The sequence below is a fragment of the Metarhizium acridum genome (assembly GCF_019434415.1).
Source record: "Metarhizium acridum strain ARSEF 324 chromosome Unknown scaffold_272, whole genome shotgun sequence".
Lineage (NCBI taxonomy): Eukaryota > Fungi > Ascomycota > Sordariomycetes > Hypocreales > Clavicipitaceae > Metarhizium > Metarhizium acridum.
The window spans coordinates 500,364-571,747 of NW_027094024.1; the positions used below are offsets into that span (position 1 = coordinate 500,364).

At 36.6% G+C, this 71,384-nt stretch overlaps 12 protein-coding genes and 1 non-coding gene across 14 annotated transcripts; 5 read left to right on the forward strand and 8 right to left on the reverse strand.

Moving 5' to 3' along the window:
* Window positions 1-9,527: 9,527 nt before the first annotated feature.
* J3458_012914 (uncharacterized protein) lies at window positions 9,528-10,548 on the forward strand (the record flags this gene model as incomplete). The annotated part of the gene is made up of 3 exons (XM_066120194.1): window positions 9,528-9,884; window positions 9,957-10,159; window positions 10,230-10,548. The coding sequence occupies exons 1-3, from the start codon at window positions 9,648-9,650 to the stop codon at window positions 10,546-10,548; spliced, it is 759 nt and encodes a 252-aa protein (XP_065974829.1). The 5' UTR covers window positions 9,528-9,647.
* Window positions 10,549-10,743: 195 nt separating this feature from the next.
* J3458_012915 (uncharacterized protein) lies at window positions 10,744-11,985 on the reverse strand (the record flags this gene model as incomplete). Its single annotated transcript, XM_066120195.1, has 2 exons — window positions 10,744-11,680; window positions 11,738-11,985. 2 exons carry the CDS (start codon window positions 11,983-11,985, stop codon window positions 10,744-10,746), a joined length of 1,185 nt encoding a protein of 394 aa, XP_065974830.1.
* Window positions 11,986-12,447: 462 nt separating this feature from the next.
* On the reverse strand, window positions 12,448-14,148 carry GPI17_1 (GPI transamidase component; the record flags this gene model as incomplete). The annotated part of the gene is made up of 1 exon (XM_007817197.2): window positions 12,448-14,148. The coding sequence occupies one exon, from the start codon at window positions 14,146-14,148 to the stop codon at window positions 12,448-12,450; it is 1,701 nt and encodes a 566-aa protein (XP_007815388.2).
* A 1,727-nt stretch (window positions 14,149-15,875) lies between these two features.
* Window positions 15,876-17,946, forward strand: FAT1_1 (long-chain fatty acid transporter fat1; the record flags this gene model as incomplete). Its single annotated transcript, XM_007817198.2, has 3 exons — window positions 15,876-15,882; window positions 15,948-16,702; window positions 16,786-17,946. 3 exons carry the CDS (start codon window positions 15,876-15,878, stop codon window positions 17,944-17,946), a joined length of 1,923 nt encoding a protein of 640 aa, XP_007815389.2.
* Window positions 17,947-18,274: 328 nt separating this feature from the next.
* J3458_012918 (uncharacterized protein) lies at window positions 18,275-23,031 on the reverse strand. The gene is made up of 2 exons (XM_066120196.1): window positions 22,628-23,031; window positions 18,275-21,720 (listed from the first exon to the last, which is right to left on the reverse strand). Exon 2 carries the CDS (start codon window positions 21,286-21,288, stop codon window positions 18,556-18,558), a length of 2,733 nt encoding a protein of 910 aa, XP_065974831.1. The 5' UTR covers window positions 21,289-21,720; window positions 22,628-23,031; the 3' UTR covers window positions 18,275-18,555.
* A 1,393-nt stretch (window positions 23,032-24,424) lies between these two features.
* Window positions 24,425-25,169, reverse strand: PRX1_1 (peroxiredoxin 1; the record flags this gene model as incomplete). Its single annotated transcript, XM_007817200.1, has 2 exons — window positions 24,425-24,749; window positions 24,826-25,169. 2 exons carry the CDS (start codon window positions 25,167-25,169, stop codon window positions 24,425-24,427), a joined length of 669 nt encoding a protein of 222 aa, XP_007815391.1.
* Window positions 25,170-27,486: 2,317 nt separating this feature from the next.
* J3458_012920 lies at window positions 27,487-27,574 on the reverse strand. The gene has a single exon. It is a non-coding gene; the product is annotated as a tRNA-Arg (tRNA).
* A 56-nt stretch (window positions 27,575-27,630) lies between these two features.
* On the reverse strand, window positions 27,631-30,919 carry TGL5_1 (Lipase 5). Of its 2 annotated transcripts, XM_007817201.2 has the most exons (2): window positions 30,086-30,919; window positions 27,631-30,024 (listed from the first exon to the last, which is right to left on the reverse strand). In XM_007817201.2, exons 1-2 carry the CDS (start codon window positions 30,356-30,358, stop codon window positions 27,943-27,945), a joined length of 2,355 nt encoding a protein of 784 aa, XP_007815392.1. In that variant the 5' UTR covers window positions 30,359-30,919; the 3' UTR covers window positions 27,631-27,942. The 2 variants fall into 2 exon arrangements, with proteins under 2 accessions (XP_007815392.1, XP_065974832.1); XM_066120197.1 differs by having other exon boundaries at window positions 27,714-30,361.
* A 2,393-nt stretch (window positions 30,920-33,312) lies between these two features.
* On the forward strand, window positions 33,313-33,627 carry J3458_012922 (uncharacterized protein; the record flags this gene model as incomplete). Its single annotated transcript, XM_066120198.1, has 1 exon — window positions 33,313-33,627. One exon carries the CDS (start codon window positions 33,313-33,315, stop codon window positions 33,625-33,627), a length of 315 nt encoding a protein of 104 aa, XP_065974833.1.
* Window positions 33,628-34,484: 857 nt separating this feature from the next.
* Window positions 34,485-34,829, reverse strand: J3458_012923 (uncharacterized protein; the record flags this gene model as incomplete). Its single annotated transcript, XM_007817203.2, has 1 exon — window positions 34,485-34,829. The coding sequence occupies one exon, from the start codon at window positions 34,827-34,829 to the stop codon at window positions 34,485-34,487; it is 345 nt and encodes a 114-aa protein (XP_007815394.2).
* A 2,643-nt stretch (window positions 34,830-37,472) lies between these two features.
* Window positions 37,473-37,973, forward strand: J3458_012924 (uncharacterized protein; the record flags this gene model as incomplete). The annotated part of the gene is made up of 1 exon (XM_066120199.1): window positions 37,473-37,973. The coding sequence occupies one exon, from the start codon at window positions 37,473-37,475 to the stop codon at window positions 37,971-37,973; it is 501 nt and encodes a 166-aa protein (XP_065974834.1).
* Window positions 37,974-37,988: 15 nt separating this feature from the next.
* On the forward strand, window positions 37,989-38,726 carry J3458_012925 (uncharacterized protein; the record flags this gene model as incomplete). Its single annotated transcript, XM_007817204.2, has 1 exon — window positions 37,989-38,726. One exon carries the CDS (start codon window positions 37,989-37,991, stop codon window positions 38,724-38,726), a length of 738 nt encoding a protein of 245 aa, XP_007815395.2.
* Window positions 38,727-45,584: 6,858 nt separating this feature from the next.
* Window positions 45,585-47,212, reverse strand: ERG12_3 (Mevalonate kinase). Its single transcript, XM_066120200.1, has 2 exons — window positions 45,741-47,212; window positions 45,585-45,684 (listed from the first exon to the last, which is right to left on the reverse strand). The coding sequence occupies exon 1, from the start codon at window positions 47,158-47,160 to the stop codon at window positions 45,784-45,786; it is 1,377 nt and encodes a 458-aa protein (XP_065974835.1). The 5' UTR covers window positions 47,161-47,212; the 3' UTR covers window positions 45,585-45,684; window positions 45,741-45,783.
* Window positions 47,213-71,384: the final 24,172 nt, after the last annotated feature.

Consider the following 71,384-nt stretch of genomic DNA (forward strand, 5'->3'; position numbering starts at 1 on the left):
AACTTAGAAAGACATTTACGATTAATCTTCTAATTAAGGTAAGATTACTATTTTAAAATACGGTTAAAAGATATTATAAAAAGAATAATAAAGAAAGAAAAAAGGGAAAAGAGAGGAAGAAAGAGAATACTTATTAAACGAAATAAAATAGCCTTAAGGATAAGACTAATAAGAGAGAAGTATTATATTACGAATTAAGGGTACCTAAAGCAGTTAACTAGTATTATAGGCTGCTAGTATACAAATAAGAATAGGGCCTAATAGGATCGCAGGTTACGTGAGGGGATTAAATAGAATTAGTTTAATTTAACTTAATAGATTAAAGGGGATTAACCTAATCTAATATGGGGGGATTAAATGGGATCTATTTAATCTAGGATTATAATAGAGAGATAAACGAGTACTTAAGGAGAAGGTATTTCTATAAGTTAAATAGTTTAAATCTCTATTAATTAATCTAAGCAATAGTTTTACTATTAAGAGTTATACTCTTAACGGCCTTATTATAATACTACTTAAAAGCTACTTTATAGCATTTAACCTAACTTACTTTCTAAGAAACAGACCTACTATGCCTTAGAACCTAAGCCACCGTTACATTTATATATAAATATCTTAAAAAATAATAATATTTATAGTATTACCTTATAACTTAAGTATAAAATATTAAATATTAAAGTTATAAGAAATATATTAAAGTTATAAATAATATATTTAAATACCTTAAAGTTTTTCATATAAAATAATATTTTATACTTTCTTTTTATATATATTATTTCTTATATTATAATAGATTTTATATTTTTTACTTAACTTTTTTATTTTTAAATTTTATTATAAAAAAAAGTTTCACTAAAAAAAAGCTTATATAAGTATATTATATATTAAAATAAAGCTATAAATCACGTAATTTTTAATCTTATAAAATAAGCTTTATAACGTTATTAATAAGTAAGTTATTAAGCTTTAAACTTTTATTTTAAAGAAGTAAATCTTAATTTTTTAGCTAAGATTTAACCTATTATAACTCGCTTAATTTATAAGCTATATATATAAAAACTAATGTATTATAAAGAGCTAAACTAGCTTTATATAAGTATATTAATTATAACCTTATAAGTCTTATAATTAACGTTATATTTATAATTAAAATTTCTCTTTATAATTATATATTACACTATAAATATAATTATAGTATAATTAAACTATACTAAAACTATAAAAACTATATTATATTATAAACTACACTAAAAAACTATATGTAGTGTAGTTTTTTTGTTAATGCTCTGCTATTAATAAAGCTTAAATCGCTTAAAAACGTGATTTTTAATATTTTTAATAAATATATATATATTTATAAGCTATTAATTATTTTATTACCTTTAAGAGTATTACTTAAGCTTTTAAGAGGTTATTTATTGAAGTTATAGCTCTTTTAGCTACGTTTAAAAGATAATTTCCTTAATTTCTAATAACTTTAATACTATTACTTACTTTATAGCTTATTTACTTATTAATTAAGTTTATATATTATTTATAACGTTTATTAATTATTATTTTAATTATATTATAAGTCTTCTTTATAATTATATCTTAAATTATTAATTTAGCTTTACTTACGTTATTATACGTTAAATACTTAAATTTACTTAACCTTAATAACTTTATAAGTTTAAGCAAAGCCTTTAACTTAACTATTAACTATTATTATAAGAATTTTAATATTATATATTTAAGGGTATATTTAAAAGTAATAAATAACGTTACCTTTAATTAATTTTATAAGAGTCTTAAATTTAAAGTATTAAAAATTAAAAGTTTATAAGTTATAAACTTATAATTAAGTATATTTTTTATAATAAATTAATAGTAAAAGGATTTAAGGCTTATTAAAGGCTTATAAAGCTATTAATAATATAAAATATTACTCTTCTTTAAAGGCTATTACTTATAAAGCCTTTTTAAAATAAAATATACGTAAGGTAATATAAATTAATATATAAAAGAGTATATTTTCTTTTAAGGTTTAAGATTTTACCCTTAATAATAAGTAGCTTTTATAATTTTATACTACTTAATTAAGAGATTAATAGTCTTATAGAATATTTATAAAGGTAATATATTAAGCTATTTATTATGGCTAGAGTATTAATAAGAAAACTATATTTTTAATTTTTAAAAAAGCTTAAATATTTAATAATAAATCTAATAAAATACTTGAATTATAATAATAAATATATAAAATAGCTAATATTATAACTAATTAACTTATGTAAAAAGGTAGGTTTTTAGCTTATTATAAGCTTAAAAATTAAATTTTATAATTTTTTAAAAACTTATTATATTATATTATACTATAAAAACTATATTTTATAGTTTTTAAAGTTTTAAGCTTACAAGAGTATATAAGAACTTACTTTTTTAATATTAGCTTATAATTTTATATCAATATTAATTATTCGTAAAACTTATAATTCTATAAGTATTTTATTAGATTTAATATTATTTATTATATTAGAAACTATAAAAACTATAAAACTATAACTATACTATAGTTAATGCTTTAGAGCCTATACAGCTAGAAATAGTATTAGTCTATAACGGGTAGCTTAAATAAGGGTCGCTACGTAGTATTATACTATAACGGGTAGTAAAAGGTTATTTAAAAAGGCGCTACGTAGCTAGGTCTATAATAGGTAGCTAAAAAGGTTAGGTTAGTCTTAATATTTAGGGTTATAATTAAGAGAGCTTAGTGCCTTTAAAAGGCCTCTTATAATATTATATATTATAAGATAAACGCCTAGGTAAAACCACTATTTTTATGTAAAGAAAAACTATATTATTATTATTATTAGGTACCCTAAAGCTATTATAAGCTATTCTAATACTTCTACATGTAGTTCCTATAAAAAAACCCTTTCTACGAGAAGAAAAACCCCCTTACTTTTATTCAAAGTTATCCCTATCTTACTATAACCTTAAGGTTATATAAAGCGTATTTTATATCGTGTAAATTAAAGGTACCTATTAGGCTAGCTTAGAGTATTAATAAAAAAACTATACTATATATAGTTTTTTAGTATAGTTTATAGTATAGTATAGTTTTTATAGTTTTAATATAGTTTAATTATACTATAATTATATTTATAGTGTAATATATATTTATAAAGGGAAATATTAATTATATATGTAACGTTAATTATAAGACTTATAAAATTATAATTAATATACGTATATAAAGCTAGTTTAACTCTTTATAATATATTAATTTTTATACGTATAACTTATAAATTAAGCGAGTTATAATAGGTTAAATCTTAGCTAAAAAATTAAGATTTACTTTTTTAAAATAAAAGTTTAAAGCTTAATAACTTACTTATTAATAACGTTATAAAGCTTATTTTATAAGATAAAAATCACGTGATTTATAGCTTTATTTTAATATATAATATACTTATATAAGCTTTTTTTTAATAAAACTTTTTTTTATAATAAAATTTAAAAATAAGAAAGTTAAGTAAAAAATATAAAACTTATAATAATATAAGAAATAATATATATAAAAAGAAAGTATAAAATATTATTTTATATAAGAGAATTTAAGGTATTTTAATATATTATTTATAACTTTAATATATTTCTTTTAACTTTAATATTTAATATTTTATATTTAAGTTATAAGGTAATATAATAAATATTATTATTTTATAAGATATTTATATATAAATAATAAAAATTTTTAAATTTATTACATTTAATATACTTTACTTATAATAATAATATAAAAATAATATTTACTTACTTAATATAATTCTCTTATAATTCCCTTTTATTTTATTTTTATTAGTTTTTTAATCTTTATTTTTAGCTTATTTAAGCTAATTAATTCTTACTTATTAATACTAATATTGATAAGTAAATTTAGCTTTATTTTTACTTATTAATTATATTAGCTAATAATAGCTTATAAATTAATTAATATTATATATTATATTAATTTTAAAAATGTAATATAATATAATAAAACTATACTATATTATACTATATTAAATTTCACTAAAAACTATAAAACTACACTACTTTTAATGCTTAAGGCTAGCTATTCTAGTAGTAGTTTATTAGAGCGTGTATAATAATAAGTCTAAGTTAGGTTTAGGTTAGCCCTAGTTAGAGCATTAACAAGAAAACTATACTTTTAATTTTTAAAAAAGCTTAAATAATTAATAATAAATCTAATAAAATACTTAAATTATAATAATAAATATATAAATTAGCTAATATTATAACCAATTAGCTTATATAAAAAAGTGGGCTCTTTTAGCTTATTATAAGCTTAAAAACTAGATTATATAATTTTCTAAAAATACACTATACTATACTACACTATAAAAACTATATTTTATAGTTTTTAAAGTTCTAGGCTTATAAGAGCTTATAAGGACCCACTTTTTATGTTAGCTTATATTATAAAATTCATACTATTTATCCGTAAAACTTATAATATTATAAGTATTTTATTAGATTTAATATTATTTATTATATTAGAAACTATAAAAACTATAAAACTATAAAACTACACTACTTCTAATACTCTAGCCCTAGTATACTAGTCGGGTGTCTATCCTAGTATTTAGGTATTTAGGAAAGAAAAACTATATAAAATAAAGAATTAATTAATAGTAAAAGATAATAAATAACCGTAAATATAATAGCTATAAGGGCTAAGAAGGTTAAGGTTCTATTTTTCTAGAAAGGCTTTAAAAAGCTAGTTATATAATTATATAGCACGTCATATATCACATGCTACGGCACGTGACTAGAGGGCACGTTCACGTTACTAGCTAAATTAAGCTACGATATATAGCTAAATTCCTTTATATACTATAATATACGGCTGAATTCCTCTATACACTAGCTTAAGCTTAAATTTATAGTTAGTTTTTTTAGTACTAGCTTATTAAATTCTATTTAATATTTATAATTATTAAAAGCTATAATAATATAGGATATTATTATATTAAAGCTATTAACTTTTATTAACTTTAATAAATTTACTTATAAATCTTTTTATAAAGGTAATATTATTTACTTTACCTTAAGCTTATAAATTCTTAAAAAGATAAATAAAGTTATTATAAGTTCTTAATAATAGTATTTTAAAAATTAAATAAATAAATTTTTATTAAATAGCTTATTAAATTTATTATAAAATAACTTTTTAGCTTTAAAGGTAAAAGGGTTATTAAATTTATTAATTTTAGGTTTATATAAATCTTTAAAAAGGTTATTAAAGTTTATAAATTTAAGTATATAATTATTATTTATTAAAAAGATTAAAAAGTCACGTTTTTATAATAAAAAAAAGGTTAAAATTATTAAATTTAATAATATTATATTATTATAAAAAGATAGCTTAAGTAACTATAACCTTAATTTTTATTATATATTAAGCAATTATTTTAAGGTATTTTTATAATAATTCTTACGTTATTAGGCTAATATATATAAATTTATATAATAGAGTGTAGCGGTTAAGGGGTGCATTTTAATTAGGCTTAGTACCGCACGAATAACGGTTTTCTGCCGCACAAATAGCACAACCCCTTTTAAGATAGAATGGGACCGGCAATTTATCCGAAGTTGATCCAGAGGCTGGCTCCCTCCAAAGATGTCACCCCACCATGTGAACAAAGTTGGGCGGGCAGTGTTGACAACTGCGCATGAAACCATCGTCTGCGATGCGATGGAGCCAACACAAGATCTGGCAGATCAAATACGACGAGAAATAATAACAAATGGATACTTCTGTCAAGAAGACCAAATACTAGGTGAGCGTTTGGCGAAGATGGACCAGGATGATATCCCGTTCGCTTCCGCTGAAGGACTCCGATTTTGCAAAACAGCCGTCCTGGATGACTCTGTAAGTTCTCTAATAACCACCTATATATTCCGAATGCTGAATATTATAGCGTATTCGCTCTGTTTTGAAGTCTTTCTTCAAGTGGTTTGGGCTAGGTTTGTACAGGTCGATTGGAGCCCGGCCTGGGGCCTATGCCTTCATGCAGAGCGACCCGGACGCAGAGGTGGAAGGTCTACTCGTTCGTCTGGCAACGAAGGGATCCAAGGCTACCTTTTGGAGAGGCTCACATCGTTGTCAATGGCCTAGCACCATCGGGGAAAATAATAAATGTAGTTTTCTTATTAATGCTCTGCTTATAAGTAATAAAAAAGATAGTAGGAAAGAATAGTATATTTTAAAAAGTACTATTAGTAGCCTCTTAATTAATTAGCTTATAAATAATAGCTTTAAACGCTAAGAAATAGAATTATTTCTAGCTATATTATAAATAGTCTTTAAAAATTAAAACTATAAGGTGTTAAGGAAGGCGTATTTAAAGGATTTATTATATTATTATATATTAAGTTAAGAGAGTATTACTCTTTCTAGTTAATGTAACGTATAATTAAATAAATTTAATTATAAGTTTTATATATTTATTATTTAACTTTATTTTATTATTATTATACTTTAATACTATTATACTATTAATAATCTACCCTTTAACCTATTTAGTAATAGCTTTTATTTATAGTATTATAAATTATAATTTAAGCTAATAGCTCGTAATATAATCTTAATTTCTATAGGTGCTTTATAGAAGTCTCGTAAGTTAAAATCTTGCGATTATAAATTAATCTAACAGACAATCTATCACATACGACCATAGCCGCCAGCAGAACTCACGATCCCGTTCGATCTCGTACGATAACCTGGCGAGCGCTGGATTAGTAGTTGGGTCGGTGACGACCAGCGAATACCCAGTGTTGTATGTTTTTTTGCCAGAGTGGACGAATGTCAGGGCCCACACAGGCACTCCCCAGTTAGCTCTTCCACTATAATCAGGCTATTGACTAATAAATCACCTCGGTGCTCTTTTATCTCCCTTGCAATGAATACAACTTCTTAGCTACCGGACATCACGAGCTCTTGTGACCTTGCTGTAGATCCCTTCGCGCGGTACCTCACGACGAACCCTCAAGTCCGGTGTACGCGTTTTTTTACCCCGGTAACGCTTTTCACATTGCCTTGGGGAATTATACTAAAAAAATTTTTAAGGATAAATAAGTAGTTGCCGTGGCTTGCCAGCAGGAGTTGCGCTCTGTTCGTAACGGAATGCATTGGAATTCAGTTCGACTGGATGGAAAAATATACCCCGTCCGGTCTGTTGACACAGGACTCATATACTAATCAGCAGCCCTCTTGATAATTTTCAGGATCAAGGATTCCTTTGCGTTGGTGATCTCGGGTGCTTGCAAGGCTTTTAGCTCTCATCTCAGAGAGTTGGGGACCGGTTCTTCTACTCACTATTTAAAGAGCGAGAATATCAAGGTTGTCTTATTCGGGGAAATAAACAGGTTATGAATAGGATACCAGAATGTTTATTAAGCTACTTTTAAAGCGAGGAGGCCGAGCATGTATCCTACTTGTCCATCCAAAAAGCCCTAGCATAATTAATTAATTAATGGTAATAAGCCTATCCGGCCGTAACAGTTTTTCCTACGCCTGGAGCGCCCTTTATTTTCTCTCTTGTATGCCAACCATTCAGGGATGGCTCTCCCAATCTTGTTATTTTAAGCAATTCAGACGCAAGTTGTCGCGTCGCCGCGTCCTCGGGCTACAACCCGCATGAGGGCACATTGCAGCACCCTCTGGAAATGGAAGTGCCGCATTAGTGGTAGGGCAAGTCGTCGGGACAGATGTATCTGTGATGGGGTTGGAGTATGAGGCAGCACCCTCCGAAGGATCAAACACAAAAGACCCTTGGCAGATTTTCCACGGAAGCAAAGCTCATCGCGTCCCAATAACCGAAACATCTACTACGGCATGCTCCTTGATCAGGCGGTCGGAAACATTGTGACAAGACGGCCCTGACAAGAAACATGAAAGAGCGTTGGCATAGAGAGAGGTGCTGTTCAGGGGAGATGAGGATTACATAGTCACTTCTCGGAGCTTACATGCGCCAACATTTGAAAAGCTGCGAGGTGGAACATACTAAGCTGACATGAATGAGGTATTCTTAACGTCTCTCATCCACAGCGTGATCCATTGAGCTGTCTGAGGCCTACACTTTGCTCCTGTTCTCGTGGTTGCCCTGAAGGCGCGAGACCTGTTAACAGTGGAATCATGTATGCCATATTCTCTAAATGAGTCTCGGATAACTCAGAGTCGTGCTCTGTAGTGCCTGCTCTCGGAATATATACCAAGCCGCCGTCACTATCAGAATCAAATACCTTCGACGCCATCCTCGCCCACCCACGTATCCCACACTTTAATGTGTGTTGAATAATCTAAAGTCTCTCCAAGAACATTCCTCAGATGGATCTAGTATTAATTCTCCTAGACATGTCCAAGTCTCGAAAACCATCTTGCCGGCGCTGCCAATTCTTGCATCTCTGAGACGGTAAGGCAACGTGGCGGCGTGAGGACAAATCGGCAAGAGGCAGAAGGTGAAGGCCAGCGGCAGATGAACATGTACTTGGTGGACTGGGAGAAACAAATGAGAGGCAGGAAGTGAGAAAGCGTACATGTAGGGTCTTTGCCTGGCTGTACAAAGAGATCTGCCATTTCAAGCTGTTTCCATACAAGAAGTCGGTGCGTGCTAGAGGCCCGAGGCAGCCCTCGCTTATAGTCCGACCTCGGGCTCCGTGTGTAACCGTTGTTGGCCCAACGCCTTTGTTGTGGCCGAGCCGTGTGACAAAGGTCGCCTGGTAACTACTCTTCATCTCTTCCCAACGCCAGGCTGGAGTACAGTTAAAGCTCCCAAAGCAGGTGGACACATTTCCGATTGTCTTGGCATTGGGGCGATTAGCTTCTCGAATCCGATTTGTGCATGGCGGCCAGCAAAGGAAAGGAGGAGGCTGCATGCAACTCTATACAAATTCAGAACGGACGGATTCAGTAGCCGGGCATGCTAGGTATTCGGTTGTTGTCAAGTGCGTCGAACAGTCTGGTTGGTTACTTTTGCGACTTCGAGTCTAGCCTATCCATTAATTGATCCTTTGGCGCCAAAAGGTTCAGTCAAGCCAGTCCCACTTGTCAATTCTTGATAGCAGCAAGGCGCTGCTTGCACCGCTTGGTACATGGCACCCTTGAGGGACTCGCCAAAGACAGAGACTGCTGCAGAAAGTGGCATCAACTCTGCCGAATCTGGCGATAGGATCAGACGGTCCCGCCGAATAAATGGGAAGTGGCGGCACGAGTGATTAATTTGAGTCCATTTGATCCGGCGTATTGCATAAACGACGACGCTCTTGAGATTATACATTGATAGTAGGGAGCGCTATGCCGTTCGATATATACTCTAAACACCCATTCCTTTAGCTGTGGGCTGATAATTGTATAATGTATTAACTTGTATAGTATATACATATAGATATATATATATATATCAAATGTAGTCTTGTTCCTCAGGTTACACATGAATAGATGGTAGTTGATCAATGTTACTCCAACTATATGCCATTGTCACAAGCAAAGCCAAGCACAAATACACCTACACACTACCACTAAAACATACACATCCCTTCATTCCACCAAGCAAACCTTCAACGCCCTCAATCAACTCCAACTCCCAACTCGTGCAGTCATGTTCCACGTGGCTCTTGCAGTGGCACTAGCAGCATCAGCAGTTCAAACTGCGACCGCGGCGCCAATAGTCAATGGCGAAGCGGCCAACATGAACGAAACGCCCGGCATCGTGTCTATACAGACAAGTAATGGCACACATTGGTGTGGCGGGACGCTATTGAACCCAGACACTCTTCTCACTGCCGCCCATTGCCCCCCAACCCTTGCGGTAATTCGAGTCCGTGCAGGATCGCTGGTAAGTTTTTCACAAGCTGTACTCACCGCCATCAAGCTCAGCCGTCAAAGTGACGGGCTAACGATGGTGCAGAACCGTCTCTCTGGCGGCACTCTAGTCAGCGTGGCATCTGTCAAGCCTCACCCCGATTACAACCCTCGCAACTCGGACAATGACATTGCCGTGTGGAAACTGGCCGTCCCCTTTGCGGCGAACTCAACCATTCGCTACGCCAAGTTGCCAGAGCAGCACGACGACCCGGCCGCCTACAAACCCACCGTGACTGTCGCCGGTTGGTACGTATCAAACCAACTATTGAGAAAAACCAAGTCCTTTTGTCGCACCACATTCTTACATCCAGTCTAGGGGAAAGCTGGACTCGGCAGACACTGGCTATCCCGAGCTGTTGCGCAGAGTATCCGTCCCGGTTGTAGACCGCGACGTCTGCGCAAGTGTGTACTCGGACAACAGCCGCTATCCTCGGCAAGACGACGTGTTCTGCGCAGGCCCCGACGAGGGCGGCAAGGACGCCTGCCAGGGAGACAGCGGCGGCCCAGCCTTTGAAGCAGGCACGGGGGTCTTGGTTGGTGTGACGATTGGCGGCTTGGGTTGTGCCAGAGCCGGCTATTATGGTGTCTACACGAGAGTAGGCAAATACGTCGACTTTATAAAGAGACACATGTAGACTACGCGCACAGCCAATTCCAGCTGAGATATGAAAAAAAAGGTCAACGCCGGATATCACTCTTCTACGCTTCCAAAAGACAAGAACCAAAGTACCCATTCCGAACCCGTTCCCAAAAACCATTCCCGTGTACCAATCAAGTCCACGTCCAGTCCACGTGATTCGTAAAAGTCATGACCGCCCAGAAAAACACCATCAAGTATCGCGTATCAGCCCGGCCGCAAACGCCTCGACGCTCTCCGTCATCAGATCCAGCACGCCGTCCTCGCCCCAAAAGTGCCCAGCGGAGGCGACTTCGCGGGCGGCAAACAGCGAGCCCTGCCCGGCCAGCCTGGCCACCCACGCGCGCAGCCTGCCCACCGGCACAAAGACGTCATTGTCGCCAAAGACGGCGAGCGTCGCATTCTCGGTGAGCTTCTTCTCCTCGGCATCGTCGTGGCGGCGCCTCAGGCGCGACGGCAGCAACGACATGGTCGCCAGGTGCGTGACGAGTCCCTGCAGGGGCGACACGAGCAGATACGCCGGCCGCGGACGCAGCAGCCCCGTGACGGCGGGCAGCGTCTCTCCCCGCTCGTCCTGCTTGTCTTGCGGGGGACGAGGTTCGTTGCCGCCGTCAGAGCTCGCAGACCGCCTGGCCCTTGCCCTGGCCATCAGGTACACGCCCCTGCGGAACCTGTCCTCGGCGTCGAGCGAGAAGCTCCTCCGGCCGAGGCTGTCGTGGCTCTTGCGCGGGGAGCGATCGCCCTCGTCGCCGCCGACGCGCACCGCCCCGGCTCGTCCGATGGTGGCGTGCGGGCCTCGCACTTGTAGTACGGCCGAGCGCGCGCTGCCTAGGATGAGGTTCTGCTGCTCGGCGAGGTGCTGCGCCCGGAGGCGGACCTGCGCGGCGTGCGAGTCGGCGTGCGGGCGGGCAAACGGCTCGAGGAGCTGGTCCAGCGGCGGCATCTGTGCCGTGACCATGGCGCCGTACGAGTAGCCGCCCATCAGCAGGACGGGACTTTGCTTCGAGGCCTCGTCGTTGAAGGGATCGAGAAAGTGGACGTAGTGCACCGTGAAGCCCACGACGCTCGCGTAGTCGTCTCGCTCTGGCCGCGCCGTCCAGGACGTCCGGCCGGCGGAATGGCCTGCGCCCCTGCTTCAAGAGTCAGCGGCTTTCAACAAAGAGGAGCTCGGTCTGTCGCTGCCATACCTAAAGTTAAAGGTGGCCACGAGATAGCCCGTCCGCAGCAGGGCCGCGGCAACACTGTCCAGCGTCGGGTCGTCGTAGCACCCGCCCATGGGCGCGTAGGGGTGCGCAACCACGGCCGCGTGTCTCTTCCATGGCGGCGCGCGAGGGTTGGCCGCGGCCAGCGACGCCGGGTGGTAGACGCGACAGTCGAGCACGGTTCCGTCGTGCAGGCTGGGGATGGTGAAGCTCAACGCCGGCTCGGGAAGCATCTTGCTGGGCCTTTTTTATCATCTGTATCCGTGTGGCATTTTGGAGCCCCCGGTGTCGGACAGCTTCTCCGAGGTTGAGTCCGTGTGTGGTTGTGCTTTTTTTGTTGAGGGTTGGCCCTTTTCTTTTGGAGGGAGGCAAGGGGAGGAAGTGAATCAATCCCCTACTCTTGGATAAGCCACCGACTCACAGGTCCAGACTAGCTGCAGATACGGCCCGACCCCGTCAGTCTGTGAGCTTGTCATGGTTGGACGCCACGCATCAAGAACACGGCTAATTTTGTCCCTGCCTGAAATATGGTACAACGTAATCTTATCAGTGTCATCGCACAGGAGTATGGGTGGTGAGAACCAGATGGCCTGACAGTGAGAGCATATCGACACGTGACCACAGCCGACGTTCAATTACCAGGCTTGAAATGCATCATTATTCGCTAATTTTGATTCTTCTTTCCTTTTGCTTCTCTACTGGCCCTTTTTCTCCCTGGCCTCCTTGGCCTTCTGCTTCCTTTTCTTTATCCAATTCTTCATTTCATTGACCAGTCCCAGCACCAGCGGTACTCCTACAGGCCCCAACAAGGGCAAATAAACCGCAATTTTGTGCTCGTCGGGAAAGTACAGTTGCCCAACCATGCTCTTCTCAAAAAAGGCCCTCTCCGCCTCCTCCTCGGCAACCCGTGCATGCAGCAGCCCTTCTGGTCCACCCAGGTTGGCGCACGCCTGCTCCAGGTGCTGCAGCGAGCTGGAAACGCCTTCGGCAACACTGCGAGGAATCGATATTGAAGGCAGGCTAGGCGAGAGCCGCGCCAGGGAGCCCAGAGACGAGGAAGCCCGAAGGAGCAGGTCCATCGTCCGTACCCTGGCAAGAGAGGAAAGCCGCAGTGGGAGAGACCCAGACTGCGGCGTGCCAAGGAGAGTGAGCAGGTGGCCGCCAAACATGAGCAGAGGCTGCTTCAGAGCATTTGTCGAGACATGCTGCTCCGTAGGGGCCAGGGGGAGGAGATATACCGAGCCCCATTGGGGGATCATCCATGACTGTGAGTTTTCGACTTGGGCGCTGTCAGATCCAATCGTCTGGTTGCCGACAAAGATGATAAAGTTTACAGTAGGTGCGCCGCCAATGGATGGTGAAAGGGGCCATTCCGCGGCATTGATAAACGAGGCCAAGTGCTCCTTGTTGAGGATTTGTGATTGCACACCAGGCGTGGCATACAATTGGACCTGCGTATCAATGGTAAAGTTGTGGATAGGTCCCAGAACATCCAGCATTGGCTTCATGTATTCGTTGATGGCCGCATCGATATCCCACGTGTTGGGAGTGGCGCCGTCGGTAAACAGAGAGAAGCTCAAGTGGTAGGTAGGAGCATATCGCAGTGATCGGGTTGTGCGCTTCTTCAGCGATTCTGCGGCCTCTTGGTTGAGACCATGTTGTCTCGCAGTAGACGACATGGAAGACGTGGACAGCAGATAAGAGATGATGGATTGCTCCTCGGAAAAGGTAGACTGGAGCTCATTGGCCATGTATGCTGCCAGCGCGGACGAGGCGGTATTCAGAGAGGGGATCGAGTTTGGAGCATAAGTCATGTCGAGCACGGCTGAGCGCTGGCTAAGCTGAGCCGAGTTGGCGTCGCCCGGAGTCAGATTGATGGTCAAGGCGGAATCTGCATCTTGTCTGCTCGAGTCGGGGGATTTTCTGTCGCTTTTGGGACTGAGCTTGAGGCGTAAATGGTGGCCGGGGAAATCGTTGAGGTCGTCGAGGGCATGCTGTGTTAAGCGGACGAGATGCTGAGCTTCTTGTTCGGCAATGGAGTCGGCACGAACAGAAATCTGCAGAGGAAAGGCAGGACGGCACGCCTGGAAATGTGTCAGAAGCAGCGTCGCATACAAAGAGACGCTCTGAGGAGTGTCGAGGAGGGCATGCAAACGCATACGTACCTTGCCGTCAGCCCATTGCAGCATTCTCTCGAGGGGCAAGTCTGCGCGGTAAATTGACGTCGTCTTCCACCATATCGGCAATCCCAAAACGAGCACAATGAACCAGAATGACAGGATGACATGTGTACGGCGTCGGGTGTCGGCGGGTTTCTCTGGAGGAGGCTGCTTGGCGACAGGTTGGGCGGCTTCTTTCGCGGGCAAGGGCGCGTCTGCTACTATTTCTGAAGCCATTTTTTCCAATATCTCAACGTCCGTCTTGGCTCAATGAAGGCTGTTTCGAGGATGTTGGCGACGTCGGTTTGCGAGGAGCGGCAGGGGAGGACAGTTTGTCCTTGTGCGCAGCAGTGCTCGCGCTGGATAAGTTGAAATCTTCGCAGGCTGTTCTGACTCTGTACACGGCCGATTTCCAATGTCCAATGTCGTGTCAGGTCTGGTTCCGGCTGTCGGTTGGTATAGCCGCCAGCAATTGGCAGTTGGCCATTGACAATTCAACCAGACTGCAGATGGCGTTTTGAGATGACAGTTGGAGCTACAGCCTTGCACAGGCCCCACTCAAGAGGTGGGTTCAAGCGGCCGTCACTCGAGTCCGACATGCTTACCTAAGTACACTACCCTGTACACCAGTTGACATGTGCAACGCGGCAAGTCGGCAAGTTGGTCCTTCCGTGCAAAGTGGCTCCAATTGCCAGGCTGCAAGGCGCCAACCAACGTAGAATCTCAAAAATGTGAACGTGCCATGTCAAACGGCTGGTGCTACCGGGCACAGAAGATGGAAACTCGACATCCTCATCGCCGCCGCATCCAAACACGTATGTGCTTTGCCCAGTACGATTGGATCAACTAGCTTCAGCAACCATTCGCGTTCTCTCTCACCTTACCCCTGGCCCGTCGACCCGCGCCCGTTTTCTCCACACTCTGTCTTGGTCCATGGACCGAGGCATCTTTTTAGCGCCCCAAGCCACCGCGACAACACAAAGACGCTCAACCGGATTTCGGGGTTCCTTGCTCGCCGCAAGCATGTCGCAGGCAATTGCATATGGTCTTGGCGCAAATGGCAGTGCCCAGCGAAGCGAAGACACAGCACGGCCTGGAGTGGCGCAACAATACACCTTGTTAATTTCACCAAAGTTGTCTCCTTCAGCCGTTTCGTTTCCTCGCTGCGAGCCCTGGTTACACACGCCGCTTGAGCCGCTTTCCCCGGGAACCCTGACTTGAATACATGATATCCAGACGTCAACCATTTAACAACAAGCCTGATTCTCTTCGTGCGCACTTGGAGTATGCAAAGCACCCATCACCCATATACTGGGCACCAAAGTCGGCATCTCCATTTCACCACATGAAATCCTCACAAACCAAACAACCAGAGAACACAACTGCGACTGACTCTGTTGGCACCGGCGGAGTCTCCATTTCATGCGAATCGTCCGCCCCGGCCTTGTCTTTTGAGCCGCACTGCCCGACCCCGTCTCTGGCCCAGTCCGTCGACTTCTATAATAAGGTTAGCCCAGTCGGATCCGGTACCAAGGTTAATCGTACTTAAGTACTCGAGAGTCACGACAGAGTCGTCTCAAACTGCGCATTGGTCACTGCCACTAGGCCCCATTCTCGGAGAACTTGACCCTTGCAAGCTGCAACATGGTAATGCAGTTTTGAATGCGGAGTAGAATAATAGGAAACCATTTGCTGTTCCCCCACGTTTCGACCAAAGAGCCAACAGCATCGGTTCAACTTCCACTCAACATCGCGCCCGGTTCATTGATTCTACTGTATGGCACGAGTTTGACGGGCTTTCAAAGCGTGTTCTTTTCTAATCACATTATCGATACATCACAATCCTTGAGGTTCTCGTCCATAAGACAAAATTGCGGGTTGCTAGGCCTTTTCGCCGTTTAGATTCCTAAGCCAAGGTTGCAAAACACTTCGCCGCCATAGCAGGTCTTTGTCATTCGTCCACCATGCCACGTTCGTATCTCCCATCCTACACACCGGCTCTGATACGTCCGCCATATGCTCACTACATCTTCCAGTTCCTCTTGCTGTGACGATTCCGGCCACAGCTGCGGCATTTGCCTATGTCAACGCCAAAACGTCCCTCTGGTACGACTACCTTCTTTTCAAATCAGCCTTCAAGTCAGCCGGCCGCGTCTTTCTCCGCCAGCACCGTGGTAATCTATCCGTCTTCCACAACCTCGAGGACCAGGCCAAGCACCCTTCTACAGCCAACAAGGACCTCCTCATTTTCGAAGGCCGCCATCATACATATGCCCAAGTTTATGACAAAGCTTTGCGCTATGGAACGTGGCTGCGAAGTAATTTCGGTATCAAACCAAAAGATGTCGTGGCCATGAACTTTGAGAACTCGGATACCTTCATCTTCGTTTGGCTCGGACTCTGGAGTATCGGTGCCAAGCCAGCCTTTATCAATTATAACCTCACGGGCAAGTCGTTGGCACACTGCATCAAGGCATCCAAGTCCAAGATTTGTCTTGTTGATCCCAGCGTGGCTGCCAATGTGACGGAAGAAGTGCGAGCCGACCTCGACGACGTCAACTTTGTCATATTTACTCCAGAACTTCAAGAGCAGGCGGCGGCCACGTCTCCCGTTCGCGTGCCAGACTCAGAATTGGTCGAAGACGACTTGTCCAACTTGGCTATCCTGATTTACACCTCTGGAACTACAGGCTTGCCCAAACCCGCTGTGGTGTCGTGGGCAAAGGTCATTGCAGGGGGCACCATTGTGGAAACGCTGCTCGCCCGTGGAGGTAACGACATCATGTATACGGTCAGTCTCCTTGTCAAATGATACACGCGCCGCCATCTGGACCACGTACTGACGGAAAGAAAAATGCTGTGTCCTGCGTGTAGTCTATGCCGCTCTATCACTCCGCAGCTTCCCTGCTGTCGTTTTGTTCCACCATGCTAGCAGGCAGCACACAGGCCATCGGCCGCAAATTCTCCACCAAAGTATTCTGGACCGAAGTGCGAGAGTCCAATGCCACCATCATCCAGTATGTTGGCGAGACGCTGCGCTACCTCCTTGCTGCACCACCCCAGTATGATGCCGCCACTGGCGAATGCCTCGACAGGAAGCACAAGGTCACGGCAGCGTTTGGCAACGGCCTCCGTCCCGACATCTGGAACCAGTTCAAGGACAGATTCGGGGTGGACACAATCCTCGAGTTTTATGCCGCCACGGAAGGCCCCTTTGGTCTGTGGAATCTCAGTCGCAACGACCACACGGCGGGTGCCATTGGCCGCAGCGGCCTCCTCTACGGCGGCTTGCAGTCGCTGAGCCTGTCGCTCGTGGAGCTGGACTGGGCGACCGATCTGCCCAAGCGAGATGCCGAGACGGGCTTCTGCACCAGAGTCAAGCCCGGCGAGCCCGGCGAGCTCATCTGCAAACTCGACCCGGAAAACATCTCCCAGCGGTTCCAGGGATACTACGGCAACGAGGGTGCGACATCGTCCAAAATCATGCGCGGAGTGTTCAAGCCAGGCGATGCATGGTTCCGCACGGGCGACGTTACTCGGTGGGACGCAGACGGCCGCGTGTACTTCATGGACCGTATCGGTGACACCTTCCGCTGGAAGTCTGAAAACGTGTCGACGGTCGAGGTCAGCGAGGCCCTCGGCCGCCACCCCTCGGTCCGCGAGGCCAACGTCTACGGCGTCGAGCTGCCGCACCACGACGGACGCGCGGGCTGCGTCGCCATCGCCTTTGACAAGGCCCCCGACAAGGCTGTGTTGCGCAGCCTGGCATCCCACGTCAAGTCGACGCTCCCCCGCTACGCGCAGCCCCTGTTCCTCCGGGTCCTCAAGGATGTCGGCGGCGCGGCCCAGACCACAGGCACCATGAAGCAGCAGAAGCACCTCCTGCGCTTAGCCGGCGTCAAGCCCAGCAACAACAACAACAACAACAACAACAGCAAGACCGAAGGCGAGCTGTACTGGCTCAAGGGCGACACGTACGTTCCCTTCCAAGACAGCGAATGGCAAGACCTTCAAGCCGGCCGCGTCAAGCTATGATTTGACACGGTGGACCATGATGCATCATCCATGTCTTTTGCTTAATAGTTCCAAGAATTGTTGGTCCATGATTTTTTCCGCCCTTGTTTATAAACCCTCACCCCCTCTTTTTTTTAGCATGAGCTTCAAATACGTTGCGGTGGCAGTGTCTTCGAAGCAAATTACGTCTTTGGACTAGATTTTCCATAGGCAAGTGTGTTCTTTTGCAATGCATCTATATAACTTCAAGTTGCAATTGGCCTTCTTTTTTCCCCTCCTTTTCTCGTGATGAATTGAGACCGGATACAATCACGTCAACATCCATCTGGCTCATACAACACGATATGTAGAATTTGTAGAATTTTATGTCCGGGACGTCCAAGAGCTTGTCCTTGACATGCCAGAGACAATATATACGTCACGTACGTTCCTAAATAACACCACATCATTTCCCTTCCATCCATTTTTGTTTCATAAATATTTCCGACCTAGCTCCCGTCACATCATTCAACCCACGTCATCAAGTCATTGCTGCTTCGTAGCAGACAGTCTTCTATCCGTCAAGCACCCCAGGGGGGGAGAAAGTACGCAACGCCATCGCACAATTACACACGACAGGCACAGAATAGCCTAGGATCCCGCGATGCCCAGCCCTACGCGTTGTCCGCTTGGGCCCTGTTGGGCTGGCCCTCCATAGGCGGCGTTCCCGGAAGGAGCCGAGCTCGCTGTGCCGCCGGTGCCTGTTCTCTTGCGCATTCTTCGTCCTTCCATCAAGCCTCTGAGGCCTCGCTTCTGCAGGCCGATGACACTGCTGAGCTCGCCGTTCCAGATGAAGCAGTGGTCGCGGTCGCTGCTACCAACCTCCGATCCCCATTCCGAGCCACTCATGCTCGTCGAGGCGGAAATCTCGCCACTTGACGGGCGACCAGACTTCTGGACGCCCGTGTTGATGCTGAGGCCAGATGTCGCAGCAACCAAATCAACGGCGGATTCGTTGGCAGTCGAGTCGCCCAGTGAGAAGTCCGACACCTGGGTCGGTGATCCAACTGGGTCGGAGCTGCTCACAAAGAAGTTGGGGTTGAGAGACCCGTCGATGCCACGCCCACCGCCAGCAGCCATGGCCGTGGCATTGAACACGGCCGCAGCATTTCGGCTGTCCAACAACCCGTGTAGACGCTCAACCACGGCTTCGAGCAAACCATCGATGCGGTAAGGTCGTGCAATCTGTAGGAGCGAGCATAAAATTTGGGGAGTACACAGCGGTGAAGAGGGTGGCGGCAACGAGCTCGTATAGAGGAAGTGCAACAGTGCTTGTACGGTCAGATAGGTATGAGGGAGATAAAGGCATCGTGGCCTTGTGTTTGGTGGCAGCGATCGGGGAGTTGGAGCAGCGTTTACGGCCGCAGGATTGATATCATCGCCTTGTCCAGTCGTACCGGCCGCCGTCGCGACGCCTAGAGACCCAGCTACCGTAGTCGCCGTCGAGAGCATGCTGCCACCGCTTGACGAGCCAGGAGGTTGTGTTGCGTCCTTGGAATTGGGTGTTATGGTCAGAGCAGACGCACGGAGAGGGTTACTCGACAATCCCGATCGAAGTGTGACAACATCGCTTCCGTCCTGAGTAGCCGTACCTTCTCGCAAAAGCTGGACGAAGTAGGGTCCCCATCTGCGTGACACTATGCGAGAATTGACCGGTATTCTCTCTCCACCAATGCACAAAATGTCCATATCCGCCAGCTCGCGCATCGCCAGGGCCCTCTCTCCCAACTCCTCGCTGGCTCTTGAGTGAAAACGACCGCCAGCAGTGTACCCCGCTTTGCGCGTGAGGCTGAGGTTGAGTCCAGAATACGGACTGCTCGCGGATATGAAACCAGACATCGGACTCGTCTTACGAGGATTGTCGTAGAACCCAAAGGCTTCCAGCTCAACCATACACACGTTTGAGAAGTTGATGCGGCGGTGATTATAGTCGTCGACGAGGCTTCGTTTCCGGTTCCCCAAAATGACGAATGTATTGCGTCGATTCCACAAGACACCTCGATTCCAGCTTCCCTGGCTGAATACACTGCCGCCGGCGTCGATGCGACTCCATGTTAGTGTACGTAGATCAAGAGCCCACAGAGCATACTCTTGCTTCGACGATGTCAGATACGTCCCACTCACGACAAAGTGGGTGTCAATTACACCGCCATTGGGGAATCGTAGGCCCGGGGGCGAGTACGTTCCTGACATGGGCTTCTCCACCAATGTCCCATCGGTTGACCGAATTTGCAGTTCAAGCTTGACATCCAGGAAGTTGTAGTTTGAGTAAATGAGCATAGACGAGCCAGTCTCGCGAGCCTCTGAGCCGATGATGCTGCCAGTCCCGTCCCCTCGCTGCGAGCCATTCGGATATGCTTTGCCAATCTTGGCGGTAACGGAGGGGAGGAGAGGAGCAGCCACGCTACGATATGCGCCGCAGCTCTTCCCCAATGGTTGCGTAGAGGTCCATTTGAGGCTTCGTAGGTTGAAAACGCTAATCTGCTCGATATAATGATTCGCGCCGTCCTGCCCGCCCACAATCACCATTTCGGCGCCACCAGATCCATCGATATTGATACCAATTCGGCCTTCGTTGGGATTCGAAGACGATGGGTTGTGTTGTAAAGCGGCTAGCGGAGCTCGACTCGAGGCGAAGGAAGCCGATGAGGGTAGTATACACGCGCAATGGGCATATCGACCCTGGGGGGCGTCTTGGGCTGGCAAATATGTCCATTTGCGAGTCTCAACATCGTAGATGTATATATCAGACATGACGGAAACCTCGGGTTGTTGCTGATCCGCTATTGACGCAGTCTGGGTCGGACTGGAAGCAGGAGACATACCACCGTAGCAGACCATCTTGGTGTCGCCCAGACCACACATGGAATGGAAATAACGAGGCGGGGGTATGTCTCCTCCCGTTTCCAGTCTTGTCCAGTGGCGTGAGATGAGGTCCAACTCATAGAGGTCGGCTGTTAAAGGGGCAGGTCGACTTCGAGAGAGAATTCGTCCACCAAATACATAAAGTTTGTCTCCCAGGATGGTAGTAGTGGCGCCGACAAGTGGAAGAGGTTCCCGGCCTGTGGTGCGATGAACATTACACATTAAACCGGACAAATGCGTCGAGGGTCCCTGGGCAGCCGTTCCAGCCGGCCTTGCTCCTTGGCCAATGGCTGGCGACGGGTTGGCTGAAGCAGGGCCATTACTTCGAGGCGTTAGTCCGTCTCTATTGTCGTCGTTGGCATCGTGTTTGTAAGAGCTCGACATGCTGCTCATGCTGCTACTGATATCAGGGTGGTATTGGTCCTGGGCGGAGTGTGTTTGACCCGACGCCGAGTCCATTGTACTTGCACGGCTGTCTATTCGCGACTCAATCCGTGGCAGCCGGGAGCTTTCCCCAGAATCGTCCCCGCCAGCTGGCGACTGCGTGGCAGCGTCCGATTCGGGTGGCGTCTGCGGTAGTGGTTTTTCAAGACTGTGTTTGAGACTCGGCTTCCTCGCAGGCTGCGGCGGCCTGGATGTAGGCGACGATGACCTCTGGCCATCCGGCAAAGACTGCTGGTTTATTGAAGACACGTTGGAGGTAATTCGACTTGCCAAGTTGAGCAGAGAACGTTTGCGGGTGAGTTTCCTCGCGGGGGAATTTTGCTGAGCACCTCGATATACTCCAGAGTTGTCTGGGCTAGCACGGTTAGGTATCGTCGCGTACCGATCGTCTGGCTCGGGCTCGGATGCTGAAGAAAGCTGGCTACTGGCACGAGAAATAGGAGGTCTCTGGGAGAGAGTCAGTCCTGGGATTAGAGCCATGTTGCGATACAAGCTTTGCTAGGCACACTCTGCCAGAGCAGCAGAGTGCGCCGAACAAACACGAAGCTATGCTATGTGATGCAAGGTTGCGTTTCGAGAAGAAGCAGGTGTGATGGAGAGAGTATACAAGTAGCAGAAAGAAAGAAATGAAAGAAAAAAAAGGACGGCAAAGCGTGACTAGCTAGGATCGATGACAGTTCTGGGATGCTTTTCGAGCGGCAATAGTTTCGGCTGTTGTTTCCGCCGCAATATATTACGCATGGACCGAAATGTTTGGGATGCTGTTCCGGGACTGCCGTCATGTCCTTAACAGAGCAGGCACATGGCACGAGAAGTCTGCAGCTCGGACATATGCCAAACCATGCCTTTCGCTGCCTTGGCTAAGAGAGATGAACAGGATCAGGCGAGCGTTATTGCTGTCGACAGCAGACCAAGCCCAGCCGCCTTGGCGAGGCCGAGATAGGAGATAGGGCCAGGATGTCGAGCTTGGAGGAGAGCAAGCAAGACCGCCGGGACGGGACGACATGAAGCAAGGTTGGCAGGAATGAGAGAGGACGGGAGGATGGTTAAGAAGACAACGACAAGGGCTGTGCATCACGGAAGCCATCGAGCACAAAATCAGGATCGGGAGCAGGGGAGCATGGCTGATGACGGCAACGGCTTGGCTGATGAGGGCATGGGTATGCAGACAGAGAGGGAAGAAGCAGAAGACATGGAAAAAAATTGGCCGAGCGAAGGCGGCAACAGCACCCAAGTCAAATCAAAAGGTGAGGCAGCGAGGCTGATGCATATTGCTAGGCTGCATCGTGGCCACGGTGGGTTCGGGGCCAGACAAGGCTACTCAGGCGATACAACAAGGAATATGTGCACATACATGCAGTAGTCTGAAGGTCTGGATGGAGACGACCAGACTCTAGGCCGATGTGGCGACTCGAGAACAGCGCAAGGCAGAGCAGACGAGTTGGCGAGCAGGCGGGCGTTGGCAAGGGGAAGACGCAAAGAGTAAGAAGAGAGCTTGAGGACTCGTGGTAAACGTGGATAATGGTCCGACACGGCGACCGGGTTCTCACGGCCGGTGGAGGGTCGAGGGGCCTGTCAAATCAGCGAAGGGCTGCGTTTCGACAAAGAAGCCGGTTGATGCCTGTGCTCCGTGTGCTCGGGTGCGTCTAACGTCGCGGGGAGGGGGTCTGGGGGTTTGTAGTTTGAAGTAAATGTCGGTCGCTCATGTTGCGCTCGTCCTTGGAGGGAGGCAGCGATGACCACGAGCGTGATGCCGTGTGGTGAGCTGAAGCGGCAAGCCAGCCGACAAGTCAGCGATATGAAGGGTAACGCGGTCGCAGCGTCAGCCTTGGTCGCCTCGTTTTTCTGTTTCAATGTCGAGAGCTAGATGCACAGACGCCAAGCGGACGCTTCGAAAGAGGGGGGTGGCGCCTCGCTTCCTGACGGGGGCAGCAGGGCGTGAGGGCTTGAGTGAGGGCTTGTTTTGGGGCCAGGCGGCTCAGGGAAAGAGCGTCCATGTGGGTTTACGTGCTAGTACTCGGTACTATGGACCGGGAAGTTGTCGCAATGCAGGCCAGCATGCCAGGTGGGTGAATTGAAAAGCGACGGGCACATGCGAGAATTGGGAAGGATTGTCGTCGTGAACCAGCATTTGCGAAGCCATGGGAAGGAGAAGAAGGAAGGTTGGACGTTTCAATCTTCCAAGTGGCTCGTCCTTGCATGCACCCAGGTCCTTGGCCGACATTAGTAGAAGACATGTCCAGACTGCGGAGTACATAACTACATGATACCCACGTACCGAGTACTTGCCCAGACTCGCCCAGGTACCTGAACTAGCCGTGTCACCGTGCATGAAACTCCAAACGACAACGATCCCGTAATGCCCACGACAAAAGGCCGACAGCCGCCGAAAGATACCAGCCAGCCCATGCATTCTTGTTTTCTCGCCCTCACCACGGACCATGGATCGAAGTTCCCAGAGAAGGGGAGGGGAACCATGATGGCCACATCAACACGCAAAAAATGGTGGTTCGTCTGATGTAGTACTGGCAAAGGAGCAGAAGAAGATTGAACGATGAAAAACCACGGCATCATCGACGTCATGGCGTCTGCACCATCTGCGGCGCATGTCCATTGCATACATTGGCGGGCAGAAACCAAAAAAAAGAAGTCATTTTACCATGTCGACGCCCTAGTGTCTAACCCTTCTTTCTACCTTGACTGCTGGGCAACCAAGCCGGGGTCACCTTGAAAACCACCCATTGGCTATTTCGGCAAATGCCAAAGCCGTCAAGGGCCGGTAGTTCTTGGGAAACACAACATCAAGCACGTCACAGCAAGCACCCCGTGCAGTTTCTGCCAGGCGATCAAAGAACACTTGGTAACCATTCAACATTTACTACCTAGGTAGTTTTCAAGCCTTCAGTCTCGTAGATGACTTCCTCCTCATTATTTCGCGACCACGACGCCGACGAGGGCTCGATTTGCTTTTCAGGCACACGTTTTTGCTCATGAAACAGCTGTGTCTGGGTATACATGCAACCAACAGCTTGCTATAGAAATCTGTCTCACACTTGATTTTTCGATTTTATTTATTTATTTGTCTTGTCTCGGCCCTCGGACTTTTCTTGTTTGTTCCAAAACGTACAGCCCGCACCCCCCGTTAACGGTTTTAAATCTGGGGGAGAGCAGTGTATCGGAGGTAGGGCTTAATGATGCGGAGGTTGGGGAACAGCTCCTTGGCCTCGGCGTCCTTGACGCTGTTGGCGATAATGACGTCCTGGCCGGGCTGCCAGTCGATGGGGGTGGCGATCTTGTGCTTGTCGCCGGCCTGGAGGGAGTCGACGATGCGCAGCACCTCGGCGGCGTTGCGGCCGGTGGAGGCAGGGTAGGAGAGGATGGTGCGGATGGTCTTCTTGGGGTCAATGAAGAAGACGGATCGGATGGTCAGGGGGAGGGAGTTTCTGTCGATGTTGGTGGGGTCCTGGTAGTCGATCCTAGAGGGAGAAGAGTTAGTCACGATGGGGGGTGGTGGTGGTTGGTGATATTGGAAGACGACGGCCCGCAACTTACATGTCGTACAGGTTGGACACGACACGGTCAGGGTCGGCAATGATGGGGAACTGGACGTTTCCGCCGGTAACCTCTGAAATGTCCTTGATCCAGGTGGCGTGGCTGTCGGTGGTGTCGGCCGACAGACCGAGCAGCTTGACGCCGCGCTTGGTGAACTCGGGCTCGAGCTTGGCAAAGGCGCCGAGCTCCGTGGTGCACACGGGCGTGAAGTCCTGCGGGTGCGAGAAGAGGATGGCCCAGCTGCCCTCGATGTACTTGTGGAATTCAATCTTGCCGACGTTGCTGTCGGCAGTGAAGTCGGGGGCCTTGGAGCCGAGACGGAGCGTGGTGGTGTTGGCAGCCATGGCGAATGTGTGGTGCGTGAGTTTGCTCTGTGCAAAAAGAAGAAAGCAAATGATGAAGCGAAGCAGGATACAGGAGCAAGATCGAGGGTCTCGATCTCCGTGCGGGACGAGGCCGGCAACACACCCTTATATACCCGGATTGGCAGCTTTGTTGCGGCGATGGCGTGCCTCACCTGGCCCGTCTTGCCGCCTTGCTTTCCACGAAAATTATCGCGCAGGCAGGCTGGCGCCCAGCCCGTCGGTACATGGCAAGCACACCAGAGCTTTGCGACGCCAATGAAATGCAAAGCTCCAGCAGCCCGTACGCCGCAGCTCGAATTCCAGGCGGGGGAGGGAGGCCACATGTTTCTGCTGCCCCTCCACACTAGTCAAGTGTTCAAGTGTTGCTTTCCCCTCCTCGTCTCCTCCCCCAGCAAAGCTGCCCCTCATTGCCCCTCATGGTGTTTTTGCTAACAAATATCCCTATACACATAACTCGTCAAGCCATGTTTTGAATTACATGTTATACTTTTGTCCTTGTCTTTTGCTTCGTTTGTTTTCTTGCATGGCGAACTTGAATTGCACTTGAGCACACATGACACATTGTCGCATCTCACAACACTCGCCTCTCCTCTTGTCACGCAATGCACCCATCTACATAATTGCCAGGGCCGGCCCAACGCCAAAACCATCGATTGCGTGCTGTCCCCCAACCCCCATTGGCCCAGCGGCCTCGATTCTGCCATCCCAGCCTCGCTGACGCAATGGGCCAAGTCATCCAGCCCCCTTGGCCCAAAGGGGGCCAGACGGCCGGTGACAAGTGAGACCGGCTCGTCGGCGGCGTGGTTCGGGGGAAGCACGCCATTGCTGATCCGACCTCCCGCGAGTGCCGCTACTTTTTAATCTTCAAGCGTCGTTTTTATTTTGTTGACAAGGCCAGACCTAGACTGCATTTGCTGCTGCTATTGACTTTGTACCCGGACGGTCATCTAGTATGGCGTGGTCCTTTTGCCGCGTTGGTTTACTTGAACAAAAAGTGTATGCCGGCAGGTATCCCGATGGTCCGCGGCCTAGATCCGATGAATAGACACAAAGGCTGCCACGTTGAATCCACAATCTAAACCTTGATACCTGCCTACCCAAGGTACCTAGTAGTTACCTAGCGGGATGGTCGGGATACAGGGTAGTAAAAGTAGAACATGCACGGTACGTTATCACCAGGTGAGATGGAATAAATATGTTATGTTGATTTTGCTCAATCAACCCATTCCACAATTGGTGCAGGCACTGCAACGTAGGGTACGGTCGCACATTAGATTAACTCCGCAAAATCCCGCCAAATTCATTTTTACACTTTAGGGTTATTACTCTTTTTATTAAAATAAATCTTATAAAAATCATAAAAAATTAAGTTTTAATATTTTTAAATATATTTATAAGTCTAATAATTTATTTTAATTTATTTTAATTTTTATTATTTTATTATTTTTTAAGTTTTTTTATTTTTTAAGTTTTTTTTAAAAATAACCCTAAAATAACCCTAACCCTAATATATAATTTTTAATAGTAAAAATATTTTAAAAAATTAAAATAAAATAATTATAAAATTTTATAATAAAAATTATATATTATATGATTTTAAGAGAGTTATTTAAAATTATCTTATATTTTTTTAAGTAAATTTTAAGTAGTAAAAATTGATTTAGCAGGATTTTGCGGAGCTTAGCTAATGTGCGACCGTAGTAGGGCCCAGTGAACGTGTCTGGTCGTACCCACACTACAGTCGCGACAAACAAAAGCTAGCGGATGAATAATTCAAAAATAAACATGTACTACCAGGGATAACACGAGATAACACGCGTCCATTCTATCAGCACAATATTTTTTAAATATCAAAAAAGAAGCTAGCAGGTATCAATATTCATTCATCCATATATTTTTTAGTCTGCCCATCTAAATGCTCGTGCAAACTGACTGCATGCACACTTCAATATCGAGATACACGAGTCTATGTCTATCCCTTTGAATGTGCGGAGGTGCGTTTGCTGTATCAAACTAGGATGTGACCTAAAGAGAGCTTATATTTAAGTATACTCAATTTTACTATAAAACAACGTGATAATAAAAGGATTTATTTATTTATTAAAAGGATTATATATACATTAAGCTACATTTATCACATTATAGGCGTAATTACAAGGCATTTTATTACGAAAAGGTATCCTCAAGGTTTTGTAGAAAAATGGGGCCGTTACAGCAAACGCCCCCTCCGCACATTCAAAAGGATTGAACAAAAAAAGAACCGCAACCCAATCTGGGGTTGGAGCTGTCATCAAAGCGACCACGCCAGGAGTCGAACCTGGAATCTCTAGAGAAATCGGACGGATAACCGAAATCTAGCGCCTTAGCCATTAGGCCACGCGGCCGAAGTATATCCGTTGTACAACTGTTTCCATACAAGACCCTTGACACTTGCGCAGGGGGCACGCACCCGCGCTTTGACACTGCACATGTGCGTCTATCGTGGCCCTGCATTGACGTCAACGTATGGTATTTCATGGTAAACTCCGCTATTATGCCTATGCTACAAACTTGAAATCCATGCTATGCCCGCGTTTACCTGCGTCTAAGCATCCCAAAACACCCCAAAAAAAAAAAAAAAAAAAAAAAAAAAAAGCACACACACATGATAATAATAGGTTTAAAAATAAAACAAAGAAATTAAAAAAAAAAGAGAAAGATTTTTAAGAAAAAATCATCACCTCTCGATATACAACCTTCTTTGTAGATGTGCCTATCTTCGCCCCTTCTTAGAACCACTTCTTATAAAGACATCGTACGGATCCGGGTCGCTTTCCTCAGTGGCCTGCTCGGCATCGGCGTCGGCGTCGCTCGAACGATCCAGCTCGCTCGTTTCGACATCGTCCGTCGGCGAGGTTGCTTCTCCCCGTGACAGCCCGCCCATGCGTTCAGACCACGTGGCGGGCGATTCCAGATATCTGCTCACGCCGGCTGATTTGCGCATGGGCCTCGAAAAGTTAAAGTCGGCAACGGCATGAGCCTCGAGGTGTGCAGGCCCCTTGTGCTGGGGCACGCTGATTTGACTTTTGCTGGACCTCTTGAGGCGCGGTTTGCGGTGGGCGCCCTGTGCCCGCGACAAGAGCTCACGGCGCTCCTCGGCTGCCGTATCGTCATCCGTGACGCCGATGTCCAGGGCGGCCCGGAAACCGGGCATGGTCTGGACGCTGCCCCCCGACCGGCGGCGTCTGCGCGACGACGGCTCTGGTGTGCCGCCGCCCGCCGCGGAATGTCCGGCACCCGGCGTGGGCGACTGCGAGGCAATCGTGGGCATCATGTTGACTTGCATCTGGCCCATGTCCGCCGTCAGCTCCCGTAGGTTCCGCTGACTCTCGGAGAAGACGACGCGGGTGCGGAGGTGGTGCACGGCACGGTCTAGGCAGAGCTCAATGGCACAGCGGTCTCGGATGCGACTCAGGCGCGGCCAGGTCGCGCGCTCGCCAAGGACGCACGATCGCAGCATAAAGTCCACGGTGGGGTTGCTCAGGAGCTTTGGTAAATCGTGCATGGCAATCTCGGGCAAGATGGTGATGTCTCCAGAGTATTTCTGGCTCAGGATGGTTCGGCACTTGGTCATCAGGTTGGGGAAGATGCCCAGCTCGGCCATGAACTGAAGCCGATGCAACGCTTCGTCCCTCGCCAACGTGGTGGCGGCGTAGGCCCAGTCGACGTCGTCGGAGCGCGAGGCACTCGAGGCCGGGGCCGTCGGTCTGTTGTCTTGGGGGAGAACATCATCCTTGGACAAGAACGGAACAACGTGCGGATTGACCTGACAGACAATAAAGTGGTTCACGTTGAACATCTCGGCCAGGCGGGTCATGGGCAAGTCATTGTCCACGGAGCCGTCAATGAAGCGATGGGGAGTCGGCGTCCACGGGTGGTGCTCGCCGGTGATGGGGTCCTTGACCAGCAAGGGCGACGACGTGTATACCAGCGGGAGCGAGCAGGACGCGGCAGCCGCGGACCAAATCATGACATTGGGTGCTGTGACATAGTTGAGCAGTCGTGGTAGTTCGTAAATGGACGCCGTGGACACGCAAATGTTGAGGATGCGGCGAGTGCGATTGTAGGCTTCTTGAAACGTCATGTCCCCTATCAAGCCGCGCAGGACCCGAGTGAGATTCTCAATGTTGGACCAGCTGCCTTCTGTCAAGAGACGCCGCATGTGACCCAGAAAGCCGAGGTTGCTGTCCTCTGATTCGAAAACAGCCAAGTCACCGTAAGGAAAGTCTCGTATTAGCTCGGGGATCTCCTCGTCGGTTTTGGTGCACAAGACGGCGCACACAATGCTCCCTGCGCTGGCACCGGATACAATACGCGGCAGTAACTGTTGTTCAAACAATGCCTTGAGCACGCCAATGTGTGTCATGCCAAAAGTGCCCCCGCCGGAAAGCAGAAGGGCGCTGCGACCGAAGCTCTGGCGAGAGAACAGCATGCCGTCCAGCAAATCTTTGACGTGGATGGTGTGGTGGTTCAAGGCGCTCTGGGCGACGATGGCGTCGATAGTCTCGATGGCCGACTCGACGTAGCGCTCTATCAGCTTCTTGGTGCCTGCGTGGGAATGGCGGTACAGGTCGACGCTGCCCATGCCTCCGAGGTCTCGACTCAACTCTGTGCGGATGAGGTGCATCATGGAGCGGATATCTCTGCTGAGACGAGCGTCATCGAGCGCACGCAGACGCTCTTGAATGAGGAGAAAATCATATTCGTCAGACACTGTTTCCTTCTTCCACATGTCGTTGCCTTCGAGTATATCTAGCTCCTCGGCGGCTTCTTTCCACTGGGTGTATGTCTCGGCCTGCAAATTAGAGGGTTAGGCAAGCAAGGCTAGTGGCGCCAATGGCAGAAATAAAACGTACGGATCTCATGTGAGCGGCAAGGCAGGCCTTTGTTCCCTCCCGTAACCGAAGGCGCTCGCGCTCCTCAACAGTCAGGCCATCCTTCCAGGCAAGGAATGCATTGTTGGCGTCTCGAAGGGTTCTCGATACGACTTTCCGAAGCCCCCCACGCCCCCCCGTTCCTTGGTGAGATGACGGCTTTTCGAATTTTGGCTCGCTCCGGGGTACAACTTGGGGGCCTGGAGGAGCATGGAGGCCAGAAGCGCGGTGTGCTTGCACCAGAAGGTCAGCCATTGCCAGCGTTTCTCGTCAGCGATGTGAATATTTGCGCAGGGGTGGTTCAATCCATGATATGGTGTGGAGGCGGGTGATGGTAGACGTCTTGATGGCTCCGATGCCGAGAGGTAGGACCATGGAATCTTCAATCCGGGGTTGGGCTCGGCGCAAGTGGAGTCGTGGAGAGAATCAAGGTGATGTCTTGTCAGGAGGCGAAGAAGCGACAGAGCGGGCAGGGGTATTTGATGCAACGGGTAATGGATCGAGGTTGTCTGAAAGGATGGAGGAGAATGGACAAGATGCGGGAACGAGATGCATGTGAGCACAGCTGAGCGAGACGGGCGCCGGTGACGAAGCGCAAAGTCTGGTGACCCGGGCGTCAGCACCAAAACGGCAAGGCTTGGTTAATTAGTTTCCTTCCACGTCTTGGACAGAATTGATGACGACGGAAATCCAGAGGGCAGCGCAGCGTTGCAACGGGACACCAGGCGTGACAAACGTCAAATGTGATCAAAGTATGGGGACATTTCCTTGCATGCGTCGCGAGTCGATGGATGCTGCCCCGCGCCGGGTCGCCAGACACCAGTTGACATCGTGATTGATTGAATCATCCATGAGCTGGTTGGCTGCTGCAGCCCGAGCCATGACTCGCCGCCATCAATCTGACCACCTCGCAGCGCCATCGCCGTCCACAACAGATGACCATCCAGCCACGTTATTGCCATTGAGGATTTCACCTATAAATAAATAAATCCCCAGTACCTTTTCAAAAAGAACAAGTCCACAACAAAAGAGATGTTGATGCACATCTCTGTGGAGAGCGAAAAATGTGCCACCATAACCACATCACCGCGGATCCATGTAATATATTCTGGTGCTCAAAAGCTATACCAACTCTGACGGCCATATTCTAGATTCCAGCATAACCGTACAATTAAATCGCCTTGAGATGGGTAGCCAGCTTCGGCTAAGAGACTGTTGATCTCGTCGAGAGACCTTTCCTTCATATGTTGTCACCAGCAGCGAGTACGGAGAAGTCAAGCCAGTATAGTGTCATTGGGCCACCCATCTCCACCCGATCAGGAACTAAAATGTCCCAAGCATCAGTCGTGAATCAGGCGCCGTGGCCGAGACTGCATTCCGAAACATTGTGGAACGTCAACTACAACTTTGCCTGGAGGTTCGGTGGATATGTCGCAGACCATCGGCTCTATTCCTGGAATATCATCTGCCTGTAAGGCATCTATCATGGCGGGAAGATGTTGCAATATATGCTTCCCACAGAACGCTCCCCCGTAATACTCCCCTATTGGAATCCAAGAATCCATGACATCCACCGATACGCCAACGAAACCGCCGAGTTTGTTGGGATGAAATGCGTGGGACAACGAGTTACGTGCATACTCGTCTTTGCCAGTCTTTTGGAACATGCCATTGGCGACCAGGACACGGAGAGCCCTAGTGACGGCTGACGCATGCACGTTGCACAAGGAAGCAAGGTCTGTGGCTGTGATGCTTGCCTCTGGAGCGGCTTTCTCGAAAGCGTCTATACGAAGCAGGAGATTCAGAGCCGCGGCGCAGCTCACCTTCTCCAGCCATTGCGTTCCAATCTTGTACCGAGTACGGCCCTTCCATTCAGGCCCAAAGTTTATTGCCACGCCTCAGCAGAGAATGGCGCTGTGTAATTGTCCGTCATACGCCTCCAGCTCCGCCGCAACGCCTTGGCCCCGACCAGAGCTCTTTCGACCGTGAATTCATCCCTAGTCATTCACGCAGTGCTGTCTGTAGTCGAGGCGAACCGAAATTGAAGAGTCTGGTGGGCTGTGGCAAGTCTACATAGTAAAGCTCATGCGCAGGTGAAGGCGGCACGGGGCGAAGTGTGAGATCACGGCGCATTCGGACCAATGTTTAGTTATTTAGCACAGAAACTCGAGCGGCAGCCCGCGCCTGCAGCAGCAATAGCGCGACGCCAAGGACGTGCGGCTATATATATCAGCTGGTAGCTTCATGTCCCTGTGAACTTGTCAGCTAACCGAAACAAGTGCTATAAGAACCTACGCAAACCAGGGGAAGTGGGAAAGTGAGTAGCTTTGCTAAACTCGGGCAGGCTAGCGAAATTGGCACCCTTGCATCATCTTATACGTCTATGCACACCGATATATTACGTGGAGATATCGGCTAAGGACGGCGTACGTACGCTGTTTACGGGAAGCAATGTTTGCTATTCTGCTTGTTGATCCCGCCACGAAGCTCGTGTACTTGGCTCGCTTCAGATTATGGCTTCTCAATGGATCATCAGGAGCTGGAGCGAATGGATAATTGTCACGCAAAGTACTTTGCTTTACTGTATATAAGAAGCACCATCCATCGCCCATTGGTCAAGACAAGCCACCCCAAAGGATTCTCGATATAGGATGTGGAACAGGTACTACGCACGAGTTGGGTTGTGCTTGAGCTTGCGTAGTCACGAGAGCTAAATCAGGAATATGGTGCATAGACATTGCCGATTCTTGTCCCAGCGCCGAGATAGGCGCAATATCGCTCCGTCGGCGTTGTAGGGATTGACCCTTCGCAGGTAGTTGGAGTGAACAAGTCACCTACACAACCAGACTGGTAAGTACACGCTGCTTTTGTCTTGAATATAACCAGACTGACCCCCATTGGTTTAGGATTCCGTCCAATTGTTGCTTTGAGATGGACGATATCGAGGACGACTGAACATGGACCTGGAACTGCCGACTTCATCTTCTCTCGCGATCTCATCCTCTCTATCTGGGACTTTCGGCGTCCAATTAAGCAATGCTATGAGTATGTTCTTGCAACTTTTACAGATTCTAATGTGTACCTAACACTATACATGCAGACACCTCGGATCAGGGGGTGGGTAGAGTTTCATTGTGTCACAGGTGTACTGCAGTGCGAGGTGACACTGTCCCAAAGAACAGCTAGACGCATTTCGGAAATTTTCCGACATGCTGAAGGAATCATGCGAGAGATACAGCCCACCAGTAGATGACCCCATGCGATGGAAGTCGTGGTTCCAGGAGTGCGGCTTCGAGTCAGCAACAGAGAAGATCTTCAAGATGCCATGCAGTCCCCGGACGAGAGGAGCGTCTCAAGCCAGTAGGTGCTTGGGAGCGGCACAACTTACTAAAAAACCTAAAGAGAATGGTCTCGAGACTATCTCAGAAGGCCCTTGGCATATCAGAAGCAGAAATCATCGTGTTACTGGCGGAGTTGAGACGAGATCTACGCAAGCGGATATGCACGCATACTGGCACTTGTAAGTGTTTATGCACCTGCAGATGGAGGGGCCCACGACCAATTTCTCGGAACCCGAAGCTGGCCTCGAGCAGTTACACCGTATGAGGTCAAAGCCCGGTCTAATCTCCGAAGAGCGCAGAATTGCCAATATAATTGAGCTGTATATATTTGCCTTGACATCGTGGCTCCTGGGACCACTGAGCCTGAGATTGTGCCTAAACTTGGGGGTCAGGTCGTGTATAGTAGAGAGATCTTGAAGGAAAAAAAGAATGGGAAAAGACGGCACAGATGTCGGGACGTCGCGTCGTGAGCCCTCTTTAGACTGAGATTGGTAGTTATGAAAACGAATAGTGTATAGCTGGCAGCCAGCTACGTAAAACGGACAGTGATCGTATTAGCGAGAGAAAAAGGGTTCTATCCAAGATATATCAGAGCGTACTACAAGTTGAAAAATCGCCTCAACAGAGAAGAGCACTATGACGAGTTCGGCATCCAAATTGGGACTTGTTAAGACTCGATAGAAGAGAGTGATTTGATTGATAAGGTACTCGGTATTCGAGCACCCAAAAGAATGACTGAAAAGAAACAAAGAATGGTCATGTCCCGTGTCCCATGTCCTCCACCCCTTCCCTTTACCCAAATTATCCTTCTCCAAGAGTCCCAAAGCAATAACAGGAATCGACTTGATCTCACATATCCTCCACCTCTGTCCCTTGCCAAACCATCGTCCTCCAAGGGTCCCGGGGCAGTGATAATTTCCGACTCGAGTCCACAATTGCGACCAGCTCGAAGCCAGAACAACAGCCGTCTCGAAATAATAACGAGCGGCAATTTCAAAATCCACACTCAAATATCATGCCTAATCACCCTAGCTCCCACACTAGTCACTTATATCATCGGATTCAAGAGGTACGGTGCATATTTCGTGGTCGCATGCATTCATTTTCTTCTCCAAACTGGCAATCTCACTCGAAAGCACCTCGTGCTCTCTTCGAGACGCTTCGTGGGCAGCGCGGGCCATCTCCACCACGCGCCCGTATTCCTTCTTCTCTTCATCTGTTTTTTTGCGATACTCTTTTTCGAATCTTTTAAGGTGAGCCTCCGCCTCCTCTTTTTCTGTGAGTGCCCTGTCAAGTTTTGCCTTTGCTAGATTCATGTCCTTGCATAGTTCCTCCCACGTCTCGGTTCGTCCCTTGGATGGGCTCGGCTTTGGTGGCTCTGCCATGGTGGAACAAAATTGAACCGGAAGGTGTTTCAAGTATCAAAAGGATCTGCTCGGACTTGAAGACCCGTAGTTTGAGTATTGCCTTTAATATCCCCGAAATGTGTGAAGTTTCGAGGTGTATGTATATATGGTGCAAATGTTTGGAGAAGGAAGCTGGTGTTGGACGAGGGTTTGGTGCTTTTTCCCCCGAATGTCTGAAGTTTCGAAGATAGGTTTTTTTGGTGTAAATGCTTAAATCGAATGCTGAGTGCTGGACAAGTGTTTGACGTTTGTCTTTGTCGAAGTTCTGAGGTTCCGAGGTGGGTACGTGGTGCAAATGTTTGAAGTGACGGCTGGGTGTTGTGGGAGCTTTTGCTTTGATCCAAGTGTCTGAAGTTTTAAGGTGTGTATGTTGTGTATGTGTGAGGGAATAGCTTACTCTTGAAGGAGATGGTTGCCCGTGAGGAATATCCAGGAGAGACATCTTCGAAGGGGGGGGGGAGGGCGCCTTATATAGACCAAGTCGATGGAGTTGTTCAGCCTCAGCTTCCTCTCACTGCTCTAATGGTAGGGTGAGTGAGATGCTGGCTCTTCATCAAGAGGTGTGTTCAGAATGCTTGCGGTTGATGATCCGGAGCTTACCGCCGTAGACAATATTCAAAAGAATGTGCAAAGATATTGGGGTGTGGCCAATGCTAGTTGTGGTCTATAAACTATTGGCTTGTTCAGCTGTTGACTAGAGGAAGAATCATATGCAAGATTGTCAGGATTGGCTCGTAAGTCTGTCTCAGTTGAAATGATGCTTATCGTATTGGGCGTCGCATGCCCGTAGATGGATGCTAGAGTCCGTCCAATGGAATGATGGATAATCAAAAGAGCTATTTTAAACACGGCGAGGATAATGCCGGCACGGGAAGAATATGTAGAACTCGCCCAGAACAGATAGCAATCAAGGGCTTGTTCGTGATCGCAAAGGCCGCCTAATCAAGGTTGTGCTACAATAAGAAGAATGAGAACGGGATCTCGGAACAAGAAAGCAATTTAAAAGTGCAGCGATGAGGAGCATTTGCGTGAGCCATCAATCGAAGTTGCACTGCAGGATGCACGCGCAGCACACCATACACAACATCATGTTGGTGTAGCGTCACAAGCTCTGTATTGCGTCATGTTCCAAAGAAAATCGCCAGTCTGAGGACTGTCCATACGAACGGACCTTGCTTGAACACTGATAACACTGCTTGTCTGAATACGCAGGCCTCGTCTGCCTGCTTCAATACAGTGCAGTTGCTGCATGCAGCGGACCTCTGCAGAATAACGCGCTCCGAGTCTGAGTAACGAGAAGTTATTTGTATTCGTTAGACAAGGTATGAAGTTTCCTGTCTGAACTGATGTACGGTTGCTGCTCTGAACGTGGTGGTATGCTTGGAGACACAATGACAGGCGACAGAAGCCACATATTTGAAGGACACCAGACACAATGCGTTTCATGCATTGTTCATGGGGTGTAAGACAGGCTCCTTTGGAGAGATTTGATCCTTGGCAGACACAATCCCGCTGGCACATTTGCACAACTTTTGTTTGTTTACTAATTAGTTATACAACGCTTCATTCAGGCTTGTGCTGTCACACAGGCCAAGATGTGGCAGCTGCTAGGAGGTCACGATAGTGACACGAAATGAGGGTCATCAAGAATTAGAGCACGTGGCCGAGAACAAAGGTCTAGGGGAAACCAAGGACCTTAGATACTAGAGCCGATGAATCTAGTTGCATTAAGCTATTGCTCCAAGCCGTCCCTCGTCACATGTGTGACAAAGGCTGGTTATAAAGCGCTTGGAACAATATTCGGTTCAGCCAATGATTCGCTTCACCATTTGAGGTCCTTGGTACTCTCAAGGCCGCTGGAGGCAGATGCCCCTTATTTATACATAGCAGCGGTGACCAAGCGAGCCTGGGGCCCAAGGCCTCAGCTAGGTCTCGAGCCCTCGTGTAACTATCGTCAGGTTCAAGGGACGGCCCGTGCCTACATTACTACGTGATCTCCGTATAGAATCAAGGTTAATGCAATAAGAAGAACATGCTACATGCATTCTACAGTGGGAAAGCGCAGAATGCTAATGGGGTCAAGGTCGAGAGGCGCGGTCTTGGCCTAGAGGAGCAGATCTGGATGCCGCGGGATGTATTTGATTGGCGCAGGACCCGTCTCATACAAACCAGAACTCAAGGTTTCGGCCATCACTCAAGTGAAGATCGAGTACACTCTTCAGGAATGGGTGAGATGGGCAAGAAACGGAAGCCCAGGAACTGATCCGACATGCTCATGCCTCAATCTTCAAAATATCGAGTAACCAAATAGAATACGCTACCCACTAAATGTATCTACGAACAGTTTTGGCCCAAAATCATCTAAGAACCTTGCCGTCGTATTTCCGCTTGTGCATGCTGTCCGGTTCACGTTGCTGAGGCAGGCCGGATGAGTCACGCTTGTGTTGCTCTCCCCTACTCTGTATCCCCAAGCGCATTGAAATATCGACTACAAAAAGACACGGGCTGCAGGAAGTTAGCTGGTCTCACCACGAGTATTCTACACTCCATAGCCTCTCTTCGTGCCCAAGTTTACATCCACCTATCCTAACGACTTCCAACGAGCCGTATCTATCAATCGTCATGGGTAACCAGCCAGACATAATACCACGGCTGCAAACGCCACCTCATCAACCCAATGCAGGCGTGGCCATGTCTCGCGAGGAAATGGAAGCCATTGTCGACTCTGCATCTCCTCAATCCAAGTTGACCAATGTCTCGGCCGTTTCGACATGCGACTCGTTCAACAACCGCATATACTTCCTCCAGGCTGACAACACGACAGAGGAGGTCGTTTTGAAAATCAACGGACGATATTTCGGGCCAGCCAAAGTCCAAAACGAAGTCGCCTGTCTGCGGCAATCAGAAAAACACTGCCCCCAAATACCGTCTCCCCGAGTCCTCGCCTGGTCCGAGGACGGCCAAGCCGCCATATTCACAACCCCTTATACAACGGGTCAGATCGACGACGTAAGAGCAGCAGCGCAGCAAAACGACGCCCACAGACACGGTGGATGGATAGTGACCACAAAGGTCCCCGGCGTCACCGTGCCCGTGGCTGATTTGGACGACTACTCGTGCTGAGCCCTGGGCCGGCAAATGGCAGACATTGCCGCAGACTGGCGACGCAACATTCCCGCCCAGTCACACTGCGGCAACCTCAAACTTTGCCGCGACGATAAAGATACACACGGCATCACTATCCAAGGCATCGTCATGGACAGCGTCGAACCGCCGGAGCCGCTGCGAACAGTAAACGCATATCAAAAGGTCCGGCTGGCAGAAAAGATGAGAGAGCTCGCCACGAAGGACACATACGCTCCCAACAGGCACCTACCGCCGATTCTTCAAAACTTCGTCGATAACCAGCTCCCGGACATGACGCTGATGCCGCCGCAGAAGCAATCCGGTCTCTTTGTCTTTACTCACTACGACCTGGCGCCACGCAACGTCCTCGTATCTGGCCGGCCGCCGCAAATAACTGGCATTGTCGACTTTGAATTTGCGGGCTTCTTCCACCCGATGGAGGAGTTCCTGAACGACTGCATCGACAACAGAGCCGACTGGCCGGCGGCTTTGTACGCGGCGTACCAGGAACGGCTGGAGGAGCATGGAATCGCAACTCCAGCCGGGTCCATGGACCGCGAGGTTTGGAACAGAAACTATTGGCTAGAGATGGTGGTAAATTACGTGGCTCCGTGGTGGCTTCCTGGGCAACACCAACGCCATGGCCTGCTGGACGAGTTGAGCAGGGCCGAGGCCATCGTTTTTGATGCCCTGGAAAAGACGTTGAAGGGGCCGGGAGAGCAGACGCCTGTTCCGGCCTACGGGGCTTGACGCGAGACTGAGACCTTCTGGGGCGTAGATTGAAATTCATGCATTCGTGGTTGTGCGTGGGATAGAGTCGCAGCAAGAGAGTATGTACACGGGCACTTACTTCTCGATGACGATTTGCCAAACGCCATCAGAGCAGGTGAACTTGAATTGCCTGTTAAAAAAAGACGAAGGTGGAAAAAGTGCAATTAGAAAGTAAAGGACAGCGAAAAAGCAAAGTAAACAAAAAGAAACGCGGCATAACCGAAGGGTCCAGAATGGGAATGTGTGTTACTGTACACGAGAGCATTTATGCGCATGGCACTAAACCATAACACGGGGAGTTTATCATTATGTTCAATACTCGTCCGTGTACTCTGTACAAAGCCCCCAATTAGTCAATCATGGAAATGTGCGCATGTCGGCAACACTCGAACCATGCCCCTTGCTTTCTTGATACACCGGCACCTCTCACGCTGTGCAGCGGAACGCCGAAATCCGCTCAACCCAATCGTCAGGCAGCTTATAGCTCTTCCCCCACGCGACCTTGTCGATTGTAAGCATCCTGTCACGCGTGGTCAGTGGCGTCTCTTCTTCGGCTGCATTCTATGTGGAACATACTGGCCCTGGGTCGTTTTCACGCGAGAGACAGCTACGTAGCTCAATCCAGTCTGAAAGTCCCTACAAGAGAGATCTGTAACAGCCACATCTTTAGTGATGCTTTGCGACTTGTGAATAGTAATAGCGTAGCATACGATTAGGGGAAACTAGGTGCGAGTGCAGAGAGTGCTTTTAATAAGGAAGTCCCTGTTTACTAGGAGAATTAGGATAATTGTCCTGCTATTAGGGGTAGTTAAGAACACTAGCTTATTATACTTATTAAACTCTATTATAATAATATAAGAAGCGTTTTAAATTAAGTTAACCTCTAGTATTTAGCTTATATTATACATAGTACTATAAGCGCTATTATAAAGGCTAATTAGCTATTAAAGGTTAAACGTTAATATTAAATAAGTGCTAACGTATATAGAAATTTACTTTATAAGGTTACTTACCTTATTATTAGAAGTTATAGTAGTATTATATTTAATATTTTTAGCCTTAACTTAAATAATTAACCTATTAATAATTATATTTATTTACCTTATCTTTAATTACGTATATTTATAAGGCGTTAATAAACCTAATAATCTCTTAATTATTTAATTTTACTTATACTTAAGTTAAAGTTTTTAAAACTTAATTAATAGTTAAAGAAGCTATAATTCCTTAAGAGTTATACGAAATACCTTTTAAGTATTACCTTACTACTATTAAATAACCTTTAAGAAGATTAATTTATTAATGCGTTTATACGCGTTTTTACCTTTAGTCTTTACTTCTTAAACCTCTTTATTATAATAGAGCGGCTTTTATAATACGAGTAAAAGCTAAAAGAAGTTATTAACTAAAAGAATTTTAAGATTATTAAAGAACTTCTTATTTTTATTTAGGAATGCCTTATAAAGACGGTTATTAATCTAGGATAGCTGTTACAGTCCTAGCATACTCTTCTCATCGATGATCAGATACTTGATATCCTTGAGCTTTATCTGGAGCTGGGCCTTGTCCATAGTTGAGAGGGACTTCAACACGGAGTGCAAGGTCGTGCCCGATATCTGATTCCCCGCGACGCTCGCATTAATCGAGCCAAGCTGTAGTTATCAACTTATCATCTAACACCTCTCCACTATTAGCAATTCGTATCGGACGAGAAGGGAACGACGGTATTTAAGAGAAGGGCTCAACGCTACCATGCGGCAGGTTATTATAAGCAGAGTATTAATAAGAAAACTATATTTTTATTTTTTAAAAAAGCTTAAATAATTAATAATAAATCTAATAAGATACTTAAATTATAATAATAAATATATAAATTAATTAATATTATAATTAATAAGCTTATATAAAAAGTAGGTTTTATTAGCTTATTATAAGCTTAAAAATTAAATTATATAATTTTTTAAAAACTTATTATATTATATTATACTATAAAAACTAGAAAATATAGTTTATAAAGTTTTAAGCTTATAAGAGTATATTAAAACCCACTTTTTATATTAGCTAATAGTATAAAATTAATACTATTTATTTATAAAACCTATAATTCTATAAGTATTTTATTAGATTTAATATAATTTATTATATTAAAAACTATAAGAATTATAAAACTATAAAACTATACTTAGAGTATTAACCAGAGCATTAACTATAGTGTAGTTTTATAGTTTTATAGTTTTTATAGTTTTAAATATAAAAAATTATATTAAATCTAATAAAATACTTATAGAATTATAAGTTTTACAAATAACTAGTATATATTCTATATTATAAGCTAATATTAAAAAAAGTGGGTCCTTATATACTATAATAAGCTTAAAACTTTAAAAACTACATTTTATAGTTTTTATAGTATAGTATAGTATAGTGTGTTTTTAGAAAATTACATAATCTAGTTTTTAAGCTTATAATAAGCTAAAAGGACCCACTTTTTATGTGAGCTAATTGGTTATAATATTAGTTAATTTATATATTTATTATTATAATTCAAGTATTTTATTAGATTTATTATTAATTATTTAAGCTTTTTTAAAAATTGAAAATGTAGTTTTCTTGTTAATGCTCTAGTATTAACTATAGTATAGTTTTATAGTTTTATAATTTTTATAATTTTAAATATAAAAAAATTATATTAAATCTAATAAAATACTTATAGAATTATAAGTTTTATAAATAATTAATATAAATTTTATATTATTAGTTAATATTAAAAAAAGTGGGTTCTTATATAATATTATAAGCTTAAAACTTAAAAAACTATATTTTATAGTTTTTATAATATAATATAATATAATATATTTTTAGAAAATTATATAATTTAATTTTTAAGCTTATAATAAGCTAAAAGAACCTACTTTTTTATATAAGTTAATTAATTATAATATTAATTAATTTATATATTTATTATTATAATTTAAGTATTTTATTAGATTTATTATTAATTATTTAAGCTTTTTTAAAAATTAAAAATATAGTTTTCTTATTAATACTTTAAAGTCTATACTATAGTTAATGCTCTAGGTATAAGATAGAAAAGGCTTTATAGATATAAGTGGGTTTTTCTTCCCTTAAGGGTTTTCCTACTTAAAATATAGGTTAATATACTAGAATAGCTTTAAAAAAGCTCTAGCATACTTAAATAAATGAATAAATAAATAAATATAATAAGTAATAATTATAAGAGATATACTAAGAATAATAGCTTATTAAACTATAATTAAAAAGTTTTAATTAAACTCAAAGAGTAAGTTAATTATTTAAATTAAATTAAAATTAGCGTAAGTATAAGAAAGTATAAATTAAAACTTTTTTATTATAAAGAAAAACTTATATATAAACTTAGTTTAAAAGGCTTTAATATTAATACTTTTCTTAATAGCCTTAATAATAATATAATTATTATAAGTAATAATACACTTAATTTTCTTTTATTAATAATAAAGCTTAAGGTTTATAATATAAATATATAACTTTTAATTATATTATTTATAAGTATTATAATAAAGTTAATAAGTTATATTAAAATTAAAAGTATATTTATAATAATTAATATTTAAAAGTTAATTATAATATTATATATATAAGTTAATAAGCTTTTTATTATTAAAAAACTTATTCTTACTTAAGTTACTCTTTATAATAAAATTATTTAAGTAATACTTAAAATATAAGATAAAAGAGAGTAAAAAAGTATTAATAATATTAATTATATTATCTTTTTCTTCTTTTAAATTAATATAAGAGTAAAAAGATTAATTTAAAAGCTTAATAAATAAATTTAATAATAAAACACGTATAATAAAACTTAAAATTATTTTAAGAAAAAAGTAAAAATAAAAATAATAAATAATAAAAAGAAAATAATATAAGAAAATTATTTTATAGTTAATATATATTACTCTTATAAAGTAATAAAGAAAATAAATAATATAAGAGATTAAAAGAGAGTATAATACGCTTTATATAACTATTAATTAAGTATTATAAGAGCTTAAGTAAGTAAAAGGGTATATTATAAGCTTAAGCTTAAATTAAACTTAATATAAAGGTAACTTAAATTTAGCTTAAATAATTTATAAATTAAATAAGAATATAAGAGAGAGTAAAAAGAGAAAACCCTTTTTCTTCTTCTCTTTCTTCTTAAGTTTATTCTTACTTTTTAAAGACGTATACTTATAGAAGTTATAGTAGTATAGTATAGCTAGTCTATAATAGCTATTTATAGAAGAGTAAAGTCTTTTAATAAGTTAAGTATTCGCTTTAAAGAAATTAAGCTAGCCTTTTATAAATATTAGATATCTTTACCTCTTCTTTAAAATAATAACGCTTTACTTCTTTCTGCTATAACTAAGAGAACTAAAGTACTTTAACTTAATCTCTAGCTTAAGAATATAAAGCGTAACTAATAGCTTTTCTGTAAGCCACATTACTATAAAGCATAGACAACCTATTATAACATTATAATGCAACCTCACTCGCTTTTCTCTTCGGTAAACTGCAGACTCCCTGGTTCACTTTAAGGCTGCCATAATAGTGCATTTGCCGTAAGTTATCTAACACCGTCGTCCTCAAACTGGTCAGTTCAACTTGGCATACTTAATGTACATCAGGGCTCCTAGAACACAGGTGCCGCTCCGACTTGTGAACACCACTCACGGGAAGCATGCTAGGAGAGATCGTGCAAGCTGATTGGCGAGCAGCACGGATGGCCGAACATGCCGAAGCAAGACTCCGTGTTCCGAATAGGTACTGAAATTTCCGGAGTTCGGCTTTTGTATGTTGGATACGACTCCTTAAAGGAGCGGTATCTCCTTGAGAAGGATCCCATTTTCAACCACCCAAAGAGTACGCTACGTTCACATGGTCTAGTTGTATTTGTGTTCACTAATCTGAAACGGCAAGCGTAGGTTAATGCTTTGTGCACATCGGTGTTCCGTTTGTAGATGGTGTTGGTTGAGGGATCGCAAATTGTAACCCCTGCGATTGAACTGGAGTGCATGTTAAGGTTACAGCCTTGACCTTAACACAGGAAGAGGGGATTGCATGTTGTAACCCTGACAGCAAGACGGGGGTTGCGCCTTGTGAACCTGACAACGGGCAAGGGTACAAAGTGTGACCCTTGAATCCATCAATCCATCCACTCAGTTTCGGTTCCCAGCGCGGTTCACTCGTTGAAAGAGTTAAAGGACGAATGGTCGGACCATATGGCCGATAACCAGGGTCGGGTGCAGGTTCAACAAAACGGCGAAGATTGGCAAGATGCGCATGATTTTCTCCAGGCACAAATCGCCGATGCCTGTGATGATAATTCTGGAGACGATCCGGAGACACACGACGCGTTGTAATCTTTACAGGCTGACGACGACACACCAAACCCCAGCCAAGCATCGACCATATGGGCGGCAGAAGACCCAGACTTGAGTTTTGCGACCAGCTTTACATCTAGCTCTGGCAATGGACCGCCGATTGGATCCAAGCGAGCCAGGCAACTAAGCTCACCGAATAACTCCTGGTGACGCAGCTCATCTAAGAGTCGAACTCGTATCAACGTAAACGAGCTTAATAAAGATTCGTCGAAAAGGAAAAAGTGGAAACAGATCCACCAATACACCATTACTTGTCTGACGAAAGTAAAAGGACTGTGCTAGCAAGTAGCGAGGAAACGGACGAAGGTCTTCGCGAGTAGGACGGGCATGGTAAGAGTAAGCTATGTGATATGCACTGAGGCGCGCGGGACAAGACGATTATTAGCATGCGTGATCCTGGTCCTGCCTCGCATCAGTGACTACAACTTGTGATCCTTGTCCATTATGCTTGTTTGGCTCATCGGTTTATGTACCCAAGAATTGCATTTGTGAAAATACGCAACCTTGTTTTCTTTCTTGGCGAGACGTCGTATACATTTCCGGACTTGGCCGTGAAAAGAAAAACAGTCTCGCGCAGCGCTGACTGCATGGCATTCGTAACGGTCAAAAGGCCTGGAATGGAAAACGGCTGCCTGCGCGTCTTCAACCATACATGCCCGCGGCCCGATGAGAAGCGATGCCAGCCATGGAACTGTAGAGATATAAATAAGGTGGATGATGGTACAGTACCTCTCGCCCTCTATCATCGGTTCTACACTACCCATCACTTCGTTGACACTATTATACAATCCCAGGCTGCTAAGTTCCAAACCGTTATATTTTCCAACTCAGTCACCCGCAGTCACAATGGCAGTTTCAACCATGGAGGAACTCGTTGACCAGGCCTGCAATGTAAGAAATGGTCCTATATTCGTGAGACACGATTCTGTGCCAGAGCTAACAGGGGTGTAACGTTAGCGATGTGGGCATGTTGTATGTCGTAATCCTAGATCCTAATCTTCTTCACCAACAACTACAACGGCGTCCCGCGTCGTGGACCATCACCAACCTCTCATATACCCAGAGCTGCTATTTGTGGAGCTAACACAGGCGAAATATGTAGCCGTGTACGTGTTGTCCCAGTTGTGGGGGGGTAAGTACAGAATTATTATCGCAGTTTAAAGATACAAGGCTAACAGAGATGGATGGAATAAATAGGTGGGAGGGTGCGGATGTGTAAGTAATAATCTTGATTGCAAAGAATCTGGGCAAATATCTGCTTAGAATGAATAGGAGAGCTAAATTATGATCTGAGAGATGGATTTGGTGGAGTTCAGTCTAACCTTGTTATGGGTTTTTCTCCTATTTATGCTAGGTTTTCCCTAAACTTTTATGCAAATGCAAAGGTTAGCTAGTGAGACTCGAATACAATTATGTTGCGTCAATATTTGCTAGGCAAGTAGTAATCTGTGTAATAAGCTGGCTATCTCGGCATCGAATGTGATTTGCGTTTTCGAGGAGCCGCTGCAAGGTGCCTTGCCTACTATGTGAGACTAAACACAAATAAGTCGCCTCATCATCATGTCCTTACCTGGTGTAGGAGTCAATCAGTCGTACGTTGATCCCTATTTCTCTTAAACAGCTCGGGTCCAGAATTTCCATCCTTCCCGATCCTCACGCGCCCCTACTCCAACCAGTTGTTCGATACCTTCAACACCAACAGCATTCTCAAATATTTCTTGATCGATCTCTTCACCTCCCTCTCCACTAATGTTATTTCTAAATACAGCGGGCCAAAGCACCGCAACTCCGTCGGCGCCTAGGATAGTCTCATATTTCTGAAATCCTTCGGCAGTGAACTTCGTCTCTAGCCCTTTAATTGTTTCATCCTTGGCATCCGGTCGGAAAAGTGTGATAGCACATCCACCACCTCCAGCACCAGTAAGTTTAGTCCAGCCGATATCTGCATAATCCACGAGCTCGCGGATGCGCTCTAGACGAGGGTGAGAGACCCCTAGTGAAACTAGGAATCCGTGGTTTATACGGATTAAAGTTCCCAAGCGTTCAAGAGTATTAGACAGTCCACTGCTATCTAAATCAGCAGATGAAATGAGCCCCAATGCAGACGTTGTAAGATGGCCAATTCCATCTAAAATTGACTGTGTTACTACCGGGTGATTGTTTTTTAATGCTCTTACTTTATCCACCTGTGTAGCTGTTGATCGGGGTTGTTGAGTGTTAACGAGGAGGAGCGGTAGTTTTGGGAACTTAGTGAGAGGAGTGACAGATGGCGGTCCGGAGTAGTTTCTTTGGTAAATCACAGCCTTTCCACCCGTAGAGACCGCATTATCCACTCCACTGGGATCTCCATGTATGCATAACTCGCCCACGAATGCCCAACGACTGATACGCTCAATCTGTACCTGGGCTTCTTCGGCAGGCTGGTCAGGATGTGGACCTGCAAGAGTCCGTATTTGAAGGAGCAGCGCTGCACTCAGGCAGACGCAAACGCTGGCGCTGCTACCCAGACCGGCACCAATTGGAATGGTGGATCGCAAAGTGTAAATAAACCCAGGGCTTAGCGGGGAGCCTAATGAAAGGAAAAGGTAGAGGAAGGCGGTTGCAGATCGTACATGAATTTTTCGCTGCGTTTCTGGAAGATGCTTGGATACTGCCTCTGCATGCGGTATAACAGCTTTAAGTAATTCGGGGTTAAGGGAGTCGACGAGAGAGTAATAAAACTTTTTCTTCTCTGGTTCATGGAAAATGTCCCATGGTAGGGTGTCTATTTTCCATGTATGATTTAAACCAATGTCTTTGAAATTCAGCTTAACGGTGCGTTGGGACTTTGAGAGGGTGGTTACGAGGAGATAGGATCTGAGGGAGATGGCTGCGGCAATAGCAGGCTTGCCAAACACGGCGGCGTGCTCGCCGAATACTATGACTTTCCCCGGTGCAGAGACCATGAATGTCGGTGCCAATGGTGACGACTCTTTTCTCCCCATGACCATGGGCTATGCAATCAGTCAATAGGTGTTTTGGTGGATAGAATGCTGGTGATCGTGGAACAATGCCTGATTGAGACGACGCTTGAGGTTGTGTTGGAGCATGTCAACGTAACAAAGATTCTTACTATATGGAGCTGATTGGCTGGTGAATTTTCGGATTAACAAATTGCCGGCCCACATCTCCCCTGAATACAGACGTGCATCCACACACTCGACGCGTAGTCTACGACAGGTGCGACGGTCGACACAAAAAGTTGTCTAGCCGTTCGAGGTGAAAGCATCTTCAATCTCCTCAAGCATAGGGCAGCCGCGAGGCCTTTGGCAGCCGCTCTGGTCATGTGTTCCTTGTACCGCAGGTTCGTGTCCATAACTACCCCTAGGACCTTCACACTACTTTTCGGCTTGACCTCTTTTCCTTTTATCAGGTATGCGTCGTCACTGGACCGCGAAGCAGTCCTCGTGAAGTGAATCACTGCCGTTTTGTTTGCTTTAAATGTTGCGCCGCTGCGTGCCTCCCACTTGAGCGCATCGTCAATGATTGACTGAATGCCCGCTCGGTTTTCCTCTGCGGTCGGTCCCGTCACCCAAGCCGTATAGTCGTCCACAAAGGCGATTGAACCACCATTAGCGTTGATCTTTCCTTGCACCAAGTCTGCGTTGAAGAACAGGAACGCTATTGGCGATGACGGTGACCCCTGCGGCAGGCCGGCCTGGGCTAACACCCGGCGTTCAGACGCATATCCATTTACTACCACAGAGGCTGTCCTATCTGAACAGAAGGCGCCTACCCAACGGACTAGTCTGTCTGGTATGCCCCTCGCCTTCATCCTTTCCAGCAGGCGCTCTTTGCACACACCATTGTAAGCGCCTTTCACGTCAAAGCTTATCAAGCTCAGCACCTTTCCGGCCCTCCATGCCTTGTATATGTGTTCCTGCAGAAGCAAGAGCGCTTGCTCAGCTGACCGTCTCTTTCTCGCTCCGAAGTGGTTTGCGGGCAAAAGTCCACAAGCCTCAACAGCGTAGGATATCCTTTCTGCGATAACTGCTTCCATTATCTTGCCTAGTGTTGACAAAAGGGATATTGGTCGCCAGGCCTTAGCTATTGTGTAGTCTCCTTTGTCTGGCTTTTTGAGCGGGATGATCTTGGCGCTTCTCCACTGGTGCGGTACAACACCCTCTCGGAGTGAACAGTCGAAAAGAGTCCAAATCCGGTACTTCACTACAGGCCACAGGCGTTTCCACACCATTGCCGGCAAGCCATCCTCTCCTGGGGCCTTCCAAGGCTTCGCCGCCATTATCTTCTCCTCGATTTCTTCCAGCGTAAGCTCCGGCATTGACAAAGCCTCGCGGTGCGGTCGTCGGACTTCTTCTTCAATCCGTGCGGGCAATGGCGGGAAGAACGTTTTAAGCAGCTCCTCCGCCTGTTCAGCATTCTCTTTGGCTACTGATCCGTCTTCCCTCTTCAATGAATACTGAGAAAACCGATCATAGCAAACTGTCAGACAATTGAGGGTCCCAAAAGATCGAGCATAATGGCGCCGTAGGCGCCAATTGTATTGAATGATAATTACTTCAGGAGCATCCTAACCATACAAAAGAGAGGGCAGTAGTTGCCTTATATAGAACATAACCTCCGTTTGACAACAGAGACTGAAGGACTTCTCTCCGGAGAGAAGTCCGCTGCTGGGTGGGCTTGATATGCGACACAAACGCATTCATTTGTAATGAGCCGATCAAAATCTCCTCAGTTATATTGGTACTGAACCGCAGAACATCGGCCATGTCATGAATAGCGTCTTAGGTTGGTTGAGTTTGAAGCGGAAGCGCCTGTGCAGGGATCGCGAAGACATGTTTGGGAGACACCGCATATTGCTGGAGAATTGTATGATTCCACCATTTTATTTAGAAAAATCAGGAGTCTTGTTTTATCTAGCTGTCTAAGCAATTGCGTTGTCAGAAATCGGTATAAGACTCAAAACAACAGCCTGAAGAACTCTTCAACAGAAAATGCGCCTCATCACTAGAAGGTATACCTCTCAAGTTAAACGTCGGGACGGCGTAACAAAATCTCAGAGACAATTTCATGCCTCTTGTTAGCTCTTGCACCTAGAGCTTGTAACCGTTCGATCGTCTCTTTAGACCCTATCGTCCTCATGTCTGGTCTGGCGGCAATGTCGAGCATAGTCCGATCTTCACTGTCAACTGCATTTATGTCAATTCCTGCATCTCGAAGTAGCTATATCGCCCCGTTATCGAATTCGTCTGCTTGGAATTCGAAAGCTAAATGGTGCAGTGGCGTCCATCCAAGTCCGCTGATATCGATAGAAGCTCCGGCACCCAAGAACAATCTGATTAGTTGCTCTTCATTGCTCCTCCAAACCTTTGCACAAGGTTCCAGCATTTCGCCGTTAAAATGAACGTTCAAAAGGTCAATAATGGCCCCGCAGTCTATAATCTTCGCGCACATGGTAACAAATTCAGTCATATGCCCATTCTTCGCAATGTGAAACTGTCAACACCATCGTTGATACAAATCCTCCAGCAGACAGTCCAGAACGAATGTCAGCTCTTCGGGTGGAAGACTTGACATATCGCCTGTAGCTTCTTCAAGTACCGATAATACTTGTAGCTCTGAGCGAATATCGCTTATGGCCCTAATACTGCGTCTTGACAGCTGGGGCATGGTGGGCCTTCACCGTCCGTAATGTGTTGTAGATTGTTCAGTGAATTTTTTAATAAAGAGAGATTTCAAGCCGATATAAGATGTTCTGCGCTTAAACGTTAGTTTATCTTAAATTTAATAGTGGATAATTGGAGAATGGTAGGCACTTGAAGGACGTAGGCCAGCTTACCTTAGCGGGCTCAGGCTATTTCCAAGAGGAGCCTAGCGCTTCCATATTAGGACTAGTGCTAATGGTCACGTTACTTTTACAACTCCTCGAGTAAATAATGTGACTTACCGATTAGGTATAGTCTGGTCCTTGACCCCACAAATGGCCTGAGCTTGCTAAGATAAAGGCTAGCGTTAGGCAGATGAGCATGGATGGCAAAGCCACTTGGACCCCGAGAGTGGGAAATGTCGTCGCATGATTGGCCGATACCGAGGAGGCTCATTGGGCTCATATCCCTTTGGTTGTGTTAAGGCCAGAGCATTGGAAGTAGTGTAGTTTTGTAGTTTTTGTAGTTTCGAATATAAAAAATTATATTAAATCTAATAAAATACTTATAGAATTATAAGTTTTACGAATAACTAGCATAAATCTAAAATTATAAGCTTATAATAAAAAAAGTGGGTCCTTATATACTATTATAAGCCTAAAACTTCAAAAACTACATTTTATAGTTTTTATAGTGTAGTGTAGTGTAGTAAGTTTTTAGAAAACTATATAATCTAGTTTTTAAGCTTACAAAAAGCTAAAGGGACCCACTTTTTTAAATAAGCTGATTGGCTATAATATTAGCTATTTTATGTATTTATTATTATAATTCAAGTATTTTATTAGATTTATTATTAATTATTTAAGCTTTTTTAAAAAATGAAAATGTAGTTTTCTTGTCAATGCTCTGGAACTTAAGGCTCTAGTCGGGTATCTGCAGGGATATATATTTAATGAGATGCTAAATTCAAAAAGATACATTTAATTACTAATAAGTTAAGTGATAATTAAAGTACTTATAAGATAATGCTTTATAAGTTACTACATTTAACTTAATACAGCTCTAACGCGATTAACGGGTCGCCTTACGGTTACCCGCTATTAGTATGGGCATTATGGGGCTCGTGACCTCGCTGGAGCCTTAACACAATCAAAGGGATACGATATTAACGTTGTATAGCTCACATATCCAGAACTAGCATGCTGACAGAGCGAGTGCTTCTGCCTCTTCCGCTAACCCCTTAGTAAGAAGATGCACGACTTTGTGCTTTAAGAAGGCATTATTAGAGCTGGCCTAGGCAGTCTAACGAAAATATCTAATAGAAGCTTCTTTAGAGCCCTAGTAAGGTTAAGGTTTCGAGACTACTAGGGAAAGATTTCCTCGTTAGGAAGTAGAATAAGAGAGTAGCTAGCTTTCTATAAGGTAATTATTTGCCTTTTAATTATTTAACTAGCCGTAGTATATTATTTTATATTTTATAGCTATAAATATAGTATTAAAAGTCGCTAGTATTCTCGTATACTTTCTTAAACGCTTAAAGTAATTTCTTTTAACTAGTAATTTATAGCGTTATAGTAGAGGTATTAGGTAAGTTATAAGAGAGCGGCGAAATTTTATTACTAGTAGGGAATTCTAAATAAGCACAGGTAATAACCGCGTGTATACGCTAGTAAACCCTATTATTAGAATCCCTTATTACAGGTAGAGTATTAACTATAGTATAGTTTTATAGTTTTATAGTTTTTATAGTTTTAAATATAAAAGATTATATTAAATCTAATAAAATACTTATAAAATTATAAGTTTTATAAATAATTAATATAAATTTCATATTATAAGTTAATATTAAAAAAAGTAAGTTCTTATATATTATTATAAGCTTAATACTTTAAAAACTATATTTTATAGTTTTTATAATATAATATAATATAATATATTTTTAAAAAATTATATAATTTAATTTTAAAGCTTATAATAAGCTAAAAGAACTTACTTTTTTAAATAAGCTAATTAATTATAATATTAATTATTTTATATTTTTATTATTATAATTTAAGTATTTTATTAGATTTATTATTAATTATTTAAGCTTTTTAAAAAAATAAAAATATAGTTTTCTTATTAATACTTTAATTATAGGAGAGGCTTAATACGCTACCTAATACTATTAATAGTAGAGTATTAACTATAATACAGTTTTATAATTTTATAGTTTTTATAGTTTTTAATATAAAATATTATATTAAATCTAATAAAATACTTATAAAATTATAAGTTTTATAAATAATTAATATAAGTTTTATATTATAAGCTAATATTAAAAAAAGTAAATTATTATATAATATTATAAGCTTAAAACTTAGAAAATTATATTTTATAGTTTTTATAATATAATATAATATAATATATTTTTAAAAAATTATATAATTTAATTTTTAAGATTATAATAAGCTAAAAGAACTTACTTTTTTATATAAGTTAATTAATTATAATATTAATTAATTTATATATTTATTATTATAATTTAAGTATTTTATTAGATTTATTGTTAATTATTTAAGCTTTTTTAAAAATTAAAAATATAGTTTTCTTATTAATACTTTAATTAGTAGAGTATTAATAAAAAAACTATACTATATATAGTTTTTTAGTATAGTTTATAATACAATATAATTTTATAGTTTTTAATATAATTTAATTATATTATAATTATATTTATAATATAATATATAATTATAAAGGGAAATTTTAAATATAAATATAACTTTAATTATAAGACTTATAAGATTATAATTAATATAGTTAAATAAAGCTAATTTAACACTTTATAATATATTAGTTTTTATACGTATAACTTATAAATTAAGTGAGTTATAAACTTATAATAGGTTAAATCTCAATTAAAAAATTAAGATTTACTTCTTTAAAATAAGAGTTTAAAGCTTAATAACTTACTTATTAATAACGTTATAAAGTTTATTTTATAAGATTTAAAATTATATAATATTTAGCTTTATTTTAATATATAATATACTTATATAAGCTTTTTTTAATAGAACTTTTTTTAATAAAATTTAAAAATAAAAAAGTTAAGTAAAAAATATAAAGTCTATTATAATATAAGAAATAATATATATAAAAAGAAAGTATAAAATATTATTTTATATAAAAAATTTTAAGGTATTTAAATATATTTCTTATAACTTTAATATTTAATATTTTATATTTAAGTTATAAGATAATATTATAAATATTATTATTCTATTAAATATTTATATATAAATAATAAAAATTTTTAAATTTATTATATTTAATATATTTTATTTATAATAATAATATAAAATAATACTTACTTACTTAATATAATTCCCTTATAATTCCCTTTTATTATTAGGATAAACCTAAGATATAAGACGATTAGGTAAGGAATTAAAAAAGAACTCTATTCTTAGGTCTTTTAATAATATAAGATTAAAACTTATTTAAATTATTTAATATTTAAATTAATTCTTTTATACTTATTTATTCAGGGTTTTAATTTTAATTTATACTTGCTTTTTACGTAATAATACTTATAGAATTTAAACTAGAATTAATAGGAATTTATACTCTATTTTAAGATATAAGTAAACCTAATTTAATTCCCCTTTATAAGTAACTTCTTATACGTAGTACTTAATTTAATTTCCCTTTATAAGTAACTTTATATACGTGTTATAATTATCTCTTTTTTTAGTATAATTATTCTTAATTATTATTAATATAAGTAAGCTTTAAAGATATATTATTCTTATTAAAATCTAATAGAAAAAAGAGTAATAATATTAATCTCTTTAAGTTCTTATAATTCTATTCTTATTCTTATATTTTAAGATATTATTTTAAAGTCTTATACCTTTATTTTATTAGGTTATAATTATTATTTTTAATCGCTTAATTATAACATTTACTTTACTTATATATATTACTTTTACTTATTTTTATTTTTAATAAAGCTTTTAATTAAAGTTAAGTATTTTTTAAGAAAAAGCTTTATAAGTTCTTTTCTTTATTTTAATAAGTATAATTATCTTAAAAGTTAACTTATAAATTTAAGGTAAAAGTAATTATAAGTTTATTTTAATATAAATTTTTATCTCTTATTTTTTCTTTTTTATTTTAGCTTTATCTCTCTTTTCTTTCTCTCTTTTAATAGCTTTATTTCTTATTATTTAAATATAAATCTTTTCTTTAACTCTTATATATTTTACATTTTTATTATACTTAATTACCACTTAATATTTACGTTTATAATTTATATATATTCTTTAACTTATAAACTATAATAATACTTATTAAACTTAAATTTTAAATATATACTTAATATAATACTTTATTTATATTTTCTTTTAATATAATAAAGTATTAATATTATAAGTTATATTTTTTAATTTAAAGTTATATTAACGTTATAATTAATTAATTATTTTATTATTAAGTTAATAATAGTTTATTTAAGTGTATTAAGCTAAAATATATTTTATTATAATTAATAAAACTTTAACGTAAATTATAAGTATATATTTATTAATTTTAACTTATTTTTAGCTTAAATCTTACTATTATTATTATTATTAGGTTTCTTATATTAACTTTTATTACTTTTAATTACGTTTTATCTTACGTTTTTAATTATTATATTTAAATATAATTATTTTAATTTATATAATATAATATATTATTAAAAGCCTTCTTATAATACTTTATTTTAGCTTTCTTTATACTTTTCTTTACTTTCTTTAATATATACTTTTATATTTAACTTTTACTTTATAAATTATAATTAATTTAAGTATAAGTTATATCTTTATACTCTTATACTTAAGAAAGCGCGTTTAATTAAATAATAATGTATATTAATATTCCCCGCTTATTTTATAGGTATATTTTTCTTAATAAAGCGAATTTAATCTAGTATTAAATTACCTTTTTAAATAATTCTATTAAATAAAATAAGTAATTTATTATTATTCTCTTAAATTTTAATTTTAATGTAATTCTTTAAAGAATATTATAATTATTATAAATATTATATTATTCTTAAAGCTATTAATTATTATACTTATAATTTTATTAAATTAAACTTTAACTTATAATTTCTATAAAACTTTAATTAAATATAAGACTTTAAAAAGAGATATTATTAAAGTATTTAATATTAAATTAAAACGAGTTTTCACTTAAAAGACTTTACGTTTACTTAATTTTACGCTTATTAACGTTATTACTTAAGCTTAAGTAGCTTAAATAATAAGAGATAAGTTTAACTTATCTTATAAGAGTAATAATATAATATTTAAGATTTAAGCTTATATTAAAGCTTAATAAAAAGATTTTAATATACGTAATAATAATTAATAATATTATTATTATATAATTTAATACTTAAGTAAGTATTTACTTAAAATTAATTTTAATTTTAACTTTACTTCTTTAATTAAAATTAAGTTACGTTATATTTAATTTATTAAAAAAGTTAATAATAATTATAATTATTATATCTTTTAAGAAGATTTTTATATTTACGTAAGTATTAGATTTAATTTCTCTATAATTCTATTATTAATTAAAGATAAATATTACGTAACTTTATAATTAAAAATTTATTTAATTTAATTTAAGTCTTAAAGTTTATTTAAGTTATCTTTTTAAAAGAATAACTTATAAGTAATTTTAATTATAATTATAATATTTATATAAAGATTTTTACTCTTTTACTTTAACTTATATTTAAGTTTCTATTAACTTAAAAGGCTTATTAAAGTAATTATAACTTATCTTTAAGTAATAAGTTACGTAATATTATAAGTAATTTTTAGGTTTATACTTTCTTAAAATTATTTTTAAATTAAATTATAAAGTCTTTTTATTTATATAAAAAAAAGCTAATAAAATTAAGTTTAAATTAAAAAAATAATTTTTACTTTTAATTAATATTATATATATAAGATTTAAATTTAATTTCTTTAAGATTTTCTTATTAACTTTTCTTATTTTAAAGTATTAAGTATTATTTTAAATATACTTTTAAGCGTATTTCTTATTTTCTTTTTAAGAATATTTATTATTACTCTTAATATATTATTTTAATATATTTTTATAATAGCTTATTTTTATACTTAAAGAGATTTAAAGGTATTAAAAAAGCTTAATAAATTATAAAAACGTTTTTAATTAAGTTAAAATAAAATAATATTATTAAGGGTTTTAAGAAAAAGAAAGCTTATAAGAGTATTAGTTTTAATATTAAGGCTTAATTATTTAATACTTAATTTCTTTATTTTAAGTTTAATATAACCTAAAATATTTAGCTTATTTTAAAGGGAAATAAGCTTTAATATTATACTTTTTATTTATATTATTTAGTTAATTTAATTAACATTTATTTCTTATACTTTTTTAAGCTAATCTCTCTTTTAAAGTTCTTATTTTATTAGCCTAAACGCGACACATATATACACTAGTAACTCTATACGTAATATTACGATCTAGTTACTTTTTAATTCTTATAACTTACTTCTTAAGACTAATAAGATTCTTAAATAAGTAATAAATTAATTTAAATAGAGTAATTAAATGCTTTTAAAATACTTATAATTTTAATTATATATATTATAAGCTATAGCCTATTATAAGTGTAAATAAGTAATTAAATAACTTAAATAATTTAGCTATATAATATAAGCTTATATAAGGCTAATTAAATAACTTAATAAAATATTAGTAAAAGATCTTATAAACTTAATTATAAAGGTGAAACTTATTAAATTAAAGACTTATACGTGTGCTTATTCTCTTATACTAATAATATAGCTATAATTAAATATACTATTTAACTTTCTTTAACTTATAAGCGTAAATACTATTATATAAATTCTTCTTAAACAAGTAAAGCTTATTACTTTTATAAGTTAATAATAAGTGGTAATAATTAAGTAAATCTATTATATAATTCTTTAATTTATAAATTAATTATTTAATTATAGTTTTAACTCTTTTATTTTCTTACTTAACTTTAAAGTTTTTAACGTTATTAGCTTAATCTTCTCTTCTTTTTTCTTTAATCTCTTAAAGGCTTTTATAAAGTAATATCTTATAAATTTAACGGTTATCTCTTAGAATAATTAATAGCGTTTAATAATATTATACTAGAACTCTTTTTATATAAGTTCTTTTAAAACTAAGTTTATAAAGCTTATACGTATAAGTAATTTATTATATATTAATTATTCTTATATATACTCTTATAAAAGGTTCGTTATATTACATGTAATCTCTTAAGTTAAAGAAAGGTAATAATACTTTACTTAATTTATAAGAGCTTTACTTTAAATAAAGGTTATTATATTTAAAATTACCCCTTAAATATTTTTCTTATAATTAAAGTATTTATTTTTCGTAGCTAATAATATAACGCTAATTTTTACTTTTTTCTTAGCCTTTTTAGTTTCTTTAAGGTCTTTTAAGTAATTAAAGAGTTATTTAATAGTTAAAAGCTAATTTAATATTATTATTTTCTCTTTTTTAATTAAACTCCTATAAAATAATAGTAAAGAAAAGAATAAACTAATATTAAATAATAGAAGTTAATTTATTAGTTTCCTTAATATTAATTTTAAAGGCTTTAAAGTTATAAGGCTTTAAATATTATTCTCTTTATTATTATCCCCTTAATTAAAGTTATTAAAACTCTATTATTAAAGCGTTTTTTTTAGGTTTAATATAATAATATTCTTCTTAACCTTTTTAAGACTTTTATAAGGTTAATAACTTTCTTATTTATTTAATCTCTTATAACCTTAAAGTATTTAATAATTATATTAACCTTATACCTAGTAATTAATTATTATAAGTTATTATAAGTAATTAAGTGTTCTCTTAGAACCTTAAGCTATATTCTTTTTATATAATATTATATCTTAAATATAATTATATTCTTATTAGCTATAGTTTATTTTATTAATCTTAAATAATTATATCTTTATTAATTAATATAAGTATTTTCTAAAATAAAGCCTTTAATTAGCGTAATAATATTCTTTTTTATTATAAGTATATATAGTTTACCTTTACTTTTATAAAGACTTTAACCTAAGAATCTAAGGTTATTATCTTTCTCTCTTATTACTTTAAGGTATACTTTAAGCTTATTTATAATTATATCTCATAGAATTTATAAAACCTTATTTACTTTTTTATTATTTATAATATAGCTTTTTTTTAATAAATATAATTAATCTTTTAAGTATAACTTATAATTACTTTTAGTTAAGGTTTTTTCTTTAAGTATTATTATTTCTTAGATATAAATATTCTTTAATTTAACTTATTTTCCTATTATCTTATTTAAGTAATAGCTTATAAGTCCTTTAAAGTAATTAATTAAAAATACTAGGTACGTGTAATTATATTTCTAGTTTTTAATTTATAGTATATATAATACTAGAATATAATTAAACTTATAGGGGTAATCTAATAGTTAAAGCACTTATTATTATCTCTTAATAAATTACTTAAAGTATTAGTTTTTATCTTTTATAAGAGAGTTAAACACGTATAATATTCTATACTTATAATTAAATATAAAGTATACCTAATAGCTTAAAAAGTATATAAACCTTATAAAGAATTATATTTTCTTTTAGTATATATAAATATCTTATAAATTATATTAAACGCTATATATAATATTTATTAGAGTATTATTAAGTCTCTTAACCTTATTATTAATTAATTTATATAGTTCTTACTTAATAAGTTATTTAACTTATATAATAAATAGGTATAATATAACGTTAAGAACCTTTTTAATTTTTCTTCTTATAATATAACCTATTATTATTAATTTAAATTAATTTAATTAATAATTCAGCCCTTTCTTAGCGTAACTTTTAGCTATAAATTTATAAATTTCTATTAAGTAATTATTTTATAACTCTTTAAATACTATTATAAATATAAGTAATAATTCTTTATAATACTTATTAAGGATTTTTAAGTTCTTATAAACTTTACACTTATAATTTTATTACTTTTAGAATTAATATAATAATAGTTAAAAGGGGTAAAGGTTAGTAAGGTTTTACTTAATAAGTAATTTCTCTCTTTTTATATAAAACTTACTAGTATATATAAAGTACGTTCTTTTATATATAATAATAGTTATATTCTTAATCTTTGAAAACAAGTATATTTAATTCTTTTTTAATTTAATAATATTAGCTTATACTTATATTTAAGTAATTATAATTAAATACTTTATAAGTTTAATTTCTTTAAAGGTATTTTTCTTAATTAAAAACACTTAAAAAGCTTAAATACTTAATTTAATTAATACTTAAATATTTTCTTATAAGGTTTCTTATATCTTATAAGTAGAACTTAAAGGGTAAGTAAGTTAAAAGATTTAATCTTTAATAGCCTAAACCTAATACTATATAAAATAGTAAATAAAGAAGCTTTATAATACTCTTAATAATAATAATATTAAGAGTTATAAAGCTTTAAGAAGAAAAGATATAAAGGCTATATTATATTAAAGAGAAGAAAAGATATTAATATATATAAAAGGTAAAAAGATTAAATGCTTAAAAGGTATAAAAAGCACTTTTTTATACCTATAATATATAAAGCTATAGCTTTAAATACTTTATTTAAACTTTATAGTAAATTATTATATAGTTTTTTACTTAATATTACTTAGCTATTAGTTTTTCTCTTTTATAACTTTTTCTTTTAATATCTCTCTTTTTTATCCCTTAATTATTTAATTATAAATAATTAAGTTTATTATATTTGTAAGAACCTTTTAAACGTTATTTTAATTATCTTAAAGATAATCTTTAAAGATAAATTTATATTCTTTATTACTATTAAAATCTAATAAGATTATAATAATAAGCTTTAAGTTAATTCTCTTATTATTTATTAAATACTTTACTTTTTTTAATTTAATTAAGGTTTCTTTTAAGTATATATTAACCTTCTTTAACTTAAATACGCCTTTTACTTTTAGGTTTATAGTAAGTGTAACTTTAAATAAGATAATACTTTTATATATACTAAGATAATTATTCGTATAAAGCCTTTAAAGGGTACTCTCTTAAATAAAGCTAACTATTAAGGTAAAATAAAGCTCTTTAATTATTTTTATTAGTTTATTCTTAATAAACTTAAAGATAATAATCTCTTATATTAAAAAACACTCTATTATTAGCCTTATAATATAATTCTTATTTTTATTAAAATAGCTTATTTTAATAGTTAATTTCTTTTAATTATAGCTAATTACTTTAAGCGCGTTTATACTTTACTTATTTTATTATATAAAAGATTAAATTATATTTTATACTTTAATTACTTTAACTCTTTTAAGAAAACTATTATTATATTTAAAGAATATATTATAACTTCTTTTTATAATTATATATTCTTTAAGATATATTTATACGAGTCTTATAATAATTACATTTAAAATAGCTTTTATATTACTTCCTATAAATAGTATTTATACTTAGCTTATAAGCCTTATAATTCTAATTATAATTTCTTATTTAAGTCTTTTCTTAAAAAGAATTACTTATCTTTAATTATTAAAGTATATATTAATTTAAATATCTTTTCTTATATTACTTTAAAGAATACTTTACGTATTATAATTAATTACTTTTATTCTTATAATAATAAGAGGCTTATTAAAGCTATTACTTATAAGATAATTAAAGAACTTAATAAAAAGATAAAGAAGAACGTTAAATTTAAGGTATAAGTAAAATAAAGCTATATTTTACTAATACTTTAACTTTACTTTATATAATTAATTAATTTATATCTTATTTTATTAACTTTTATCTCTCTTTTAAGTGCTTATATTATTTTTTCTTAATACTAATACCTTTTACTTCTTTTAGTTTACTTAATTTACTTTATAATACCTCTTATTAATTATAATTTATAGAAGATTTAAGTAATATTAGGCTTTTTAATAAGAAGTTTTATCTTAAGGTAATAAAGCTTATTCGCTTCTCTTTTTATAATTAGTATAATAAATTAGTTTAATAGTTACCTTTTTAGCTTATAATTATTCTTATAATATACTAGACTATTTAATCTCTTTATACTTTTAATTATCTTAGCTTTAAGTACTTATAATTAGAGTTAATTATTAAATAATTAAGTCTATTAATAGTTAATATTATTAATTATAAATAATAATAAAATAGCTTTTATCTTTAAGTTAAAATCTAATACTCTTAGGCTTTATTTAATTATAAAGAATTAAAACCACTTATATTAAGATTATACTTATATAGGTTTTATATAATAATTATATAGTTTTTAAAGTAAAATTATGTATTTCTTATTAAACTTTTATAATTTTTAATATTAATTTATATAAGTTAAAATAAAGGTAAGTTCTTAGGTTTTTAAGCTATTTTAATAGTTCTTTTATTAGCTTACTTATATTTAATATAAGTGTTATCTTTTATCTTTTATTTTAAGCGTTTATTTCTTCTTTAATTAATATTTTCTTACTTTTTAAGAGTACTTAAGTGTTATTAGTATATTTATTAATCTTTTTTCTTTTAGCTCTTATCTTTTACTTTAATTATAGTTTTCTTTTTAAAATAAAATAATTAAAAATAATAGTTTTATCTTTAAAATAAGTATTCTTAGCTTTAATTAATTAATATATTTATTAAGATAAACTTATCTCTTTTCTTAGCTATAATAAAAGGTAATTTAATTTTAAAGTATTACTATAAGTATTATTTAGGTAAAAGTATAACCTTTATCTTCTTATCTTTAAGCTTCTTTACTAGAGCATTAACAAGAAAACTACATTTTCAATTTTCAAAAAAGCTTAAATAATTAATAATAAATCTAATAAAATACTTGAATTATTATAATAAATACATAAATTAGCTAATATTATAACCAATTAGCTCACATAAATAAGTGGGTCCTTCTAGCTTATTATAAGCTTAAAAACTAGATTATGTAATTTTCTAAAAACACACTACACTACACTACACTATAAAAACTACAAAATGTAGTTTTTATAGTTCTAGGCTTATAAGAGCTTTCAAGGACCCACTTTTTTATGGTATCTTATAGTAGAAGATTTATACTATTTATCCGTAAAACTTATAATCTTATAAGTATTTTATTAGATTTAATATAATTTTTTATATTTAAAACTACAAAAACTATAAAACTATAAAACTACGCTATAATTAATGCGCTGTTCTTTACTTAATTTTTAATTAAGTTAACCTTATCTTTAATCTTAATTATTTAATTACTTATATTATAGGTAAATTAACTTAAGTAAAGTCTTTTAATCTTCTTATTACTCTTTATAGCATTTAAGTTTATCTCTTTTTATTCTTTTAATAGCTAATTATCTATTATAAAGAACTATTAACCGTTTTTATTAGGCGTAAACTTCTTTAAATAATCGCCTAAGATTATTTTACTTAATATAACTTTATTTAGCGTTTTAATTTAATAAGCCTTTAAAATAATAATATAATTAATAATTTTAAATAAGCTATTTTATCTTATAGTAAGTTTTTAAGTTATAAATATATTAATACTTCTTTAAATATTATAAACGAGAATAAAATTATTTAAATTTAATTAATCTTTATCTTTTTTAATTAACTTAACTTATAAGTAATTAGTTTATTTAATTAGTTTTCTCTTAAACTTATATACCTTTTCCCTAGCTTTTATAATATCTTTTACTTTTTATTATAATAAGCGTACTCTTACTTTAAAGAGATCTTATTTTAATTTTATTTTATTTTATTTAATTAGCCTTTAAGTAGGAAACTTAACTTTTAAAGGTAATATAAGCTTTTATTTATAAATAAGATAAAACGCTAATTTCCTATAAAAAGCTTAAATAGCTATTCTATCTATTAATAATACTCTTACTAAATATTAGTACTATTTTCTAGCTAATTCTTTTATCTTAAATATAATTAAAGCTAAAGATTAATACCTAGCTTTTATAATTATATTAGCTTTTAAGTTATATTTAAATATTTAAATTTTATAAGCCTTAATATTCTTAAGAGTTTCCCTTAAATTATCTTATATTTCTAAACTATTATTATAAATAATATACTTATAAACTTTAAATCTAATAAGTATTTTATTTAAAAACTTTCTTATAATTAATACGTTTACTTTATAAGTTAATTTTACTTTAACTTAACTAATAAGGTTACACTTAACTTTAAGTAGGTAATTAAAGCTATAATTAAATAATAGATATTAAGTGTTAATATATATCTTACTTATAGGGTTTTTAAGAGCTACTAGTATTAATATCTCTTATAATTATTATAGTATAAATTACTAGTAAGTCTTATAATATATTATTATTTCTTTAATTATATTTTATATTATTTACTATTAATATTATTACCTAGCTACTTAATAAATTATCTTAGCGCTCTTATAGCTTTTAGTTTCGTAGATCTTCTTAATTATTAATTATTAATAGTTTACTTTATTAACTATTAATATTAGTTCTTTTATTATTTTAATTAATCTCTTTTAAAGCTAGCTATTTTCTATAAAAAATTACTTAGCTTTTATTCTTAGCTTCTTATATTTATTATTCTTAAGATTAATTAGTCTTTTTAAGGTTAAGAGAAATTTTATAATTTAAAGGTACTTTAATAAGTAATTTTTATACTTCTTTAACTTAAACGTTAATACATTTAAATAAAGGTTAATAAAATTCTTTATATTCCCTTTAACTTTTTAATTTATTTAATTTAATAGGTTAAGCTCTTTTCTTAAGAGTTTATTTATAATTTTATTAATAGCTTTAAGAATATATTTAACTATAAAATTAAATAATAAGATATAGCTAATTTATTTAATAATTAGTAAGCTTAATACGTTATTAATTACTTTATTAACTTAATAGATTAAGACTTAAAAGTTAGTCTTTAAAATAAAGTAAATATTATATAAATATATTTTAAGCCTTTTTAAAGTATAAATAATAGCTTTATACTCTTATTTTATAGTATTATACTTCTTTTTAGGTTTTATTTACGTTTTACTTTTATACCTTATTAAATAGCGTTTTCCTTTAATAATTTATGATAAAGCGTATTCTTATTTTATATTATTAGTATTAATTATTAATATAATCTCTTTATAGTTCTTTAAGAGATTAAGTATTATAATAATAAAAGCTTTTATTATTATATCTTTTAGGGTTTTTATTACTATTTATTAAGCTTTACCTTATTTTTATTTTACGTTCTTTCTTAATAGTTTAATAATTAAGCTTATTATTTAAGTGTATCTCTTAATTTATATCTTATAATAGTTTATTAGCCTTTAAAAGAATCTTATATTCTTTTAATCTTTACACGTTTTTTATTTTAGAGTATTAAGTATTTTTACTTTAATAGGCTTTTATTTATACGTCTTATAAATAAATTCTATTATAATAGTTATTTAATAATAGAACTTTAATTTTAATATTAATATAATATAATTTATTAGCTTAAAGTTTATAAGCACTTTATTAATATTAATTAAATATTTTAACACGAATTTTCTTACTTTTAATAGTATTTCTTTATTATTATAGGTAATTATAGGTTCTCTTATTATTATATTATTTATAAAGGGAGCGTATATATCTAATATAAGGTTATATAGAATTCTTCTTATAATTCTTAAAAATTAAACTATTAAGTTTATAGCTTTTTATAGTAATATATATAATTATAATAAACCTATTAACGTAAAGATTATAGTTATATCTTTACTTACTTTTATAAGAGTTATTTAATTATAGCTTAAAAGTAAGTTTATAATAAAGAGAATCTTATATATATTAAATCTTTTATTAAATTTATTTACTTTTAATAAGATATAAATATCTTATATTATAACCTTATTATAATTAATTATTAAAAGAATAAGATATACTTTTTTATTCTTTTTTTTTATTAAAAAGTTAAGGTTTTAATATAACTTATAGCTTTTTTTTAAATACTTATACTTTATCTTTTTCTTTAATAATTTAATTAATTTAACTTAAAGTTTTAATAGTATAAGAATTAATTTTACTCTTTATACTTTATACTTAATTACTTTAATAACTTAAGAGAGCGTAATAATAGAATTTACTTTATTATAATAAAATAGGTTCTATATAAAAGCTAGTTTATAATTTTTAAGAATAGTCTTAAAAATATAAGCTTTCTTTAATTATAGGAAGTTTTTAACCTCTTTAAGTACTTAATTAAATATCTTTTAGCTTACTTTAAATCCCCTTAATTATTTAAAGAATCTTCTTATAATATATTTTAAGTACTTATTATCTTTTTTAATTTAATCTTTAACTTGTTTTTATTTCTTAGTTTTTTAATTATAATTACCTTTTAAGGTTAACTTATTTAATAGAATATTATCTTTTAATTATACTATATTAGCTTTTCTCTTATATATAATATTTACTTAAAGATTAATTACTTATATCTTTTAAAGCTTTTTTATTATTACCTTTATTTACTTACTTTATTTCTAGTATACTTTTTTAATTATTAAGGCTAATATTTTCTTTTTTTTCTTAATAAATAAAGAAATAAACTCTTCTTTAAGTTCTTCTTTTAATAGCTTATAGAATTTATTATAAGTATTAAATTCTTTATTAAAGGTTAAAAACGTATAAATAGCTCTCTCTTCTCTTTTCTTTAATATCTTTTCTAGTATTATTATATTATTTCTTTATTATAAATTTTTACTTTCTTAGCCTTTTTAATTAAGTTATTAATTAAGATTTTAATAACGTTAGGTTTATAATTATAATAATTAACTTATATATTTACGTGTATAAAACTATAAAATACGTTTAATAATTTAACCTTACTTTTATAAAGTCTTAAATTTAAGAATAAGTTTACCTTATTATTTATAATTTATATAATAGTATTAATTACTTATAAATTAATTAATATAAACCCTTTTTTATATATTTTAGGTTTATTTTAGCTATTAAAAGCCTTTTAAGTTAGCTTATCTTTAATATATTTAACTATTATTAGGTTTATTTTAGCTTATATTACAGCTATTTAATTACTATTTAACACTTATTTTAACGTGTTTAGCTTACTTAAATTAAATAAAGCTAATATCTTACTATATATTTTTTATATTTAGCGTAATATATACGGTATTTAATTATATTTAACCTTATTTAACACTCTAATATTAAGTAAATAATAGTTTTTTACTTATATATTCTCTTACCTTCTTAATATCTTTTAATTACTAGAATTAAATAGTTTAAAAAACTTTAATGTTTTTATTATAAGCGAGTAAGTTTTTAATTATATTTTATTAATTATATTTAGTACTTCTTATATAATTAATTCTACTACTTAAGATATAATACGTATAGTATTAAATTTATATTAAATAAGTAACTCTTTACTCTCTTTATTATAATTAAATAATATTTAAGTAAGTCTTATAAATAATATACCTAAAATTAATAGAATATAAATAATATTTAACGTAATATATAAATAAATTAAAGTTTATATATTTTTGAGGTAAAGATAGGTTCTTATCTCTTTATATATATATATAATTTTATTAAAGAAGAAAGTTATAAATATATTCTTTATAAGTATATATATCTTTAAGCTTACTTAAAGAGTAAACTTTATACTAATAATATTTTCTTATAAGCTATTATTTATTAAAGTATATATAAGAGATACTCTCTTATAATAAAGTTACACTTATAGGTATAGTAACTTTTACGTATACTTAAAAATCTCTTTAAGCTATAAAATTAAGTTTACTTAAAAGTTAATTTAATAATTAATTAATTTAAATATACCTTAAAGCCTTTTTATAAGTAATACTTAAAGTTTTACGTTTACGCTTATTAAAGGTATATTATTTTCTTTATTTAAGGTTTTTATTATATTTTAATTGTTTTTAATATAATTCTTTATAATTAATATTATATTAAATATTAGAATTACTTAATTTAATCTTAAAGTATTTTTATTTATAAATTTAATAGGTTTCTTTAAAAGAGTTATTAATTTTTTATTATACTATTTAACGTTATTAATACTATTAGCGTAATTATTAATTTCGTTTTTTATTAAAGTTATAAGGCTTAAAAGTAATTAATATAAGTCTCTTAATAAAATACTAATCTTCTTAAAAAGCGTTTCTTTATATAATTATATTATAATTCTTTTAATTAAATAATTTCCCTTTAATTACGTTATTTACGCTTATTTATTAGCCTTATCTTTAATAAGTTTAATTATTTTTAGCTTAACTTTATTATTTTAAGCTATAATCTTACTCTTTTTATTTTTATTCTTAGTATTATTTTAATTATGTTTAAGCTTTACTTACTTATACACGTTTATATTTATTAAAAGATTAACTTTAAATTTAAAATTATAAGCTTAAGCGCTTTTTATTATATATATTTTAAATATTATAACTATTATAATAAATAAGAGTTTAATTAAAGGTAAATTATAAGAATTACTCTTTTTTAATATTTACTTAAATATATTAATTTACTTTAACTTTTTTTATAGTATTTTAATCTCTTTTTATAGTATATTTTTTTTCTTTAATAGGGTATTTTTAAAGCGTTTTACTTAATTTTAGTATATATAAACGTATATATTTAAAAATAGTTTAACTTAAAGTATAATAAGCTTTCTTATATAACTTTTAATAATAAGAAATTAAAATAAAAGTTATAATAGTATAATATATTTTTATACTTTAATATTAATTATAAGAATACGCGCGTTTATATTATATTAAGTAAAGCTAAGTATTTAATTATACTTTAAGTAAAAGTATTTTTTAAGGAATTATTTTATATTATTATAATAATAATATTAAATCTCTTAATATTCTTTTATATAAATATAAGTAATTTTAAAGTAATTATTAACGCTATTATTATTTAATTCTTTATTCTTAAATTAAATATAATTAAATTAAATTAGTTTTTAATTACTTTAATTAAGCTTATTACTTTCTTAAGGTTAGTTCTTTTAACGTTACTTAAGTTATTCTCTTAAATTAATTTACCTTTTAGCTTACTTAATTAACGCGATTTTTATCTTTTTAAGTTACTTTATAATTTTATTTATTTAATTAAAAGAAGAACTAATAATAAAGCTAGGTTCTTTACTCTCTCTTTAGTTTTTATTTATACCTTTTATTATAAATTTATTTTAATATAAGCTTTACTTCTTATAATTATTTAAGTTACCCTTAAAAATACCTTTTATTAGTTTATAAATAATCTTTAAGGTATACCTTTAATTTTAAAGTAAATACTTTAATTCTAGTATAATTAAGTTATAATTTATAAGCTTAAGCTTAGCTTATATATACTTATTTAACTTACTTTAAAGTATAGTATACTTCTTTAAGATAATTTTACTTTATAAATACTCTTTTTTATTTATAAAGCTTATAATTAAATAATTAAGTAAAGCTTTATATAAGATATTTAATTAAAAGATAAATTTTATTTACGTAAAAGGTTTAGCTTTACTTTATAAGCTTTAATAAAGGTATAATTAATAAAGAGTCTTAAAAATCTCTTTTAAATATTAGGTATTAAGACTTTTTAGCTTATTTATTATAATTTTTATTTAATTTTAATTAATTATATTATATTATAAAAGAAGTTTCTTTTTAGCTTTATTTTAATTACTAGTAATTATAAGGGTTTTAACGCGTATTCTTTTAAGAGAAGTAATATTACGTTTTAATATTTTTATTTACTTTTTCTTTAAAATAATTAAAGTAATTATCTTCTTCTTAAATTTCTTTAAGAAGTTAAAGATATTTTCCTTATTAAAGGGTTTAACTTTAAAGGCTTTTTAAAACGTAATTAGAATTCTTTATTTACTTAAGATTTCTTTAAGAATTTCAATAAATCTCTTAAAGTTAAAGCTTATATTAATAAATAAAATAAGGTTTTATTAGCTTATAGCTTTAAATAAGTTTTTATTATAAGTTATAATAAAATTAATTAATTTTAAAACGTTTAACTTTTTAGCTATAAGCTTTTCTTTCTTTAAGTTAAATTCTTAAAGAGAGTATTACTAATAAGAATATAAGTTCTTTTTAATAACTTCTTATTAATTAATAATAAATAAATTAATAAAATCTTTTCTCTTAAATTCTTTTTAATTATTTAATTAATTATATTTAAGAAATATTTATATTAGTTTACTTAACTTAAAAATAACCTTTTATATCTCTTTTAAAGATAGTTTTATTATAAAGATAATTTTATAAGCTAAAATAGTAAACGTTATAGCATTATTCCTTATAATTAGCTATAAGATTATAATTACTAGGGATACTATAAGAAATATCGTGTTCTTTTAATTAATTAATTAATTCTTTCTCTTTTTAGTTCTTTTTTAATTAGTTTAAGCTATTCTAATAAAAGTCTTCTTTTAAATTATAAGTCTATTAATATTTAAAGAGTAAATACGTTCTTATTTTAATTAAAGACCTTTAAGATAACTCTTTAATTTTAGCTTAATTATAGTAATTTTTATCTTATTATAATTTCTCTTTACTCAATTAAATAATTTAAATTATCTTTATAATTTACTTATAATTTCTTTCTTAGTTTTAGTTTATTTTATTATAGTTATAATTCTTTTATATTCTTTTAAATGTAGATATTATTAGGCCTTTATACCTATTTAAATTTATTTTTATAATAGCTAAAAAGTACCTTTTATAAGAGATTAAATAATTCTTTCTTAATAGAAATATCGCTTAAGTAAAACTACTATTTTTATTAGCTTAAACGCGATATATATATATACTAATAACTTTATACGTGGTATTATAATCTAGTTACTTTCTAATTCTTATAACTTACTTTTTAAGGCTAATAAGGTCCTCAAATAAGTAATAAATTAATTTTAATAGAGTAATTAAATGCTTTTAAAATACTTATAACTCTAATTACACGTATTATAAGCTATAGCTTATTATAAGTGTAAATAAGTAATTAAATAACTTAAATAATTTAACTATATAACGTAAGCTTATATAAGGCTAATTAAATAACTTAATATAATATTAATAAAAGATCTTATAAACTTAATTATAAAGGTAAAACTTATTAAATTAAAGACTTATACGTATACCTATTCTCTTATACTAATAATATAGCTATAATTAAATGCACTATCTAACTTCCTTTAACTTATAAGCGTAAATGCCGCTACATAAACCTCTAAATGTATTGTATTTTTTATAGTTTTTACTATACTATATTATATTGTATTATATTATAATATATTACAATACATTATAAGATAAGAATACCTGTAAATGTATTATAAGGCTACAAAATATCTAATATTATAAATAAATGCTTATATAAGCATATTATATATTAAAATAAAGCTAAAATTCACGTGATTTTAAATCTTTAAAAATTAACCTTAAAATGTGGATATTAAGCGAGATATTAAGCTTTAAAGTTATATCTTAAAATAAAAAGTAAGTAAAGCGGGGCGAATTTTCAATTGCTTATAACTTTTTAAGATAATAGCTTATAGTAATAAAAAGTGGGGCATTTTGAAGAGCTAATTTAGCTCTTTTTAATGATATAAAATTCTCCCTTATAACCCTTATAATTAGCCTTATAATCTTTAGTTTAAGAAAACAGGGGTTTTTTTTACTTATAATACATTTATAGGTATTTTAGTTATGTAATGTAATGTATTTAAATACAATACACGAAAATACAATACAATACAAAATACAATACATAATACACTTGTATTTACTATATTTGTAAGAGCTCTGCCGCTACACATTATATAATTTTATTTCTTTTTATAATTAAAAGTAATATAATATAATTATATATAATATTAGGTGTATTTATAAGATCTTTATTATTAAGCTATTAGCAGACCTCTAAATGTATTGTATTTTTTGTATTTTTTACTATACTATATTATAATGTATTATATTATAATATATTATAATATAATACATAAATAAAATACCTATAAATGTATTATTAGAATATTTAATAATAAAGTTTAAAAAGTATATAATAATAATAGATTTTTTTCTTATTATAATAATATAAAAATTATACTTAAAGGTTTACGTATTAATAAAATATTTCACTTTAAAAATAAAATAAATATAAAATATTATATAACTTTTTATATAAAATAAATTAAAGAATAAGGTTTTTTTTAAGCTTTATAAAGACATTATATTATCTAAATTAAGTAAATATTTTTTAAATAATTTTTTTTACTTATATTATATATAAAAAACTAAAAAATATATAATATATATTAATTATTTTAAAAATGTTATTAAATAATAAATAAAAATATAATTAATAGCTCTTAAATAGCTTTATCTTTATATACTAGATATATCTTTATAAGTCTAATATTATAAAAGTTATATTAACTTAAAGTTTA

What these genes read in the sequence shown, in the direction of transcription:
- J3458_012918 (XM_066120196.1), bottom strand. Translation starts at nt 21,288, where the DNA reads ATGGACTCGGCGTCGGGTCAAACACACTCCGCCCAGGACCAATACCAC.
- TGL5_1 (XM_007817201.2), bottom strand. Translation starts at nt 30,358, where the DNA reads ATGGCTGACCTTCTGGTGCAAGCACACCGCGCTTCTGGCCTCCATGCT. An exon ending in TTGCCGCTCACATGAGATCC is followed by an intron (nt 30,025 to 30,085) that starts GTACGTTTTATT and finishes TCTAATTTGCAG; the next exon opens with GCCGAGACATACACCCAGTG.
- ERG12_3 (XM_066120200.1), bottom strand. Translation starts at nt 47,160, where the DNA reads ATGGTCATGGGGAGAAAAGAGTCGTCACCATTGGCACCGACATTCATG.